This window comes from Pteropus alecto, unplaced genomic scaffold (assembly GCF_000325575.1).
Source record: "Pteropus alecto unplaced genomic scaffold, ASM32557v1 scaffold24, whole genome shotgun sequence".
NCBI classification, from domain to species: domain Eukaryota; kingdom Metazoa; phylum Chordata; class Mammalia; order Chiroptera; family Pteropodidae; genus Pteropus; species Pteropus alecto.
In genome coordinates, this window is record NW_006439192.1 from 12,069,479 (window position 1) to 12,141,567 (window position 72,089).

At 39.3% G+C, this 72,089-nt stretch overlaps 1 protein-coding gene across 1 annotated transcript; it reads left to right on the forward strand.

The window, feature by feature from the left end:
• Positions 1-7,041: 7,041 nt before the first annotated feature.
• Positions 7,042-49,465, forward strand: TRMT9B (tRNA methyltransferase 9B (putative)). Its single transcript, XM_006916351.3, has 6 exons — positions 7,042-7,127; positions 7,852-8,001; positions 34,012-34,210; positions 38,913-39,067; positions 44,438-44,611; positions 48,142-49,465. The coding sequence occupies exons 4-6, from the start codon at positions 38,914-38,916 to the stop codon at positions 49,173-49,175; spliced, it is 1,362 nt and encodes a 453-aa protein (XP_006916413.1). The 5' UTR covers positions 7,042-7,127; positions 7,852-8,001; positions 34,012-34,210; position 38,913; the 3' UTR covers positions 49,176-49,465.
• The last annotated feature ends 22,624 nt before the right edge of the window (positions 49,466-72,089 follow it).

Genomic DNA, 72,089 nt, shown 5'->3' on the forward strand with positions numbered 1-72,089 from the left:
AGCCCCAAACATCCGTATCTGGACTTTTGTGGCAATTTCGATTGCTCAGATTTTTTATGCTTTTAATCACCTTCCTACATATTATCTTTATTTGCTTATTTTATTTCCCTTTCTTTATGTTAAATGGGCAAAAGGAAGTACAAATTCCAGGTCAGCAAGTATGAACACACTCTTATGCAAACCAAGGACAATATTGTCCCTGATTATCTGTGCCCAGGTTATCGTGGTCCTAAGGCATAGTCCCTGCTCTAGTCTCAGCCAAACTCCTTGAATAATGGGATGAAACCAGACTTTGCAATCCTTCCTCACACTACTTTATATCTTGGCTTGGCTACTATTTCTAAACATAACCAGTTTCTTTCCCATAATACAGAAGATGAAACCATCTGGAGAAGGAAAGAGAAACAAGAGTTGTATAGGCTGTGCTGTGAAAGCATCCACCTCATTCTTTGTCCAACCATCTCAAGAAACTTTGTATTCCGCCATTTCTCAACATCCTTTGTCAACACATCAAAGGATCCCAACCCTGGAAGGACTGTGAGGTATCTCTGGGGTGTGACCTCCTCTCTGATGATGGATGCCCTCTATAATCGTCAGCAGTAAGTCAGCTGGCCTCTTCGTCTGCCTGGCCAGGGACAAAAAACAATATCTTTTGAAGGAGCCGTGCTTTCAGGCAGTTTAGGCTTTAAACATCTCTTCCTATCATTGAGTCTAAATGTTCTTCCCCGTAACTTGCTTTAGCTGGTCCAAGTCTGCCCCCTAGAGCCTCTCAGAATAAGCCTCTTTCCTCTTCCTTATTGCAAGTTCTTTCTAAGTTCTTCACATGAATTACATAGAAGCTACTACCAACTGTTAATTCCACATTCAATTCTTTGAAATCCAGCTTAGAACCTCATATTCAGCCTTTAGATCAGAAGTGAATAAGATAAAGAAGGCAACAAAACCTTTCATTTTACAACTTTCTAGATCCTAGCAAAAATGCTTTTTGTTTTACAAACTGTAAGGGACCTTAGTAATCGTCTAACTCATCTCCCTCACTTTTCAGGTAAATAATCTAAGATCCAGAGATCTTGGTTCAGATCAGTAATTTCTAGTTACTTATCTAATCTTAAATACTGATTTATTCTGTTTCAAAAGTCATACCCCCAAAATGTTCCAAAAATATTATCAGAGAAAAATAAAAACAACCATTTCAAAATTCACCCTCCATATTCCTCAGAATATCAAATCTGTAGGACCTACATACACACATACTCATACACACAAGTACACACATATGCACTCATGCACACTTAACACAGTGAACGTAGTTTTTTTTTCCCCTAGAGCCGACTTTTACCTAAACTCAAGATTACAATTACCAATAGGAAGATGCAATCAAGATCCTTAGCCAAAGAGCAGACACTTGACTTCACCTAACAAACAGGATGTAAATACAATAAGTAACTGAGCTGCAACACAAGGTGAGCAGCACATATAGCTGTGTCACTGGCATAGCCATGGATAGCTTTATGGTAAATGAACGCTGTGGTAATTGTGACTTCTATACTGAAAACAACTGGACTTACTTGCACTACTGCACTTGAGAATTAATAATCATATTTTTAAAAAAAGAACAAAAGGGCTTTCCATGTGTTGATACTGCTTCTCACACAGTTGATTGCTAATATCAATAAACTCCATGAGCACAGAGTTGTGGCTACAAATAGAATATGCTTTGCTTCAAAACTACATATAATCTCTTTCTCTTTAAAAAAAAAATATATAGAAGAATATAAAAATGAAAATTTCATCACCCAGAGAAAACCAGCATTAATGTTTTAGTATACTTGTCCAGTTTTTTCCCCCTACACATATGTAAGTATGCAATATTTACAAAATAGTGATCACAAAGCTTTTCACTTAACATATTTTTTCTGGTCACTAAATTGTCTTCAAAATCATGGCTTTCTGTTTTTCTACATGCTAGGTGTTTTATATAACATATTCTCTATTGTTGGAATTTTTTAGTCTTTCTTTTTCAACCATGGCAAATAAGGTAATTTTCCCCATTTTCTCACCATTCCAAGTCAAACGCACACACACACACACACACACACACGCAAAAATCAGACACACACACACAAACACACACACACACACACACATGCAAAAATCAGACTGAGATGTTGTATCTCAGAGTGCTTCTTGAAAAAGAGTTATGTAATAGCACTATAAAAAAGGAGAGGTAAAATAAACCAGGAGACACGTGTCACTTCCTGTTCCAGCAAAAAGCTGACTCCAGGAATTACAGGATCACAAACAGAAGACAATGAAAGAGCAACATGGCAGAAATTAAGAGAGAAGGATGCAGAAGCAATAGCTACAGAGATAGAGGAAGTAGTAAAAGGACATAGAGGATAGTGCAGGGTGACAGTTTCCCGTGCAGCAAAAGAAACAATGTTGTTTTATATCTTCAGCAAACATTATGAACTATAAGGAATAGGGATAATAGACTTGTGCTGGTGAGAAGAGAAAAATATTAGTGTCCATGATAACTTTAGCTATAAAGAATGTTTTTGATAATGCTACTAGGATAACAAGAATTTACATGTTATCATGCTGGCAAACAAAACAGGATGCATTTGGAGATAGGTGACCCATGGATTCATGGTAACGAAAACAAAAATGGCTTAAGTGGTAGTGTGTTGAGATCAGCATTTGAGGGGATACCCGCTGTGGTTTTATTCAATACTGCAATGCAGAGAGTGTCACACACTTATAGATCAGAAGTAAATGCCTATGTTCCTTCAACAAAAACTTATTGAACACTTCCATATGCATGGCTCTGAGTTAGACTTTGAGGCTACAAAGATGAATCCTACATCTGGGTCTCCTCTAGGAGAGTCATGGGACACATGAGCTCTCATGACATTCTGTAACTTCCCTTCTAGATACTTGTTTCAGTTTTGAATTAAGCACTTTATTTGTGATATTTGTGATTATTTCATTAATGTCTGTCATCTCACTACCATAAGCTCCACGAGGATAGGTATTTTATTTGTTTTGTTCTCCACTGTTTTCCTAGCACAGTGCCTGGCACATAATAAATGTTCGACGAATATTTGAATGAATAAATGAATGAATGAATGAATGCTCCAAGATATTATCATGCTAAACTAGTTAAATATCACTCAGAAATATGAATGAGTTTGAAAGGAAGAGAAATGTGGGTAAAAAAGCAATATTTTTTAAAGTCTCCATTATGGTAAGAATAGATAAGCATCCTAAGTGATTAAATAGCCAGTACTTAAACCGGGGCTAATGTAGTAGATGGTCAAAGTTGAAATGAATGAAATGGCCTTGCGGCTTATAGTAATACATGCAAATTCACAAATTCAAACATATGCATCGAGCTCTAAGCGCCAAGAGCTGTGGTAGGCTCTGAGGACAAAATAAATAATGGTCAAAAGCTCTAGGAAAATAACTTACATGAATTTCTACATATATGCCATAATTTAAGAAACTAGAGGTGTGGAGTTTATGGCTGCATAAGCTGGAGAAGTCTTAGGATGTCCCTAGGGCCCACAGTGGTAGGTTGGGGCCAGGCTGTGAGGGGCGCTGTATCCTCTTCTATGGGATTCATGGTATTTAACAAGCAAAGGAAAATGAGTAATAGACCTCAAACATAAGGAACATGAAATGATTTGGTTTTATTTATTGATTATATTTTTCTTCGATATTTCCATTAAATAAATGGTTAAAAATAATAACTGCTAAATCATGAATATAATTTTCATAATAGTTCAGGGGGAAAATATTATTTTTTTGCAGAAAGTGTTTATTTTACTAAAAAAGCAGTAAAATAAATATGGAAAAGTGTGAGTTGATTTGTAGAAATTTGTTTTCAGATAACATCTCTAAAGAAGGTATCTCTTCTGTTTCATTAAGAGGAAAGAAGACCACTAAAAGGATAGAACCTTGGACAGGATAATTATAGCTCTATTTGCTGTCATGGCAGTGTTATAGGTAATCAGTATGTTAATCATACGATTGTGTTTATTCAGGTGATAAAGAGAAGAAATATGTTACCTATATTAATATTACATATTAAGCAACTACACTAGGAAGTAAGAAAGAACAAGCAATAGTCTCCACAGCCATAAGCAACTCAGAAGGTGCTGGAAGATCAACAAAGAAACACAGCAGCCACAGGTAATACGGTAGGGTGAGCTCCTCTGTCGTCAAGTCATCCATCACTCCTACAGTATGATTTGGTCATGCATGTGGCTCAGTTTAACTCTGTTTCTCTTGCAGCAGTGAACAGAGTGGTTAAGAACACAGGTTCTGGAACACTCACTGCCTAGGTTCAAATCCAGGCCTTGCCTGTAAGATACTTGGGAAAAAATCTGACTGGGTCATCTTTCCTGTCAACACAGCACATGCCTATCTGGCAGCGTTCCGCCAGCTGATGCCTTATAGGCCACAGGACAAACTAGACAACTCCTTCAGATGGACATGGATCCTTGGTTGAATTAGTCACATGATGGAAAGTCTGGCATCCTATGTGTAAGGAAGCAGTCACTGCATCTCTTAGAAGGGAGCAGGCCTGCAATCTGCTCCTTAAGAGACCTAGAGAGTTAACCAATAAAGAAACTGAGTTGACTAAGCAACATAATAATCATATATAATAATATATAAATATGATATAACATGTTTCTATATTATATACTATATTATTGCATAATACATATTATATTATGTAATATAGAAATACATATGTACTAATAAAGGCACTTAACTGAGCAAACTAAAATGAAGCCAGGTGTAAGTTTAGAAAAAGCAGAACACTTGTTCAATGTTCAGTGGTTGAGGCCATTGCTAACACACTTCATAATTAGCTACAAGAAAAAATCTACTGTTTCTATATAGACTCCACTTATTAATAATAATCTTATGTGTGGCATCAGTGGCATACCCATAATTTCCTTTTTTCCTTTTTTAATACAAAATTTCTATTCTAACAAGCTAAGAAATGTTATAGAATCGGTTATGTCTACCTGAGAGTAAAAATTTTTTAAAAAATTTTCACGAAAATTGTCAACATTCACAAATAAAGAGATAAAAATACAACACCCTCCCCATATACCTACTTAGTACCAGCAACTGCCAGTGTTCCAGAGGCATATTTTATCTGTCTTCTCCACTTTTTCTGAGAAATGAAAGTGAAATCCTCACGTACAAAAAGAACATAAGTGTTAAAAGGTCCAGCTTCAACGAGAAAGTGCTATGCTTCCAAGTGGACAAATTTTCCTTATAACACTTTTCTTTCCATCCTCTCAGCCATTACCTGAATTCTGTTAGTGGCCATGGAAATGCCTCCTCTGATGGTCTCAAAGAGAATAATCTCTTTATTTCTTCCCTGCCTCCAAACAAAGAAATGGTAACTCAAGCTCACAAACCTCTAGAGATACCACAGATCCGTTTTAACCAGTCTGTGAAATCTCAGAAAATGTATGCACACATTTTCACATTTCACAGGAGAATTTCACAGGAGAATTTCAAAGCTCCTATCAGATTCTCACACCAGCTATTACCTACAAAAAGTTAAGAACCTCTGCCTCTGCCTACCCTGAAAGCATAGCAAACATACTTTCTCACTTCCACTCCTTAGCCAATTCCCTGTATCAAAATCTGGCTCCTGTTACCACCTCCGGGATGCCTTCCCTGACCATCTCACCTATAACTGATTTCCCTAATGTTTTCCTGCAGAATTTAAACCAAGCTACTTTCATATTTATCACATTCTGTTGAGATTCCATTCACAAGTATGTATTAGATACCTACTCTGTACCAGGCACTATACTATACCGATTTAGGTATGCTTTTTCTCCTATTGTACTGTTAGAAGAGGGCAGGGAACATCACAGCATCCAGTATGTATCCTGCAACCAAGGACATATGGTTGTTGTAGCTCTACTGAATGGAAAAAATGAGCAGTGGCACTTCTGTGGGCTGCCATTCAGCTCCAGAAGAACATGTAAAACCAGGCTCATGACGTTTTTGTTTTTCTTTTTAAATGCAAAAAAGAGGCATTTATAGAAAAAAAGGAAATGTCTACTTGATTATCTTGGTCATGGAAATAAAAATGCCCAAGCAAAGGTTCTCCCCCATACCGATATACTGTGGCACTAGAAAAGGATTCCAGAATCACAATCGATGCTGATCTCCACCCCCACTTAGTATACCTTATATACACCAGTGTCTATTTGAGACATAGTTACAGTTGGGTCCCCACAAAAAACCATGTCTAGAAAAACAACTCAACATGAAGTCCTCCCACCCCCATGGACCTCAGGAGTATCAACCTCATACATAAAGGGCAGGAATTACTAAACATGCTAATTTTCAATATCGGGCACTAGTATCTTTTAAAGTACACAGGCCCCTGATGATTATTGAGTTTAATAACAGAGGTTGAAGATTATCACGCTAAGGACCTGGCAGAAAGTAGTTAACTCTACTGTTACAGACGTAGTGTATGTGTGTGCGGGGCGGGGGCGGGGGAGGTTATCTACGTCCAATTTTAGGTAGAACCTTCTAAGTTCTATCCTTCCTTATAGATGGGGCTAGTATTGCAAAACTCTTTTAACAGATTAAGTATCCTGTTTTAGTGAAAGTTCTGAAGTCGAAGCAATGGCACCTCGGACTTAACCCTTCTCGTGTTCGGTTATTTCATATACCGGTAGGGACAATTCTCTTGAAGTACGTGGTTGCAAGGATCAAATGAGAATAGATGCGCTAAAGCGTCACGTTGTTGTCACCCCAGGTACTGCGTTGCCTCGCTCCGGGCGGGTCAGGTGTGGTGTACTCGTCTTGGCGTCCTCTCCCAAGTAGGACGGGCCACGCCAGCAAGGACAGACGAGAAGTGCGGGGAGGAGGCAGGAAGGTCACCCCCATCCCGCAGCAGAGCCTCACTTTCCCGGCACGTTTGGGCGGGGCGTTCCAGCAGACTAAGCAGGGAGGCGACACTCCCCGGGCTCCGCTCCACGCCCGCCACCCCTCCGAGGCCGTCCGCCCTCCCTGCCCGGAGGCGCCGTGGACCTCGGTCTCCCGACTGCCCGAGCCCTAGCACCGCCTCGGGAGAGGTGAGGGCGGGTCAGGGAGGCGGGGATGTCGATGGGGGTGGAGAACCGCGCTCCGGGGCCCGCGGGCTGTCGCCTAGCTGTTGTAGAAGGCCCCCGAGCCCCAGGAGCAGCGCTTCCCGCGCGGGGCGCGCCTGGAGAAGGGCGGGCGAAGCCAGAGCCGGGCCAAGGCGGGAGGAGGAGCTTGCGGAGGGGCCACCCTACCAGCTCTGCCAGACCAGCCACGGCCCAGGAGGCCTCCGGGGGCCTGGCTGTAACTTCTCTTTGGAAGCCCAGATACGCTCCCGGGCGCACGCGCGCTCCTCCTCGGGCACGCGCGCCCCCGGCGCCCCTCTGCCTCGCGCGCCCTCCGTCTATTTTTTTCCAATTGCGTTCATTCTCACACTCTAAAATAGGTCAAAGGATGGAAGTTACACCTGGTACAGCCCCTGGCTCTGATGCAAAAGCAGCTTTTTCTCCCCGGCTCCGGAAGAGCATTGCAACTATTCAGTTCGGTGGCGCTTCCCGCCCCCATACTGTGCCGAAAGCGCGGCGACCATGGCTCTAACAATGGTCTGCAGAGCGGACCGGCGGGAAGCCTCTTATCCAGCCTAGTTCTGCTGGTTCTACGCCTGCCCTCCCTCTGCCGACTGGGAGGAGAGGGCGCGACAGGTCGCCTAGCGAGCGCGCGCTCGCGACTGGGATCTGACCTCCTGGGTGAGTTCCTGCGCTTCTTCTGTCATTCTAGTCGCCGAGGGTGACCTGTTTACCTTGAAAACTTAGACGTGATCGAAACAGGCGAGCCTGCCATGCATTAAGGGACTGCGGAATGTTCTTCAGATGTACACCGGATAAATCAGAACTGGGAGCTGCAGGGGACATATTCAGTGTCTTAAAGGTGAAAATGAATTTGTATTTTCATTGAATACATGTCTATCTTTCCCTTTAGAAGCTATCTTTTGGGAATTGATTTTTAACTAGTGGGAGGCGGTGAACTAAGGGATAACTTGAAGGTAGAAGTTTGTCAGAATATATTTTTAGTTGATCTGAAAGAACTTACTGAAATAGTCAAAGTGAACGACAAAAATATAGTTTAAAAAAGAATATCAAAACAGGATGGTAGGATTTATACAATGTTTGCTATATGAATATATATATATTCATATATATATATATTTGTATTACCTAGGTTCTTTGTGATAATATTCATAAGCATGCAATGCTTTATGTGGGAAGAGGGTAAGGCTATAAACATGTACATATTGGTTGGTATGCATGCATTTAAATGTTCATGGAACATTTTATGTAGGCAGAGAGCTAGAATATATCATTTTGAGGTTAAGGTTATTGGCAATATTACAGATAATGATTGACATTTAACCCCTTGTTTCAAGGGATAAAAGTACTATTATTAATGTGACTCATAATCCTACTGAATCCTTGGACGTTGCTGGCTAATAAATGGTTAATTCGTTTTGAAATTTAACGAAGGGAGGGACTGTAGGTTTTTCTGTCCTTGACGCCTGGCTGAAAATGCAGTGTAAAGGACTCGCACTTGGCAGGAGAAGCTTTGGGGTAGCTCAGAGGGGAAGATCTTTTGAGAAGAATGAAAGTGACACCATGATTGCCATAGATTGCATGCAACTTCTTCTAAAGGAGATGTTGGCAAGTTGGAAAGCATTTCCTCACTAAGGAAACTGAGAGAGCTGCTGCTTTAATTAATGCATTTGGTCAGATCTGAGAAGGGTACTCTGTAGACTGTTCTCTTAATTCAAAAGAAACCGTATTTCTAGAAAAATTCTATTACTGTAATGATGTTCTTTGGAAATTGTGTGTGTGTGTGTGTGTGTGTGGTGCATGCGTGTGTGTGTGTGTGTGTGTTTTAATATAGTTAAAGCACCAGGGCAGTTCAAAGGTTTTAATAAAATTTTACTTACCTGAGGGATATGAAACCGAAAATGCTCTCTGCATGGTTAACTCTGCCTTACAATGGAGGGGTAGGGAGTCTGTCCCAAATCAATCTTAAATCTCTGTGTGTATCTTCTAAAACCAAATCTTACTGGGGATTAAGAGGACTGTGAAGGTATTAATGTTTACAGTATTTCCTATAGGTGTATATGTGAATACTTATATGCATTTCCATTGTAAAGAATTCATACGCGCCTTTTAGAGAGCTAGTTTCCAAAATCTGAAACACATTATGATGCAAGCGCAATCGCTGCTTGGAAGAAGGCAGAAAGGGTCGGACAAGCTTGGAAAGATACAGGATCTCAATGCTGAAAAAATGCACCTAAATCCTGTGTTTACTGTGTGTTGATGTTCCGGTTTGTATTTTAATTCGGAATTGGGTGAAGCTCTCATAATTTAGCTCCTGGTATAATGCATTGTTGCGATGAGGCTGTCAGCACTTGTCGGTGCCGTCTTGTATTTTTACTTGTAGATAAATTAGGAAGTGTTCTGAGAAGACTGGCATGAAAGTTTTAAGATATTGGGGATTTATTTAAGGACACACTGAAGTAATCCAATCAAGCCTAATTCTAGCACAGTTTGGTCTCTGGTAGAGCTGAAAATATCGAGACGCTAAATGACCAGTAGAATGTCCTTCTGCTTTTGTGATTCTCTTCTCTTGATGTCATGAGAGAAAGCATAGCATAGACCTCTGGCTAAGAGGTCTCCAAAAGGGAGCTGACATCATTCATTCAGGTCCTTACTTCCCACCAAAAGAAACTTCTACCCGTGCAAGGAAAGGAATTTAGAGTTTGCACTCCATCACCTCGAGTGAATCCCAGCTCAGCCATTTCCTAGTCTATGAAATGGGGATAATGATACTTCCCAAGGTGGTTGTGAGGAGCAAATGGCATAGTTGGTGTAAAATGCTCAGTACGCTGTCAGCACATTGTGACCAGTCTTGTAAGAAAGAGAAACTTGTTGACTTAAGTATCATCTCTAGGGGGCTGCAGAGGGGTTGCTGAATAATTAACAAAAAAATGGATCATTCTTCTGTCATCGTATATTTATTATGCTCTTATGGTCTACAGAATTGTATACACTAGACTTTTAGTAGTCAGTGGCCTTTGAGAGTTAGAGGCTTACACAGTCAAACATGCATCTCCACCTTAGACAAGTTTTAGGCTTACCTGTAGTGTCTTTGGAGGTAATGATGAGATAATAGAAGGAGGGAGGAGATTCTAGAATCAAATATGAACATTCGATTAACTGATTTCTGTTAATGCCATGAGAAGTATGGCCCTCATGAAATCCTAGTAATTCTTCACTTTCCCCTGGACAGTTAAAAAGGTAATGAACATCTGTCATTATATTTAGAAATGGAGTATTTGGACTTCGGGGATGAAGCAGCAATAACATTCATTCAGTTTTTCAATTGTTCAGCATTGTCAAGGCACGTAAGGCACCATGCTAAGCCTTCAGGATGCAACAGCAAGACAAACAGACCTGACTCCTCGGAGAACACAGGTCTGCTGGTAATACATAGACAAACCTGTTATTATAACTGTACCATGTCAGTATAACTGTACTATGCAGGAAATGTCAAGGGCGGAAACGGGGAATTTGACATGTGGAGGGAGGAATGCCTGCTTAAGGAAGTGATACCGGGGTTGTGACGGAAGGTCCTTGGGGAAGGAAGAATGTTTAATGCCAAGTGAACAGCACCTGCAGGGACTTTGCATGCACTGCCCATGTATGTTGATAGGGAGGACTGTGGAGAGAACAGTACCTTTGAAGAGGGGGGCAATGTGTGAATGAGGCTGGAACAGTAGGGCGGGGCTGTGACGCACATTTTCTTTTATTTTATGTTAAGGATTACAGTCTCGGAACTCTTAATTCCCTTGTAAACGGCCTACCTTAGACTTTCTTTTCATACTACTCTATTGAATTATGAAAAGGATATTTACAATCGTTTTTAGCTGGTCAGAATTTAGACCAGTATTTACCAAAATTGACTAGTTTGTCAGCTCTTCGCATTACTAGCTGTGTGACTTTAAAATCATTTGCATTAAATTTTTTAATCTAACAGATTTTTGTTTAAAATACATAGTTTATGTATTTTCAGCTACCATACACATCATATATATATAATATATATATAGGCTATCTATAGGATAACTGGAAGTATACAAAATAAATATGTTTATCCAGTTTGACTCTTGTGTGTCTATTTAAGAGCTGTAGGGACTGATTTACTTCCTGAGTCCATAGTTGAGAACCCCTGAGCTCTACAATATGTGTCCAGCAGGGCAGTGACAGGAAGCAGCAATCACCCTTGGTGGATTGCTCTCCAGGACTATCCAGGCAGGGTCACGTGAGCAGTCTGGTGTATGATCCTGTTCACCATCTGCGTGGTTGTATTCGCTTTGTTATTCCCTGTTCCTTTCACCCTTTCCTTCTTTTTCCTTCCTCTTGCCCCTCTTTGTCATTTTTTCTTTAATGTTTTTTTTTTGTCTCTCTCTCTATCCCGGGGTCTCCATGATTATTTCTCAGCTTTTGTAATTATGCTTTGGCCTCAACCTAGGCCCGAAGGAGTGATGGCACTGGTTCGGGTAGTTCTGGATAGTACGGTCCGTGACCTTCCTGTTCCTTAAGGCATAACCATATATGACAGATGGACACAGGCCTTTTCCGTTTTGACTTTTTCTCCAGACAGTACCTGCTGTCTTGTGCATTGAATACTCTCATCCATCCCTTTTCCTTCTTGTATCAGTCAGCTTGCTGATAAATATATATGTAACAGACTGACAGATTCACTGAGTAACTCCATTTGTTTCAGCCACTCTTCTTTCATTTCCTAGCTCTATTTATCAGAGGCAAATAGAAAATGATTTCATTCAGTAATCGAGATTAATTCCTCGATGTGGTAATATAATTTCTAAGTGAAAATAAATGATAATTGATGACTTAGCAATAAGAGAGATCCAGTCATATCTACTTTAATCGTTTTCAAAACAGATATCTGACAAGTGCCAGGGTATGAAATAAGTGATTGGAGCAAATTCAAGCACACTCTTATTTTAATCTAGTCTAGAAACTATTCTAGCTACTCTAAGCAGAAAGAGGTTTAATGTGGGAGTTAGGTACTCACAAGAAGGTTGGAAGGGACGGGTGCAACGTAAAAGAGAGGAGAGGATCCAGGCTGAGCCCAAGGGAGGACTCCTAGACAGGACACTGAATTGGCTTCCAGGGCTGCTGCCATCGTTGCCACAGTCTGGAGGCTGAGAATCAGAGCCACCACCTGAGCTGCTGACCTCAAGAGCACACTGTTTGAGCTGTGTTCCAGTGATCAGAGAAACTGTTGTAAAGTGCCTCTCCCTCCAGGTAGCTAGTGACTAAACACTGCTACCAAAAATAAAAACAAGCTAGCAAACATCTTCCTTGGATACCCTCCACCTTGCTTGTCATCCATGTCATTTCACTGGCAGAACCTAATCTGAGCCCAGAACCCTAGCTGCAAGAGAGTCTGGGAAATGTACTTTGTAGCTTTCCAGCCTCAGAGATAGAAGAATACACAGTTGAAGGAGACTGGAATGAATGCTGAGTAATACTTCATCGTGTGTAACATTTAACTAGACTTTCAAAGCAAGTAGATGATATCTTGTAAGAATCAAGAAAAGATCCAATTTTCATTTCAAACAGATGGGTATTATAGTCATTACAGTTAAAATTGCTGGAGAAAGCATCAAGCAAATAAATAACTAAAAATTACCAAGTGCCTGCCTCAGCATGTGCTTCTACTTGAATGTGAAGCAATATTCCTTTGTTTCAGTTTAGTAATCAAAGTAAAATATCAGGAAAATGATTTTTCAAACGGTCCTCCATACCAGAGTCCCAGATAACCTACCCATTTAATGAATTACAATACAAAAGAAGAATGCAACAGGGTTTGGTCAGAGAAATAATAACTCCTGGCAGGCTGGTTCTTTCATTACCTGTGTATCTATCTTTCTACCAAATCTTTTCTGCTCTATAATTTTGACGGTGCTTTTTTAAAGGATTGCAAAGATAGAAATGACCTGTTAATTTGAGATCAAAAATAGGAGTATGCTTGAATTTACTCTAATCACTTATTTCATACCCTGGCACTTGTCAGATTTCTGTTTTGAAAACGATTAAAGTAGATATGACTGGATCTCTCTTATTGCTAAGTCATCAATTATCATTTATTTTCACTTAGAAATTATATTACCACATCGAGGAATTAATCTCGATTACTGAATGAAATCATTTTCTATTTGCCTCTGATAAATAGAGCTAGGAAATGAAAGAAGAGTGGCTGAAACAAATGGAGTTACTCAGTGAATCTGTCAGTCTGTTGCACATATATTTTTAATTGATTTTTACATCTACAAAGGCAAGGCTCCATTCAGATATCTTTTGTGGTAGATGACGAAAGCATTTAAATGCAGAATTACATTTAATACATTATACGTAATACATTTAATTTAATTTAATTATAATTTAATTTAATTACACTTAACACATTAATAGTGGGTAAATGACACTATGATATGAATATGTTCTTTGGGTCCAGTGATGACACCAAGAGTTTAGCCACTCTACACCAAACCAACAAAAATAAACACATCAAAACAACAATAGTGCTGTTGCTCTGTAAATGCAACTTTAAGAGAAATTAACTGTTTTTCATCTTGAGCCCCAACCAGGCTGTTGTTGTTCTGAAACCTCACTTACAGTGTACTCTCAGGACAGAACTGCTTGAATCTAACATCATATTATTTGATTAATTGTAAGAGGAAGTAATTAATGTTAATCTTTTTATATTATAGTAACACACTAATGACTGCACCAATGCTAGCTTCTCTCCCATCTCCGGCACAATTTTTCTTCCATTCATAATCAAGTAAACATTTGAGAAAAAAAACCTTGATTTTCCTCCCTCTAGATTATAAGAGTGATGAATTTTGTCTTTAGCTCTTTGAGCTTAGTGGAAGATTAAGTTGGAGGACACAAAAACTTCTTTTATGGATTGGAAATCAAAACGATCTTTTGATTTGCCAAGTGTATTGTGAACCAAAAGAACACCCAAATCTGAAGTCACTCCCTGGTTAGATCATTGACGTGCCAAGTTGAAGCAGGCAGGTGAGCAGAGAGAGCACGAGGTTTTTTTGTACAGTTTTTTAAAGCAAAATTTGAGGAGAATCAAGCCAGAATATTGACAATTATTGAATGATACGTTTATTCATTGACTCAAGAAGTGGATATTAAGAACCTCTGTTGTACCGGGATAAGTGCAAGATGCTAAAGATGTATGGCTCTGCTGTTGAGAGGCTGGTGGTCTAAGGGAGATAGTGGTAAAATGTTATGGTAATATGGAACTTATGTCACAAGTATGGAGAACATGGCTTTTTCAAAGAAAAGGTACTGTGACATAGCAATGGGTGGAGTTAATTGAAACAAACATGTATCTGACTTCAAAGAATATCTGCTGATATTTAAACAACAACAGAAAGGCAGACAGGAGAGGCAAAAAATGGCAACTGTCTAGGACTATATCTTTTATCAGTTCCCTTTAACCCAAAGAAATAATTACTTGAGCTTGTCGAAAGTTAGAGGGTTTTAATGTTTAAAGAAATAACGAGTTTGTAAGAAAAGAGAACTGCTTTAAGTTAATGTTCAGAAAGTAATCAATAGTCTTTAAAAAATGTTAAGGGTGGCAGCAAGGAAAGGCGGAGCCCATTCCCATTCAAGAACTTCATTCCCATGGCCACGAGAAATTGAATTCAATTACAAGAATGAGCTTGGAAGCAAATTTTCCCTCAGAGGTTCTAAGTGACAGCTCATCTAGCTCAGGCTGGGCAATATCTTGGTTTCAGCCCTGTCACACCTTGAGCAGAAACCCCAGCTATGTTGTACCAAACTTCTGACCTACAGAGTTTTGAGCTAATAAATGCATGTTGTTTTAAGTTAAAAAAAAAAAAAAAATCCGAGCCCATAACATTCTACAGGACATAGAATTAGAGTAATTTGAGAAAATGTAGGCACATTCCAAATGTTAAGATCTTTGCAAATACAGATGGCCATGCACTGATTTATATAATTACGAAATGCATCTAGTGTGACCATGTGATTTATTGTTCTGTCTGGGACACTTTTGAGCGTGAAAGGGGCCCTGTTAATTATTGCCATGGGGAAAGAAGCACAAATGAGGACTGCTTCGGCAAACCAGGACTTGGGGTCACTGAAGATTAATAATGCTAGTTGTGTAGCATTATTGCATTAACTGCAATATTGAGTTTTTAAAATTTTTGGTAACATATACATAACATAAAACTTAATATTTTAGCCTTTTTTAAGTGTACAGTGCAGTGGCATTAAGTACGTTCACAACCATCATCATCATTCATCTCCAGAGCTTTTATCATCTGCAAAGATGAAATTGTACCTGATAAATAATAACTACCCTTTTACCTCTCGCTCCAGCTCCTGGCAACCACCATTCTACTTCTTGTCTCTATGAATTTGACTACTCTGGATACTTTATATTAGTGGAGTCATACATATTTGTCCTTTTATGACTGACTTATTTTACTTACTATGTCATCCAAGCTCTTAGCAGTTGAGGAAGATGTACTTAAGACTTCTGAGCAGATGACATACTTCCTTGCCAACCAGTTCCATGTTGGTTTAGGGCTTAGGCCAGGGCTCACAAGATCCCCTGAAAGGCCTGAAACCAGAGAAAATGCCGGTCCCAGAAGCTGCAAAGCTATCCATCATCAAGGCCCTGTAACCTACCATTCATTTTCCCTACTGCAGACACTGACTGGATTCTCCACGTAGGAAGCTCTTGAGGCTTTGCACTGAGTTGGCAGAAATGCAGACCTAGCTCTTCTTGTTTTGCTAGCAAAGAATGTTTAGTTACTACCTGACCATGGGAAGATGAGCTAGACCATACACCATTCCCTTAAAAAAGCTGTATACATACACGTGCACACTCATATGTATGCAGTATACATAGAAACCTGCAAGCGGAATGTTGAGCCAGATATTTTAAAAGATTTTTTCCCAGCCAAAGTAATTTATGATCTTTTGTCTGATAATTTGTCTATTCTACTTGTTAAAATTTGGGCCTTTGGAAATGTATTGGCAGTATGTGCATACAGAAACTTTTTATTCTCATTAAGATGACATATTCTGGCAAGAAACTGATGGATTTATGTATTGTATACCACTTTAGAATGGTACTGAATCTTTAAAAAAAAAAAAACAGAAGCTGTTAGAAATCCTATCACTCATGCAGCTAAAAGCAGGTGAACTTAACACTGCAGGTCTCTATGCTGGAAGCAAGTTATGCCCTGTGGACTGACTCAATTGTCAGATTATAAACGTCTAACTACATAGTTTGGTGTTTTATTATTCCCAGTACTCTATGTTTTATGATGGATCCATTCAAACAGGAAATTAAAGAATAATTGAATAATAAAAAATGGAGAAAAATTGTGTTCTATTTTGACATGAATTTTTTTACATGTAATTAGTAATCTGTAAAGCATTTATACAGGTTATCGAATATTTTGTGTAGCAGCTACTTTAGAAAAAGCTGTGACAGTAACTCCTGTTTCCCTGGACTTGTTTATTAAAACTAAACTGCGTTGTGACATGGTAGACCTCTGGGCTTGTAGAATTAATATACATGGATTCTGGTCCTTAGTCCTTAAGAAATTAATTATAAAGTTTTCTTTTCTTTACTGATTGGCTCTCAAGTATTTGTAAGTGACATCAGTGGCGTTAGTTTTCACTGACTGTTACTTAGAGCTTAAACATCATTTCACGCACAGCTAATAATTTCCTGGCCCCACCACCTCAGCATGATGCTATTCTCTGTCAGCCTTGCACTCTGCATCCACCTTCCTCATGCTTTTCTAAGCGTCACAAATCCTTCACTTGAGCAGAACGCAAGTTGTTTCAGGCTTTTTGCTTGCCGAATGGTCAGTGGCTTCAGAAAGAGTACATTCCAGTCCAAGTGCTAATCATCAGTCCCAGAGGTGCCAGCAAAATGATCATCCTGTGGAATTCAATCATAGTTTTCCTCAAGGGCGATGTTGCTATAAATCTTAGTGATAGAAGCATGTGTCAGGAAAATCCAAGAGACTCATGAGATAGAGTGGGGTCATAGAGCAGCCAAGCCGTAGTGGGTAGAGAGGAGAACGAGGGAGGAAGTAGGCAAGCCTTATAGTCACCTCTTGTAAATGAAAGAAAGAGGAGGAGGCTATAGCTTGAAGGCAGAAGCAAGGTCTTGGAATGGCTTGTATTTGTATGTGGTTTTGTGTTTCTATTTGAGGAGAAGGAACTGGCTGAGGAGCAGAGGCCATTGGAAGAAAGACTAAAGATGGAAAGAGAAAGGATACACTAATGTCCCAGAAAAGATAAGATCAACAGAGGAGAGACGGTAGCCTTTGACTCTGATAATTCTGAAACAAAAGAGATGTACAAGCTTTTGGGTCAGAAGGAAGGAAATTGAAGAAATATACATTTTCTTAGTGAAGTAGGAGCAGAGTTAGCCTGATAAGGCACTCTTTGTCAATATATTTGTCAATATCTCAGGCTTTCAGGGGAAATTGGACTAAGTTCCCAGTAAAAGTTTTGGATTTCTATCTATTTTCCCATGTTTGACTCTGTTCATGCATGAGCTGTTCACCTTCTTATATTTTAACAGTTTAGGAGAGGCCGTACAACAAAGATCTGATGATTGAAGTAGAGTATTGGCCTTAGTAAAGAGAAGCTACTTTGAAAACCTCAGGTCATTATTGTCATATGAGTTATTTTTTGTAATATAAAAACTATTTTTCAAAAATTTATATTCATCCTTTTTAACATTTCATGTTTCAGCATCACTGAAAATGAGGTGCATCTCATAGTTGATGGCATATCATTGACTTTCTTAGTAAAATAATTGTGCTTATTACAAAATAGTTGGTATCTTAATCAGCACAGGCTGCCCTAACAAAAGACCACACACAGGCCAGGTGCCTGGAACAATGGAAATTTATTTTCTTATAGTTCTAGAGGCTGGAAATCCCAGATCAAGGAGTCAGCTGATCTGGTTTCCAGTGATAGCCCGCTTCTCAGCTTGCAGATGGCCACCTTCTCACACTGTCCTCACGTGTCCTGCCCTCAGCGTGCACGTGGAGAGAGAGCTCTCTGGGGTCTCTTCTTATAAGGATGTTAATCCAATTGAACCAGGGCCCCACCCTTATGAGTTCATTTAACCTTAATTACCCCTTATGGGTCCTATCTCGAAATAAAGTCACAGTGAAGGTCAGAGCTTCAACATAGGAATTTTGGGGGAAGACACAAACATTCAGCTCATGAAGATAGTATCCTAGATTCCATTAAGTATTGTATTCTTAACAGTCTTAATCTTAACAAACCAGCACCAAGATGTATTTTCATCTTGCATAGGAGCTTCAAGTTAAGTCTTTTGTCTTAATTCTTTTTGACTTTTTAATTTAGCCTCAGAACTCTTATTTAATTTTTTTAAAGTAGCTTATGATGAAACACTTAAAAGGTTAAAAACGGTACTTATAGTTTTAAATTAGAAATAATAGGCTGTGTATCCTTCTAGGCTTATCTCAGAAGAAACAAACACAGTCATAAAATGGAGTCTGAAAACTGAAAAAATTGAACTTTCCAAAACAGTCTGGTTTATTCTGGGCACAGACTTAATAACTCCTGCTGCTAGGAGAAGTACAATTTACTGCCACAAGAAAGCTTAAAATGTCAAGCATATTCTTATAAAATACAGTGCAAGCTGCCTGCAAATTAGACCATTCTTTCAACTGGTGTATTTCCTACTTCTGTGCAGCTTTCATAATCGTGGCACTTAGAATTGAAAGTTCTGCGCATGATGTAAACAATCAAACCCTATCCCTGCATTGGTTTTCATAGGTATTAAGCAGGTATGGGTTGCTGCAGACAATGGAGGGAACTACAGGATCCCAGCTATTAGAAGCTCAGTATAAATGAAACAAAAGTAGCACTGAAGTGAACACACAGCAAGGAGTTGGCGTCACGAAGCTCTGGTTAAAAAGCAAAAGGTTAAAAAACGGAGGGCCAGTGCCCAGTGACTTAGCAGGAGGTCACAGGTGCATCGAGCCTTTTCTAGCATCCAGATCAAGACTCAGAACCAAGAAGGCCTGAGAGTGGTCGATACAGATCTCACCAAACTGGTTCATCCAAAGCTGACCCCTCTCATGATCTGAAAGTCTTCTTTTTTTTTTTTCCCCCCCCATATTTTAGGTAGGATTCCAAAAGATTTAGTTGTCTGATTTCTTTTAAGCCCAAAGCCAACCAAAAGCAGAAAATTTGAAAATAGAAGAGGAGACAGAGTGAGAAGTGACTGCCAACAGCAAGGCAGGGCTGAGAAATAGTTAAGTACTCAAAACTTAGTGTCACTTAGTGTAGATGCAGACACTCCGTTAAACCTTGGTGAACGTTGCTGCTCTATAATATTTGTCATAATTAGCTCCAATGTTATCAATAAAAATGCGTTATTTGTGGACTACTTAGAAAGTATGTGGTATATGTTAGAGAAATTTCCATAAAAGTGATTAAAATAAATAATACCTTGATACTGAAAAGGATCAACCACAGCTATTTCTAACCTTAAATTATGTGACATGGGTTTTTATTAAAATTGGTCTAAAATTTGACTTTAGTACCTATTTATTTAGCACAGGACTTCTGAGACTAATGACACACACTAATACCATCCACCAACCGAATGTGAACATGGTGGAGACTCAGAGATCAGTCTGGCTTCTAGGGCACGTGACCAGAGGACTTACCCCTTAGAGATGGGCTAAGCTGTTTATTCAGGAGTTGGGCACAGTGGGGAGGTACGAGGCAAAGGGCTAATGGCCTCATTTCCCCAGATCAGAGGAGGAAAAAGATAGAATTTCCAATACTTTTGTTATTGTGTTTACATTTTACAGTGAGCCTTTCAGTTTTTACATTATAAGATTATAATACAAAGGCAATTTTACAATCTAAACAGGATCAGTATGAACGCTACTCCATTTCAGAGATAGGGGAAGTATAGGTCATAAAATTCTTGGTAGTGTAAAACTAAACTTCTTTTTATAGTACACAAAAATTGTATTGGGAAGCAGAAATGTTCTCTGGGTTTCATGTTCAAACACTGCTTATCTCTAGGGTCCTGGAAAATCATGGCCTGTATTTTCTCTCTGAAATGATCATCTGAAGATTCTTAGAGCCCTGGAATCTGGTCAGTTAAACTAAATACTAGCACAGATAGAAACTCATCTAACATTGAACTCAAAATTTAGACCACTTTTAATAACAACCCATTTCACATAATTTAACGTTAGGTTTTAGGAACAGACATGTTCCATGATGAGACTGGACCAGGAGTCTCCAAACCCCAGGCTGCGGACCAGTAAATGGTCTGTGGCCTGTTAGGAACCGGACCGCACAGCAGGAGGTGAGTGGCGGGTAACGGAGCAAAGCTTCATTTGTATTTGCAGCCGCTCCCCAGCGCTGGCATCACCTGCCTCAGCGCCACCTCAGATCATCAGGCATTAGATTCTGGTGCCAAAAAGGTTAGGGACTGCTGGTTAGACAGTGGCAGAACTAGGACTTGCCCTCAGGACCTTAGGGCTTCCAAGTCATATTCTTAATTCCTCCTCCACCCTACCACTTCACTTCCACACAAATACTGGACCTCATGGGATGACAGTGAAGTCACAGGGACAGTGGCAGCTACGCTATGCTCACCCTGCAGGTTTTTCTTGTGATAGAGCTGACGTTACAACGACTTTTTCTCTAGCATTTGACCAACTCAGGCCCTCTCCATTTAGATTATTTTTAACTTTCCTCCATTAATGCACTATACCTAAGTGAATCCTTTCTAATTAAAGTGGCTCTTTAACATCGGTAATTTCTAGGGAAGGCAAAACCTCCTGAGCTTTCAATTTTTCTCATTAAGTAAGCATGGAAACTGTCACTCCCATAGTAGAATTACAATCACGAATCCACTTAGAATGCCAGAAGAGTGTTAAGTACGTTTTCAGAACATTGTCTTTATACCGTATAGGGATTGTCAATATGAAAGTGGGAGCTAAAACTAAGCTAGTAACAGATTTTGAATTTGTTCCGAAACATTGTTCCAAGTTTGATTTTGCCATTGTCATTGCGCAGGCTGAAGGATCTTGTAATACAGCTTCTGAAAAAAGACAACGATATCGACAAATTTCTATTTTAGATCAGATGCTACCCAAATCACAAAAGACATACATTCTAAGGGACTATTAAGGTCTGCAGAAATGTGTGACTTTGCCAGGATGTGGCCTGTTTGATGAGGATGAGGTCAGGAGGGGCACCCGAGTGGGCAGACCTTTCTGACTTCTGTTCCTTTAGTCTTGAAAGCCACACAGGCTTTTCTCTTTAGAATGACTGTAAAAGAAGAGTTGTCTTTTATAAACAAACATTGATCCTTTAGCAGTTTCTGATTTATTTCTCATAAAGCACTACCATAGCTTCTAATTAATTACCGAAGTCTCCATGCTCCCTAATCTGAGGCCTGAATTTTTATGGACTGCAGTCAGGTTAAGAGGACTCTTCGTGACGTTTCAGGGTTCGAGCTGATGCCCACATTGAGTGCATGTTCAGCTGCCCCTTCTGGGAGGGACCAGTCCTCAAGGTGGTAAGGACAGGCAGCCCAAAAGGTGACCCCAGGTGCTCGCAGAAGGCCCCAGAAGCACACCTCCACCTCTCCCAGTAGGTATTTTCCAATTCAACAATCTTGGCGAATTACTAGAAGAGCTGAGGCATGATAGACCTACAACATGCTTTCTATTAGCCACACTGGTCTGGCCTGGCCAGCATCAAGAGAGAAGTGACAAATCTGCAGTACTTAGAAGTCGTCACAGAGGCATACTCCTATGTGCATCCTATGTAAAGCCAAAGTCCTCCCTCTGTTGGTTATACCCAGAGCCCTCCTGGGCTCTCAGGTGGTTGTGCTCACATAGGCTTGTAAGCCCACCTTCCTCTTTTTTGTGTTATTTACACATAAATAAGTACGCATGCACACACACACACACACGGACATGGGGGCAGGGGGAGAGAAAGAGAGGTATTTGAGATCCTAGGCTCCCTTATTGATACTGAACATCTTTTCCCTCTAATGATTTTCTGGTGATAATTCCAGCACTACTCGGTTTTCTTCTAGGTAAGAAAACTACATTTTCTTACACATATATATGTACACATATATATATACACACATGCATTTATATATACACACATACATATATACATACGTATACACACATACTATATTTTACTTTTGTGAACAAAATTGTATGACAACAATCAAAAAAAAAAAAACCAAACCAATTTACTCTGTTAACTTTGCAGACATCTCTTATTTTTAAACAGAGCAGTCTGTTCTTTCACTGCCCTTGAACTGTTGGTTCTGAGATCTGTAAACCTGTTTTCCCTCTGTTCTCTTTATTTCTAAAGTAGTATTTGATTGACCTTTCGATTACGCCGTATTCCCCATCACACATGAGAATAAAGAGAGAAAGTTTATGGCAAGTGCCCTCCTCTTCATGTTGTACAATTCTTCCAGTTCACTGTCATGGCTTTGCCTTGGGGGCAGGTCTTCTTCCCGGTCAGCCTGTGCTCTGTTGTTCGGGTCTCACACTGACCCTTCTGGGCTGTCTTTTCTCCCCGCACAATACTGCTGTGTCTTTAGATGTGAGTGAAAGAGAAGAGTTGGTTGCCCTGACCTGGTCTTTTCTGAGCTTTGTATTCCAATGTGTTAGACATTTAGCGCAGCTATCAAGAGTAATACTGTGCCACAGATTAGGGTCTTAAAAATATCCAGCCAAGTTTAAAAGTATTAGCCACAGATAAGTATAATTTCATTTGGAACCGAAAATAAGAATTGGTACCATAGCTTTTTACTGAACTGCTTACTGTCAGTCACCTCACTCTTTTCCAGTCACTCAGTTGGAGTAGTAATGTGATGGGCACTGTGATAAGAAGAAATTCAATTCTAGTATGAGCTGTCAGTGCTTGAAAGTTATGTTGTGTTTTAGGAATGTTAAAGCACATTTCTATATGAAAATCAGAGTCTTAAAAGAGGAAGGGCACTTTTTTTATACCTAAGAGAAAGTAACAGGGACTCGGAGAAGCTAAGTGACTTGCCCAAGGTCACACTGCCAGTAACAGACCTGGACCTAGATGTTTTTCTCCCAGTAAACAGTATTTTTTGATCACAGTAAAATGCTCTGAGTTCTGCTATTTCAGTTTTATTTGTGAGGTTTAATATATTTTATTGGCATTTCAATTTTCAAATTGTGTATTTTATTTATTGAATATAAAGGATAAACATAATCTTGTGTGTCTTATCTACTCTCAATTATCGCTACTTCACTTCTGACACTTCTGGTCACCAGATGTGTGGGGATTTTCAGCACATCAGGCAATTCTGTGGCAGCAGCTGGATGTCCCACAGTTTAACTCATATCTGACACTATCCACCTGGAGGTAGCAACAGATCCCACAGGTTAAAGGGCTCGGTCCCACAAGATTGCCCTCTACCTCATTTTAGTTGCCAATACAAAATCCAGGTGATATCACCTGTGCTTCTAACCAATCTGCTGACCTTCTGACTGATCGTGTGTTCCCATGACCCCCCTCCTTGGATTTGATTAAGTTTCTAGAGCAGCTCACAGAACTCAGGAAAACATTTTACTTATGAAACTACTGGCTTATTTTTAAAAGATAGAACTGAGGAATAGCCAGATGTAAGAGATGCACCGGACAAGGTCTGGACCTCTCCCAGGTCCCAAGCTTCTGCCCCATTGGAGTTTGAGGTGCACCACCCTCCTCACAGGTGGATGCATTCCTGTCCGTCAGCATGGAACCTCTCCAAACCCCATCTTTTTGGGGTTTTATGGAGGCATGGTTGATTAAATCATTGGTTTTATTCCCGCCTCCCTTTGATGTGCCCTGTCTGCATAGTTCCCTGTCAAAGATTTAACCTCCAGCCCTTTTCTCTCTGGAGGTCTGGGGATGGACTTGTCAGTCCAACGTTCTAATCATGAGGTTGGTTCCCAAGGCAACTAGCCCCATGATTAGGGGCTTTCCAAAGGTCTCCTTGTGCACATAATCTCAGGTGTTATAGAAAGGAGCTTGTTATTTGTTAATAACAAAAGACACTCATTTCACCTTTATGCTCTGGAGCTATTTCAGGAACTGGGGGAAAAAACAACATTATAACAGAAGATACCTCTGTGGCTCTTATACAGGAAATTACAAGGGTTTTAGGAGCTATATGCCAGGAATAGTGGATAAGGACCAAATATAGTTTTTATTATAAATCACAATATCACACTGAATGACTATCTTATGGATAACATGCTCTAATGTGCAAGAAAAATACTGGAGAAGCTCCCGCTGAAAAAATTATTAAACAAGAAAATGGGGGAAGAAAAGCAGAGAACGGACATCACTAATAATTTTAGAAAGAGAATTTTGCAAAGTTCAGCTATTTATTTCCCCCTCAGTATGTTTGCATGTGGTTATAACTTTTACATATTGCAAGCATATTTTCATAACCAAAATTTTTTTTTTGTTTTATTTTTTAATTGAATATTTTCTCTTCATCTATCCAATGAAGATGATGAGGCACCTGCTATATTCCAGGCTGTGTTCAAAGTCCCGGATGTACAAAGTCCCAAATGAATCAAAAACACCCGATTTCATAGTACTTACAAATTATTTGGGGGAGACAGACAATAAACAACTATAGCAGGATATTGACATCGATGGAATTCTTTCTTGTTTTCATTTTTTTTGCACAGTAGTGCAAAAATATGGTAGTAATAGTGTCCAATCATGTAAATGGAAACCACACTAGTTATATTGACAAAAGGAATGTATAAGGGGCTGGCCGAACACGTATCATGGGACTGAAAGTTCAAAGAGGAAACAAATGAGACAGGACAGCGAAAGCAACTGCAATCGCTGCCCTGTGTTGGAGGGAAAAAAAGAAGAGGGCGTGCTTATCAGAACATAGCGGCTTGGAGGAGTGGTCCAGATCTGGGACCCAGACCCTGAGAACTCAGAGGGATGTATGGAGTTGGAACCCAGGCCTCTGAGAAGGAGGGACGCTGGCTAGAGTGGATAGTTGAGAGCTCAGACAAGGGGCTCTGAGGAGTTGCGGGTGGTTGGCCGATGTAGTTATCTTGTAGGGATGTACAAAAGAGCTGGTTCTGGTAGAATGGAGAAAACCTAGGAACAAACCAGCTGCTGCTAGAACGAACGCTGCTGCCAGGGTGAAGGACTGTTGCCGGGCTACTGGCAGGAACAGGAAGCAGCCAGAAAGGGGCCGGTCCCTTCTCCCTCCTCTGGCCTTCCCGCCTCCCTTTGGTGTGCCCTGTCTGCAGAGTTCCCTGTCAAAGAAGAAATGTTGTTTGCAGAGCCTTCACCTCCACAGCACAAAGCAGCATAGAGAACGGAGTGGAGGGATCATAACTTAATAGGCACAGTCTCAAAGATGTTAGGCGGAAATTGCTCATGTTCTGAAACTACTTGCTAGAATACCCCACAGGACTTACAGAAGAGGCTGAAATCTGTTGTTGGTTTTTTTTTTTAATTGTATTAAAATATACATAACATAAAATGTATCATTTTAACCATTTTTAAGTGTATAGTTCAGTGGCATTAAGTACATTCACATTGTTTGCAACCTATCTCCAGAATTCTTATCATCTTCCTAAGCTGAAACTCTGTACCCATTAAACACTAGCTCCCCATTCCCCACTCCTGCCCCCAGCCCCTGGCAAGCACCATTCTACTCTGTTTCTATTAATTTGACTATGCTAGGAACCTTATATAAGTGGGTCATACAATATTTGTCATTTTGCGTCAGGCTTTGATTTTATACTGGACAGGAGATATTAGTTTCAGGAGTAAGAGTGTTTATGAATAAAGTGATCTAGAGGTCACTTATTATCTGAAAGTTATTGAAAAATCTGTGGCCTGTCCAAATTTCATTCAAGGGCAGGGAAAGAATGAGCACTGCAGGATAGGTTTTCAGAGACATCAAGTCACCTACTAATCCTGCTTTTTTGACATGGAAGTTTTGCAAGTACAGTCTTTAAGTGGTGGGAAGGTTGTAGGCAAAATGAAGAAGAATGATGGGGTCTGCAGTACTGCAGTCAAAGTAATGATTTGGGGTTCGTGTGAAGTGAACAAAGTGTTTTGCTCCTTTCTTAAATACAAGGGGACATGAAACAGGACAACGATGGTAAAGCTTTTTTTTTTTTTTTTTAAGTTACTCTCTTGACTGCTCCATCTGCTGGGTTCAGCCTTGTGGTCCCTGGGTTGACAGATGTTTTATGATTAGCATGACAGGGGGAGGTTGTGGAATCAGAAGAAAGCCAACAAATAAAGACATCATTTTTGAAGAACTTTGCCATAAAAGGAAGCAGGGAAATTATGGCTTAAACTGGACGGTAATCCATGGTCATGCTTGGGAGGATTTTAGTTTATTTATTTTAATTTTTTTAAGTTTAGATGTTGAAGGGTTTTTTGGTTTGTTTGTTTTGTTTTGTTTTGTTTGCTAATGAGAAAGTTCCAATAGCGAGGGGGAAATTGATGATTGAGAAGAAAGGAGAGAGAGTTGTAGGAAGGAAGCTGTTGAGCTGTCAAAAGAGCATAGGATTCAGCATTTCCTCCAACCTGACACTTACTCACCACCGCCAGACTTTTTCAGTTCTACATGATCCAAGGTTCCTGATGGTAGCAACAGAAACTGACTCTGGTGACCTGTAGACTGACTAGGAATTTATTGAAAGGACGTGGAGGGCATAGAAAGCCAGAGAACCAGATTCGGAAAATAAGCATAGCTCTAAAATGCCAAAACCCTAGGGTACAACAGTCAGTCTGACCAGGACACCCTGGCACTGATGAAGAGTCCTGCTGCCACACCAGGTATTACTGCCATAGTTCCCTCTTAGGTGTGAAATCCAGTAGCCACTACTGGGCATGAAGTAGGCCATCTTGCCATAGCTTAGCTGATCTTTGGCCAACCAATGTATGGCATCTCTGTTCTGGTCAGGCCACCACTGAGCTCAGAATTTGATGTGCCAGATGGACAGGCTCCTAAAACCCTCTCCATTTCGTCAGATTGGGGCAGTGAATCCAGACCCTGTGGTAAGTGTGCCCATATTGATAAACTTGGTATAATCTAAAATTATATTTCTCTCTCTTTGGCAAGCTTCCCGAGAGTCCATTCCTATAGACATTTATTCCTGATCTTTGCCTTCTAAATTCAACTGTAATTCCTCTGTTGGGGAAATTGTGGGGCCTACAAGAAAGTAATGATTGTCCTTATCAGGCAAGGGTGGAGATGCTACCTCCATAAATTCTGTCTATTCTCAGGGCCCCCTTTTATCCTGATTGCCTGGCTAAGACAGAACTGCCGTTGCCAGGGGCTGATCACTGCCAGATACCATCATAGTTCCTTTGTCACTGACTTGCTTTGGATTCAGAGTCTAGGATGACAGTTCCTGATTGACCGAATCTAGATCACAGGACCAAGACATCTGTACTAGTTTCCCAAGGCTGCTGTAACAAAGAACCATAACTGTGGTGGCTTAAAACAACAGATATTTATTTTCTCACAGTTCTGGAGGCCAGATGTCCTAAATCAAGCTGTCAGCAGGGCCACATTCCCATTGGAGGCTCTAGGGGAGGATCCTTCATTGCCTCTTAAAGCTTCTGGTGGCCCTAAGCATTTTGTGGCAGCCTCGCTTCAATCTCTGCCTCTGTCTTCAATGACCTTCTCTTTGTCTTTGCCTCTTCTGTCTTAAAAGGACACTTACTGGATTTAGAGCCCACCTGGATAATCCAGGAAAATCTCGAGATTTTTAACTTAATTACATCTGCAGAAGACTTTTTCCAAACAATTATACTTTCACAGTTTCCGAAGGTTAAGATACAGACATATCTTTTTTTGGGGGGGGAGGACGGGGGGGAGGCACCATTTAACCCATTATACCATTTGTTATAGGCCAAACAGTATTGCCCCCAAATTCATATGTTGAAGTCTTAAATCTCAGTACTTCTGAATGTGAATGCATTTAGTGATAGAGTCTTTAAAGGGCTAATTGGGTTAAAATGAGATATTGGATAAGGGTGACCCCTAATCCAATATGGCTAGTGTCCTTATAAGAAGAGAGAATTTGGACATAGACACGTAGAAGGAACACGGCGTAAAGATACAAGGAGAAGACAACTATAAGCTAAAGAGAGGCCTAGAATAGAGCCTTCTCTCATGGCCCTGAAAAGGAACCAACCCCACCAACCTGATCTCAGACTTCTGGCCTCTAGAACTGGGAGAAAACAAATTTCTGTTGTTTAAACCCTCCAATCTGTGGTACCATGTCATGGCAGCCTGAGCAAACTAATACACCATCCCACCAGAGGACAGGAGGCAGGAAAATCTCCCTGCTTCTGTGTCTGTGGTGAGAGGTGAGGCCCTGCATTTCACCCTTACTTCACATTGTGCGGTCGTTCTTAATAAAAATACAGCTAGATGTGAGGCCGCCAAAACACACCAGACAAAAGCCACCACAGTGCTGTGACTGATATGTAACTATATAATACATGGAGGCACGAGGGCGCACAGGTGATGTATCCCAGCTGGGGGACAGAAATGGATAGAGAATATGACCCAAGCTGAACCTTCAAAGATAATTGTGTCTGTCAGATGGTCTGGAGGAAAGCCCAGGAAGAGGAAACAAATGAGCAAAAACATGAAGATGTTAAGTATCTCAAGCATTCAGAAAATCGCAAGTTATGAAGGCAAAGCAGTGGCACTAGATAAGTAGCTTGTGCCTGAATGGAAACCAGTTAAGTCACTCGGCTGACTCCTTTTTCCTTTATCACAGTAAGAGTTTCTCAATGAAAGAAGCAATTGATTTACATTCTAGTGCAAAATCCTTATCTCATTGTAAAAAGCCGTTGGCTGACTGGCTACATCATAAAGGAAAATGCTAGAGGGTGGGCTGGGGTCAGCTCATGAAAGGGCTTTGAGTGACATGCTAAGGCATTAAGACTTTCTTTAGTTTGAGGATGGGGAGAGAGACATTACCACGATGATGCTATAGAGGATAAATTTCAGGGCACAGAGATGTGAAGGCAGAGGAAGTGATGTGTTTGGAAACCATCGTATTGATCTGGTCTCCCAATCTGTTCTTTATTCCAATGTTGGTTTGCGACAGCGTTTTCATCAATATGTAGTAGAATGAGAAAATTAAAGAAGGTTTAGTCAGTTTTTCATACAGATAATTTTATTCAACTCTAAAGGACTTCTTTAGTTCAAAATTATGACCTCCCGACTTTTGTGGGCATAAATGGTCCATTAATCTATGCAATAATGGTGACAATAAATAATAGGGTGTGTGTGTGTGTGTGTGTGTGTGTGTGTGTGTGTGTGTGTGTGTGTGTGTGTGTGTGTGTGTGTGTGTGTGCGTGTGTGCGTGTGTGTGGCCTATCGTTCAAGTAAAGAATCAGCTGATCCCTCTGGTTCTCCAGATGTCTCTTTGAAATTTTCTGGGTCTGAAATCCATAAGAGTGGAAACTCCTAGATTACGGGGTGCAGACCTAAACTCAGGGTTGAGGCAGTGGGAAAAGAGATGGAGAGATACATCAGAGGAGTGAGACGGAGGTGGAATCTGTCAGATAAGATAACTGACAGTCCAGATTTTACTATAATTTGTATGCACATGGACTCTATTCCTGAACCTCAAATATACAATCAGATTTTTTTTCAGCAACAACTCCATGAGTGCCTCTTATTTGTCAATTATATTATAAACCTATTTTATGAAATACTCTTCTTATAATTCATCCTCACATTTCTCCCCATAATTTCATTCTTCGAAAATCATCACATGATCGATAGTTTTATAGTTGACTACCATGGTGTTCATGTCTAAGCTCCTTCTTGAACAATCATTTGACAGTGCATGACTGGGATTCCTCATCACCCGACTGGCCGAAACTTCCCTCCCTAAGAGGAAGGCGGATAGGTAATATTCCGCTTCCCCACTGGTGCTGCCTTTTGTAGTATCGGTACAATCTTCTTCCAGCTGCTGTGCTGAGGATCCTATTACCTTTATCTTAACACAGACTGAGAGATGGTTTGGTCAAATGACACCAACAGCAAATGCCTGAGGAAAGCGGGGGGTTAAATTTTCATTTTTCTGAACTCTCATTTTTGATTTCCTTGTTCTTTTCTTGCCCACTCTAATATACGAAATCAAAATGAATTGTAGTCTAGTTACAATGCATATGGCTGAGCCCTTGCCTGTGGAGGAACCACCTATGATAACAGATCTCATTGTCAATATTGTGCTGCCAGTTCTTTACTATTGTACTCTCCTCCTGTGAGCACCTGCCCCTGCTGTGCACGTGTGCACACACAGTCCGCACCCAGATGGCATCACCATCATTTCCTTTATTTAGACATTGGAAATAATAGCTAACTCCTAAATGAAGCCAGTTTAGACACGTGATCTTTGAAATTTTGAAAAACAAATATTTGGGGGAAATATTTGATTCTCTTCCCCTAAGAAAAACTCCCCTCATTTTGTCCTCTCTCTTTCAACATATGTTTACTCCAGGATCACCTGTTGGTCCCTGCTGGGCCTCTAGAGAGGGTCCTATTCTCCCAGCACTACATATTTTATTGTTTTGAATCCCTGAGTTTCTTCTACTCATAGGATTTCAATCAGAAATGCCTTTTCCTACCATTTCTCCCATAGTCTCTCTTGTACATCAAGGAGTTCTGTGTAGCATAGGGAATATTCATTAAAACAGCACCTTGTTTCAGTTGCCTCATTCGTTTGAGGGAGTAGTACAGTGTCTCTCCAAATTACAAAAGCGAGTATTGCTTGCTATCTCTATTTTTCTATCAATAAATCATATGCTTGCTACCTCCTCTTGTCATTCAGCTATTATTCTGCATTACTTTATCAGTCTGTAGCTTCTTGAGAGTGGGAACCACCCACCTTTTGTTCTTCTCATAGCTATCAGTGCAACTGTTGCCTAGTAGGTGCTCAGTCCATACTTCTCGAGTTAAATTTAATTATGGTAGAGCTCCAATAGCAGTGGCTAACCTCTCCACTAAAACTAATGTATGGGGGTTAAATATTGGTGACCTTTGACATTCTAACCCCATTCCTTTCCTAACTCTGCACGATCTCTTTCGATTTAATGCACTCCCATGGCCCTAACTGCCACGTCCTAGGATAATGATGATTTTTTAAATGATCTCTAGTCCAGCTTGTTCTCCTGGCTTACTATCTATCTTACTTTGTTGTCCTTCAGATACATAAAAACAATATATTCAAGCCCAAATCCTCCCTTTGATGTGGCCCTTGTGATGGTAAATCATAGCACCTTCTAAAGAGGCATCTTCTTAATTCTTCTGTTTTTTCCTTCACGTATTTAAACAATAGACATTTATTGAGCACTGTGTAAACTGCAATGCCAAGTAAAGACTCAGTGGTCATAAGATGCATCGTCCTTCTCTGGAAAATGCTCCAATCAATCATAGAACATAAGGGACGTATACAAACGGCCCCTGCCATTATATAAAGTATATGTTTCTAATTGGTCGGGTATTTCAAAATCAGTTACCAACATTTAGTCCTTCTGATATCCTATTTTCTGCAGAGACATAAATCTTAAGTAAGTAAAATTCTTTGACATATTCACATTCATTCCAAAGGCAGGGTTTATCAAAATTTACATGTAGTCATTCCCCAAGTTTCCTTTTGTCCTTCATTCTCTCTATCACTTTATTTTAGAATGCTGGTATATCTTACTGTATCAGCCTTATTACCGCTTCCTCTTCACGTGCTCTTTGCCTTCGCTCTTCATCAGTCATCCATTTCTATTTGATCCTTTCTTCTTAATATCTCTTTTATTTGTCCTTACATGCATAATGTCATGCTTTATCTAAAGTGTTTAACAGATTCTTTCTATGTCTTCGTTGTGAACCTGGCTAGGCAATACTAGCCCACACTATTGCTAGAGATTTTTAAAACCAAGATCGAATTTTGGCATTTCTGTTGTTGAAATAATTCAATGGTTCCCCATTGTGTTCTAGATAAAATCCAAACTTCTTAGAATGCTAAACTAGGCCCTGTGTGGTCTTACTCCTGCATACTCTTCCAAGGCTGTCATAGCACCACTGTCTTCCCTTCCTTCTTTGCTCCTCACCAACTGTTTAGTTAAGACTGTGAATTCTGGACTCTGACTTTCTGGGTTCGAATCCTGGCTCTGCCACTTACTAGCTATGTAACCTTGGAAAGTAACTTATGTTCTCTGTACCTGAATTTTCTTATCTGTAAAATGGGAGACACAGTAGTATCTCTTTCATGTATTAATTTGGTAGACCCAATGAGATAATATATATTAAATGCTTATAATGGCCTAGATGATAATAAATAATATGTGTGTTGCTATTATTGTTGTTAATTTACTCAAAGCAGTTGTAATCGATCTCATTTCTTCTTTTTTGCATATTTCTCACATTCTCTCGCTTTACCTGACTTACTTCTACTGTCTTCTGAGCTCTGGCTTGGATATCAGCCTCTCAGAGGAGCTAATTAATTTAGGCACTAATGCCTGAAGAAAAGGCACATAGACAGCCAAACGGGCTGGTGACAGTTCAGGCCACTGCAGGGTGACTGCAGATGGAGAGCCTTTTGTTTCCGGACTAGGGGCTCAGCAAACAAACATATCATCTTTGTGATTAAGGCAGGCTCTAAAAGTGCATGACAAAAGGTGAGATCCTTTAACTAATAGCTCCTTCAAGACCCTTCTTAATTATTATTCTTAAAATGTCAAACTGTGGCTCTCAGTGGTGCGGATCATATACTTAGCTGCATATGATTGAGAGATGACCGGGATTAAAATGAATATGTATATTCCAGAATACAGAGCGAAGTTTTCCAAAGCACACCCAGATCAGTGGTCCTTAAATAGAGACTCCGGTTGGAGTGGGATGGGGAGCAGGGACAAGCTGGGGGAAGCCACATGCACCCCAGCCCGACATTCTAAAATCATGCATGTAATAAAAGGTACAGTTTTTGACAGTGAGGTGTCCACATCAAGGATGCGAAGACTAGGGGAAATGGCTGAGCACTGTGATCAGAGTAAGGTCCATTTGCCTCATTTACAGCTGATGAATCAGGCCCGGGGTATTACAGAATGGGCTTTTTGTATCACATCAGGCATCTCATCAGACTTTATTATATACCCCATGATCTCTGCATTACAAAGTACTTTTCGGTATACGAAGTCCTTTTTTTTTTTTTTAAGTAACTAAGAGCCTTTGAATGGGTCAGCATGACAGACCCGCTCTATTTTGAAAAACGAAAATAATAATAATAAATATGAAAAATGAAGACAAACCAGGAGTACATGTCAGAGTGACATAGAAGTACCTGATAATATGAACAAATATTGAGCACTTACATTGTACTGGAATGGTTTAGTACAATTCAGTAATCTTGTCTTAAATAGTGCATTTAATTAAGCCATTGAATTCAGAGTTGACTTTCAATGCTTGCGATTTTTTCAGGAACAAGATGAAATCATTCAACTTAATTTTGAGAGAAAGTACTGTCTATTTTACAAAAAGCTTAGGAATTAATTCAGAAACTGCTCTTTTATTACTGACAACTCTGCATATTAACAGTTCTTTCTAATTCCTTTTCTTCAGTGTAATTTATGGATAGGTCAAGAGGTTAACCTGGGCTGTAGCTGGTTCACTATTTTTATTATGTAAAATGACATTTAGTATTTGTTTTTCTTTTCCTAATAGGGCCTGCATTCCCTTCAAGGACTCATACTATGTGATTCGTCATGTGAAAGACCTCGCTATTTGATTTCGCTCTTGCTACTTTTCGTTTATATTATCTGTTGAGAAAAGCATGAGCAACAGCTGTCACTCTCTGAGGGTAGAAACTGCCACGATTCACAAAGACAAGAAATAGCTTTCCTGTAATCACAAGATGACTAAGGTTAGTCGTTTTCAGCTATTACTGCAATTTAAATAATATGAGGTTTTTAGGCACTGCTTTTTTAGTAAACCTAATTAGTCCCAAGTCCTATAATTTTAAATTTATGACAGTGTGATATAAAGTAAGTTGGAGTTTATTTTTGCACTAGGTAGAAAAAGAATTTGAAAATAGTTGTACAGAAATTAAAAATTACAAGAATATTTAGTATTTAGTATTTTTCCAGAGATCAAAATGCCTTTCTGGGATTTAAAAAACATTGTTAAATGATAGTTTTTATCATACAAAAGTTTGCAGTATAGTTTGTACTCGAAAGTAATACGTAGATGTCAAGTTTGAAGAATTATACAGTAAAAGCTAAAAGAACCTATGTATTTTATAATTAAGTAAAGTTTTTGAACTGTCCTGACTAACTTATATTTTCACTATAGAATTATAGTTTAAGTATGTCTTTAAAATTTAAATGCTCTCTTTTTTAATATTGTGTCTTCTGTGGCATTTATAATAGGAGATCAATTTACAATATTTATATTTGTTTTTAGTTATAAAAATGTGACTGTTACAGGCCTAGGGTATATCCCTAAAATGTTTCCTGCTAGGGCAGGAAATCACGAAATACAGAACTGGGAAGGCTCTGCGTTCGTCCTGCTTTCCTGTGAGGGCCTGTCGGCTCCCAGCAGGGCGTTCATGATTTATGACTGAAGACTGGACGATCAGTTGTCTGGAGTAAAGTACAGTTGTTCTGTTATAATATACTCACATGAAAGAGGAAAACGTTAATATATATAAAGAAAAAATAGGATGAACTCACATAGTAACAAGTTATCAGATTCTAATAGAATACGATTGATAATTTTTACTTGGTCATTATGTAGGTATTCAACATATCTTATGATGAGCTGTTTATTCTCCTTTTTTGGCTTAAAACACCCATGCTGTCTGTCCATCAGGGCTGTCACTCAGGGACTAGGCTGATGCTTTCATGCTTTCAGAGGTACTTGGTAAGGCACACACTGGCTTGTAAAGCTTCTGCCCAGGTGTGATCCACATCTTTTCTGATTGCTTTTAATGGATGAAGCAAGTCACATGGCTTTGCCTGAATCAAGTTGGATGGAGAAGTGTTATGCTAATCACATGCCCAGAACAGGAAAACCTAACATCTGTGAATTCTTACTGCCGACTCAGTTGCTAGAAGTAGGAATTACTGATGTATTTCTCTATGTTCCTCTCTCCATGGGAAAAACACACCAAGCCACTCACTTCTCCTGTTAGTTTCCTATCACATTCTCTCCTCTCTTCCATTTTCCAAGTAATAAAGGCTAGACATAAAACAAAAACTGAGCACTTGATGTAAGAAGTACTGCTGAATAAGAGAGGGCTATTACAGTGGTAAGGTCAGAAGCCCAATAAGCTTAAGTAAAAAGGGGAATTTATTGACTCTCTGAGTTGGGAAGGATACAGGGTGGCTCACAAAACTGCAAGACCCAGTCTCAGGGACTACAGCCGGACTCTCTACTGCCACTCTTTTCCTTTTCCATGTATCTCTCATCTTTGTCTGCTTTGCCTGACTGCATGTTATTCTACCTAAAGACAGCTGTTATCCATATAGAGGAAAGATGGCCACTGGCGGCCTGACCTTTAGATCTTTCCAACTCTGTGATGCCAGTGCTACACTGAGATATCTTGAGGAAGGACTCTGATTGGCTCAGCTTATATCACTTGCCCACCATTGAACCAATGATTGTGTTCAGGGATATGAGATACCATGATTGGCCAGGGAGGGCAAGATACAAATTATCAGAAGAGGGATGGTGAACTTGGTTGGACAAATAAAGACAATAGGTACTCTAGTCTACTTAGAATAGATATACCTAGAGCGATCTTTTAAAATTATAAATCCAATTATATTGCCCCACCCCAGTCACCTACTCACTTGAAACTACTTTCTATGGCACTTAAACTCCAAATTAGTTCTTCACATATTCAGTGCATTACTTTATATGACTTCTCCTTATCTTTCAAATTATTTTCCCTTCCTCATGACTCACCAACAAGGCATCAGCTACGAGGTTCCAGAATTTGACTGTACACACATTAAGAAGCCTGGCTAAACCAAACCGTATTTCCCTAGCTTCTCCTTGAACCCTGTATTCTTATTTTAATACTAGTCTTGCTAGCTTAATCATATTACTGAATTCACAAGGAATTTGCTTATATATATATAAAATTCATATGGAAAATATTTCAGGAAATTTAAATCCGCAGTGTCAAAAATGTCATACTGGATAGCCCCAACTCTACAAATCAATTTTATAGTCATCTGTTTATTCTGGAGTATATAATCTTAACTGTAAAGTACAATAAAAACAAAATGGATTTATATTGTTCACATACTTTAAAATAGCTCTTTGAAGTTACTTGTTTATGGCAGAGGTGAGGCATTTTGGGGAGGACTTAGAGAAAAGGTCTCCAAGGGACCTTGCTGTTCAGATTCTGCAAATTCTGAACTTGTAGTTGGAGACAGATTGAAGGAGACTGAGTTTCTGTTGTTCGTCATTTAACATTTGCAAGTGCAGTAAAGTAAAATTTATTTGTTCTGGGGTTCTCAAGATCGTATTGCCTGATTGATTCCTTGAAGGGAAAAATTTAAACAGACTTAAGTCTACTGAGATTTTGAATTAAAAAGAAAAGCACTCAATGTTTGGGTTTTTCCTGTGTGTAGGCAGTTATAGCCAGCCATATGTTTACTTTGTAAATTCTAGTTGAGGGTGCAATATAAGCTGTTTCAATTTGGGTGGAAATTTTGTCAGACCTCGCAAATGAGATTTGTACTCTGTTAGGAGTTTGACAGATTTTTTTGCTGGGACTGTGGGCAGGTCCATGGTAATTAAGGATAATCTACTGCTAATTTGTTTTAAGAGTAAATCCTGAAAAGCCCTTCCTTGCAGTAGAAGGAATGACGAAATTAGAATACAGTACCCCCTATATCCCTCAGTGGATGCCTGAAACCATGGATAATACCGAACCTTATATGTACTATGTTTTTTCCTATAAGTATATACTTATGATAAAGTTTAACATAAATTTGGCACAGTAAGAGATGAACAACAATAATAAATAATAAAAAATAAAACAATTATAACAATATACTGTAATAAAGGTTATGTGAATATGGTCTCTCTTCCCACCCCCAGAATACCTTATTGTACTGTACTCACCCTTCTTCTTGAAATGATGTCAGATGATACAGTGCCTTCATGATGAGATGAAATGAGGTGAATATGCTGGACAAAGGAATGATTCACGTCCCAGGCAGGACGGAGAGGAACGATGACAGATTTCATCACGATACTCAGAACGACACACGATTTAAAACTTATGAATTGTTTATTTCTGGAATTTTCTATTCAATATTTTTGGACTGTGGTTGACCAGGAGTAACTTAAACTTCAGAAAGCAAAACTGCAGGTTTGGGGGAACTCCTGTATCATTACTTGATGGTAATCGTAGTAATAATTTTGTTAAGCAAGAGTCATCAATAGATTGAATGCTAAAATTGGTTCGTGAAAGGAGAAACAGGATATTTCCACAGTCTCAAGATGCATGGGATGCAACAGGAGCACAAGGGACAGGACTGAACTAGCTGATATGCACCTGTAGGGCTAAATGGGTTCTTAAATAATTGAACATACTTTTATACAGATTAGTGAAAAGCCACAGTCTGAGCCCCTGGCCTTTTCTCTGCACTACTCCTCCTGACATGCACCAAGAGAATAATGAAATGACTGAGCCCCAAACAGCAGGGACCTCTAAGGTCTAAGACCGGCTGTTATACCTCTCCCACTCTTTACTGATTGCCCTCATCCTGCATGGAAGGTCAGAGAAGGCTTTCTGGAGTAGGTGATGACTGTGACAAGAATGAACAGATGTTAGCCAGGAAAAGCACAGCATCTGTGCAGGACCATGGATGAGAGAGAATGTGTTGCGCCTGAGAATCCATGAATCGTTGAGTATTACAGACTCATGAGATGCTGGGGAAGGATGGTGAGTAATGGCTTCAAGAGGAAGGTCGAGGCCAGACCAGAACGAGATTTAAATCCCTCCTACGATGCCTGAACTTGATCAGACAAGCTATAAAATGCCTTTGAAGAAATCTAAGATGGGAAGCAATACAATATGATTTGTTTTAGAAAAGTAGTTGTGGCATAATTGAAGGAGTTTAAGGGCCAACGAAATAACACCTGTTTACAGACTGTTGAAGTAATTCAGGCAAGAAACAAGCAGCTTTTCTAAAATAGAATCAGTAAGCATATAGAGAAATGGTTGGAATCCAGAGACAATAAAAAGGTAGAATCAATAGAGCTTCATGACTGGATTGGAGTGGTGAGCTACATATTATAAATTTTTAAAATCTGTTTAGCATTAGATAGAACAATTTTATCCACAGTGAACCATTGGTAAGACATTTGTATATGCTTCCAAAATTAAGAATTGATCCTGCACAAGAACTGACAATGACTTGCTCATTCCCAAACCATTATTTTCTGAAGAGAAGGTTTTATTCTTTGCAGCTTCTAAGTAAGTGTAAGATCAGCACAACCTTTGGCAGTTGTAGGTTCCCAATTTCAGGGAATCTGCATCTTTCTTCAGCCATTGCCAGTGCTTCCTCTGACCTGCATTTCTTAGGGTGGCCCTGTTTTCCCAGGATGGATCATGAAGCTGCCCAGCTGGAGAAGCAGCATGTACATGATGTGTATGAGAGCACAGCACCTTACTTCAGCGACCTGCAGAGCAAAGCTTGGCCTCGCGTCCGCCAATTCCTCCAGGAGCAGAAGCCAGGAAGCCTCATTGCTGACATAGGTAACCATGGGATGTGCCAAATAGCCTGAAATGTATTCCATCGTGCCTCTCCTTTTCAAATTCATTTTACATTTTTATTCTAACCAGAAGTCTGAAATTGTATCTTTGGCATCCCAGTATCTAGCCTATTCACTTTATAGTAGAAATTCATATGATCAAGTCAGAAAGTAGAGGACTTCCACAAATCTACATTTAGACAGAAACTAGATTTATTTCTTAAAATTTTAAAATAGATCTTTTCAGAGCTTTTGCAACAAAAGAGACCTGACATTGATTGACTAAATCGGGATTGAAATGACCACTTACGAATTTGACCGTTTTAAATTTAGAGAAGTTTATATTTATAAACACAGTGGTCTGGCGGCTCACTTTGAGTGGCTCTTATAACCCCTATAACCCCTTCTTAATCTAATGGGCCCTTTCCCTTAACTATCCTATAGATGTTTCACTATTAGAGCATATCTTTAATTAGATCATGTTTTCTTAATCACTGATTTGCCTGGAAGACTTTGGCTCAGATTGTTTCTGAATGGAGAAATGATAAACCATAGCCCAGTAGATCTAAAACTAAGGTCTAAGATGTGCTAAGATTCCCACTTGAGGCTTGCCCACCTAAAACTGCTTTCTAGCAATTGCATTTGGATTGTACCCGTGAGAGTCCTAAGTTTGTAGTTACAAACTCTGTCTAATTTGACATTCTTTCCAAATACTGGTAAGAGAAACAGACATGTGCCCAGGGCTTTCGGCTTGTTAAAGATGATGCGAGCAGTGTGTAATTTAAAGAAAGGGTACGTGTCATGTTGAAATGGAGAGTCTTTGAAAATATCTCTATCATGTCAGTTTTTAAAAAATAAATCTGATTTCAGAAGATACAATGGGTTGGGAGCTTTTCCTACTCATAATCTAAGTAAAGTACCAGAATCTTAAAGTCACTTGGTAGGAAAAGGAACTATTCAACAGGTGGCTTTAGGACAACAGTGTATATGTATATATATATGCTACTTTCTCATAACTTACATCAAAAATTCCAAATGAAGTTGGGGGAGAGGACGGGGAGGTAGACGGGGAAAAAATTTAAATCATTTCTTCAATTTAATTAATTAATTAATTAATTTGAAAAAAATTCCAAATGAAGCCGCGATTTAAGTTTAAGGAAATGAAATCATTGAAGAACTAGATGACAACTAGATTACTTTAAAATAATAAAATAAAGAATAAAAGAATAATTAAAAAGATAGAATAAAAGAATAAAAAATATTCTCAGAGGTAAAGAGTTTTCTATGTATGATACCAAAAAAGTGAGATATCATAAAATAAAATACAGTTGATTGTCATTATTTATGATACTTATCTTCTACAAAGTTGCCATGGACACTGAATTAGTGAATACTGTGTCATTGCCCCTAAGGGAAATATAGGATTAGGTTCATATGAGGCTCTGGTCACATATTTATTAACTGGCCAGTACCTAACTTTATTTGCTTCATATATGTTTCTGTTTAAAGACACCTTATTTACTATATATTGTTGATTCATTAACACTGAACTCACAGGAAACAACTCTGAACAAAGTGTATTTAACACATATATCTTGTCCGTAACGCCCATCACAGCTCTCCTGCGCTTCAGAACCCTAGCTAGACAGCACTCTGGCATGATGCTGAATTTTAAACAGTGAAATCACCAAGAGTACAGAAATGCACAAAATGTGCATGGTGCAGAATACAAAATAGAGGGGAATGTAAGCATTCAGACACTTTCTGTTCTCTCTCTTCAGTACTGCGAAAGGTTATCATTTAATGAGATTTTGTAAAGGAGCCTGATTGCTGTGTGCTGGAGCTTGCTGCACTATCAAACATGTTCTGATTTAGTTCTTTCACATTTATGACAATATTCTTGATCTCCCCATCAGAATGAAAATCCTCTCTTCTGTAACATCTCAGTGTATGCACTTAGAAAAATGGATAATTGCATCATATTTGGGATTTCCATTACTACCCTTAAAAATAGATCCCATTAGAAATGAATATGGGATAAGTCGAGGGTGCCAGGGGCACTGGAAATGTTTCAGGAGATGCTGAGATTTGAAAAGACCTCAGTTTCCACATTATTATTAGACGCTCTCTGAACACTCCCTTCCAGCCCTAATCACCTCTAAACCTGTTTTTATTAGTATTTTTGAAGTAATTTTCCTTTTCATTTCTCTAAATGTATCCCCTGAGCCAATAATAAAGTAGAGGATTTACAATATTGTTTTTCTTAAAATACAACTATCATCTTTGTAATATTCAGGATTTCAATTTTAAAACACATTGTCAATTATATTTTCCCCATGATTGCCCTTAAATATTGAATACTTTTTCTCATAAGCATTCTTGGGAATGGTGGTCATGAGATCTAACGTATTTCTAAGACCCCAATCATTTACATTGAAATAATAGCATTAGAAATCTTATTTTTTATTCACATGCTCTCCACTGGCATCTCTCAGCTGGCATCAGTGAACCTTATGTAATTAGTGTCTCATATAATTTTGTGCCTCCTATCATTGCGAATAGCACCTTTTAAGGAGGAGTTATTAAAAAGTGTTGATGTATTTCAGGAGCAGCAAACTATCATCTTTGAATAGCAGATCTTAGAAAAATATCAAAAAAAAAAAAAAAAGTCAGGCAGAAAAATCTACAGGTGACTCCAAAAGGTACAAATATCAGCTCTGTTGATATCTTTAAATGTTTCTGGGAAGGAATTAGATGATATGTCTGGCTAGAATACAATTTTAGGTACTAGATCGTAGAAGCCTTTGTTTCAGGATGGTTATTTATTCACGTTGCTGTTTCCTTCATTGTAATATGAGTGAGATCCGATTGATCTAAATCATTAGGCTATGTAAATGTTGAATTACTTGAGTCTCTGCCACCAGAAAGTGAATGTCAAAAATGGTCTATTTAACACATGAAATAAAATGAAGGGGTACTGCGGAAACCATAGAAGGGGGACTTTTCTGAAACTTCTCTGATGGGGGTCAGGGTAATTTGCCATGGGCAAAAAAGTAGGACCACCTTTGCCCTTCCAAATGAGAGATTTAGTGAATCTTACTTGGCTATGGTGGTGTTTCTGTGAATCATAAAATTCTTTTAATTCTGATAATATGTATTTTAGCTACACTAACTATCCCCAGTGTGCCATCATTTTCAGAAATTGAAATCTCCCAGTTGATAACCATGAGCAAGAAGTGTTGGCATTTCTTGTTTATCTTAACATAAAGAAATTATTTTTTGCTTTTCTGTGTCTCTTAATAACGTGAGAGGTAAGCTGCATATCTAATTATACATTTCTTCTGTTTTACTGACAGATTACAAAACAAAACACTCTACTTACTTTTAGAATAGTCAGACAAAAGTTTTATAAAAATTTGTCAGTAGTATATTAAAATAATGTCAATCAACTATTCAGTTCAAGCCAGTAGTTCTCAACATGGAGTTATGTTGCCCCCCTCTCAAGGGATATTTGTCAATGTCTGGAGATGTTTTTTGTCATCACAGCTGAGTGTGTGATGTTTTTCTGACCTGTCACTTCTAACTCATCACTGTCTTCAATTTATTATGTTGTTTACTCGTCCTTTGTACAGAAACCTCAAGTAGGGGTCAAATTCTACATTTTTAATCTAATCTAGAAAGTCTTCATTCTCAGCCCAACCTTTTTAAAGTTGATTGTCCAAAGACTTATAACATAAACCCTTAAAATCTCTTTTGCAAAAATGAATGCTGTTGACCTCCCTAGAATATTGCACATAAGTCACCAACCAATTCCATTGGTTCCTGGGTTCTCTTGAAGCCCTATCCATGATCTGTAGGTTAAGAATTGCTGATGTAACCTATTAAGGGAACTTGCTTTCCTCATAATTTTTAGACTCTCACTTATTTGTACCTTTAGTTCTTAGAATGTCCTCATTTCTGTCATTAAAATCTATTCATTAATTATTAAAGCTTTATCCTTACTGTCTCTATGAAACCTTCCTAATCACCTGTAGCTACAATGGCTACCAGTAGTTCTTACTCTATTGGATTGTAAGCTCCAAGAGAGAAAATACAATTTTACACTTTATTTCCCTCGCACTGCCTTATGACCTGATACACTATGCCTAGTTATCTGTCAAAGATAGGGGAATTTCAAAAATCATGTACTGCTCAATTTTCTTATGTTAGTTTATAAGAATAATTAAAAAGATTTGATTTTAACATCTTTAAACTTTGGCTTCCTGGTCACTCAATAGTCATTGGCCGCTATTTCAGTTCTATCCCTGACTACCAAAAACACCTGTTTCTGTGCAGTACATGAAAATTTTCAAACACTGATTTAGACTAGGAGATAGGATTAACCATTATCAATGGTCATTATCAAGATCACTATTAGTTTCTTAGTAGGGTATATATATCCTCAGTAGTTCATCAGTGCTAGAGTAAATACTTGTTTGAAAGTACTTTAATTGTGTTGTAAGAGGTAACTTAGGCAAATCTAACTGGTTTGCCATCTTTGGGCATTTATACTTTCTGTGGGCTTGTGGCTAAACCTGAAAAGAGGAAGAAAAATTGTGCCCAATAATGCAGTACTTAAACTTCGTATCATAAAGCCATGCTTAGAATTGCTGTTGTTTTAATGCCTTCTGAAATTTAAATATTGTAGCCAAATAAAAGACATTAAAAAAAATGGTCTATTTAAGAAAAAAATAGTGCTTTCTTAGAGTTACATACTGAGTTATGTGAGATCATTTAAAACCTAGCACTGACAGTGGGTTGGATAAGATGCTGAAATCTTTTATTAGTTCAAGTTAAAATCTAAAAGTTTTTAAAAACCTATTTTATTATATAAATTATTTTATTTATAACCATTTAAAAGTTGTTGGCAGTAGTTTGTTTTATATAGTTATTAAGTGGCAAGACTGTCTAGAGAGGTAACATGAGAATAAATGCCATAACATATAGATCTGCACATAATGAAATATGTATGTGAAGATCACTTTAGTAAAGACACTGGACACTGTCCCTGGGACAGTAGAGACCTATCAGTCCTTGCCAGGGGTCAGCTAACATTTTCTGGCTGTGCTAGCATGCTAAGCCCTATGGACATCAGCGCATTAAATAGTCAATAAACATTATTTCTTTTTTTCATTCCCTTTTCCTCTTCTATATGAAATATGTAAGAGCTCTCTGAAGGCTTGTCTTTTGCTTTTGTGTATATCTTCACACCAAAGTGTATTCTGTCTTGGTTAAATAATATAAAGTTATTTTTCTTCCTTGTTATAAGGCAGACTAACTGACAATGTTTCATTCTTTGTCAAGGATAGCATGAAACACAATTTTTCTCTTATAGGTTGTGGGACTGGAAAATATCTTAAAGTGAACAGCCAGGTCTATACCTTGGGCTGTGACTACTGTGGGCCATTGGTTGAGATTGCCCAGAGTAGAGGATGTGAAGTCATGGTGTGTGACAACCTTAATCTCCCCTTCAGGGATCAGGGCTTCGATGCCATCATCTCCATAGGAGGTAAGGCAGTCCAGTAACTCATTCACTTTCTGCTCTAAGAATAATGTTACATGGTTGAGGCAACTCTCACGACCCAACTTTTCTTTTATAGAAAAATCTATATCATTTATTTTATCTAATTAAAAAAAAATATTTCAACTAATTAAATTATTTGACTAATCTCAAATGTACTTATGGTGGTACATATAATCGTTTTAACAAGTTAAACTTTCAAACTGTTATTGTGTTCTTTTTGATGACGCGTTCCAATTTCTTTTACTTATGAGTAAGAAAGTATTAGAGGAGTTTTACTAGTTAAAAATAGTACTTTGTTATATTGAAATGTAGCCAGATCTTCCAATGTGAAGTAGATCTTAATAAGTCACATTTTTTTTTAGGTCACAAGTGTGCTGTTTATTAGCAGAATATTGTAAGGCTAATGTCACCTGAAAGTATCATCCAATTTGCCACTCGCTGGTATGCAAGTCCCTGGGGAAGACAGCCCCACCTGGTCCCAGATTGCATTGTTACTATAATGCCACTCTGCTCTCTAGCTGCCAGAAATTATTCATAAATCTAGGGAACATGTTCCTCATTTCCTCCTAGCTAGTGTGTCCATAAAAATGAAAACAAACATCAAAAATCCATTTATGGAAATTTACACTGGTAAGGCTCATTTTACTCAACACACGTATTCCTGAAACCTAGTATGTTAGTCGTATTTATATATGCTAGAGAAACTTGCTGTTTAAGAGAATCTTAAGACTGGCACATTATTTTGCAAAGCAAAAAAAATCTTTTGCAAAGCAAATTATTTCTTCTAATACACTTTTAAATAGATTAATAAAATTAATCTATTTGAATAAACAAGCTTTTATCAAAGCAAGGTAAACCTATATAAGACTGACTGACCAGATAAAAACAGAGAGTAAAACCATTTGCTTCCTCCTTGAATAGATGAGAAATGGATTTACTCAACTGTATCTTTGCATAGTGAGGGGATGCAGACCGGGATGCCATAACCCTGGAACAAGTTAAGACTGGCAGGAGATGGTTGCCATGGAAACCTGCTCTGTGACAGCCCTACTTAGCAGTTGAAACTGTGAAGTCCATTTTGGCCATCTGCATTAAGAGGAGGGAGAGATCCTTGTTGAACCAAGCAACACTACACAATGCTTTGAATCTTTAATGGAAAGGGAGATTTGGTTTGGTCATTCCACCTAAAGAACTAGAAATCTGAGAGAGGTCAGAGCAGCAGATTCCTTGCTCTCCTTCTATTACATTGGTTTTAGGGTCTGCAAGGCGACCTACATCCGGTGTGGGCTGTTGAGCCACTGTTGTGGGCATGGGATACTTACCAGCTTTCCTGCTTTGGGGAAATGCTCCACGTGTACATGGCTAAATTCTTCTCCACTTGCAGTTTAAGTCTCATACCTGGTCTGCAGAGGAAATGGAGCATACGTGGTTGCCATCTTCTAATTAAAAATGTTCCATAAGTGGAAACCCAGCATGTGCTTTTATGAACTATAACTATAATGTAATGTCATTTGCCACTTAGGTTTCACATTTCGAACTAGATTATGAGAAATTTCATTAGACTGTCGCTCCTATGTCCATATACATTTACTTCCTAATTTAGAATTTTGTATGTTGGCACTTTTGCTTATCTTAACATGAAGAAACATATTTTTTTTGCCTTTCCATGTCTCTTAATAACAATGTGAGGTAAATAGTATATCTGATTATACATTCCTTCTATTATACTGAGAGATTACAAAATGAAATGCTTTTTACTTACTTTTAGAATAGTCTCACAAAAGTCTTATAAAAATTTGTCTTTAGTGGGTGGCTCCATAGAGTAGTGGTTAGCATGTCTGCTTTACATGCCAAAGGTCCTGGGTTTGAGCCCCAGTGGAGCCACGGCCCGTACCCCGGGAACTCCACGGAAGGAGATGCCTCATCTTCAGATATCCAGATCTTAAGGGGAAACAGCAACATCTGTAGGTCAGGGGTGGAAGGAGACGCCTCACCTTCAGATATCCAGATCTTAAGGGGAAATAGCAACATCTATAGGTCAGGGGTGGAAGTGGGGGGAGGGGTGAATTAAAAGAGGGAAAAATGATTTTTTAAAATTTTGTCAGTAGTATATTAAAATAATGTCAATCAACTATTCACTTCATGCCAGTGGTTGTCAACATGGAGTTATGTTGCCCTCACCCTCAGGGGACATTTGTCAATGTCTGGAGACTTTTTGTTGTCATAGCGGAGTGTGTGTGTTTATGCATTATTGTCATTTAGTGGGTGGGCCCCCCACAACAAAGAATTATAACCCAAAATATCGATAGCACTAGGGTTGAGAACCCCTTCTTAATGCTAAACTCATGAATTCTGAATGCTTATAGTGAAACAGTACAAGATACCAGGGTTCGTGTGCAGCTGCTAGGAATGAAACCTTGATTGATAAGAATACAGTGTATCTGCTGGATGATCTTCCTTTGACAGCTTTATCTATATAATAATCTCATTTTAGATAGTTGTTCTACCTCTGTGTCAGGTAAACTATAGGAATTTATTTGCCTAAAACCACTACCAATAGCTGGATTATGGTGAAGGTTACAGAAAACATTTCACTCTCTATCCCTCACAACTCATATATGAGCAGCAGTGTCCACACTTTCGTTGGGACTAATTTCCTGAGACCTGTGGTAGGCCTGTGCGTGGAAAAATAATCTGATGTTTTCTCTTAGCACAGTTCTGTGATTAAACTGCCCTAAGAGCGAATGGAGTAAGACTTTCTATACGTTGTTTGATAAAAAGATGCTTAATAGCCATTAAGATTAGATAAACGCAGAACTGCTTGACTTACCTTAACTTAGCAGGGATTGAAAGGAAAATAATGACCTTTAAGTTGACTTTCTAAAAATCATAAACAACCATTTTATATTATATTGACATTATTTAAAATGATAAGCAATCATTTGGACTTGAGCTTGGCTGGCTTATCTCTGCGTTATCTAAACAGAAAAACCACCTTTAACATTTTTCTATTTGCTCTATTAATTTTATTAACATTGAATAGTGGTATTAATCTTTCAGTGCTTTTAGAAGTACCAGTTATTTATTAAAGCAATGAATTATTTCATAGAATTCTACTAGGGAACACTTACTTAATTCAGTGCTCCCTTGTGAATTTTATTAATTCAAACTAGTCACCCGCTGGTTAACAAAATTCATAGGATTTTGGAAATGGGAGAGATTCTACATGTTATCTATTCTAGGTATCTTGCTTCCTCAGATGAAGGAGCTTAAAATCCATATACGTTAAATAATTTCCCAAGATCAATCGTCTAATAATTATAGGAGATGGAGCTAAAAATTACATCTTTCCTAAATCCAGGCCTGTGCTGTTTCTACCATATCCCCTGCCCTGTGGGAAATAAAGTTTTACTACCTGTCAAAATTACATCACTATTATATGGAAAATATTAGTATATAAATGTGTAGGCTTATGTATGTGCATACACATTGAAGTCTAGTTTCTTCTTTTTCAGTTATACACCATTTTTCTACAAAACAAAGAAGAATCAGAGCAATAAAGGAAATGGCCAGAGTCTTAGTTCCTGGAGGCCAGCTGATGATTTATGTTTGGGCCATGGAACAAAAGAACCGGCATTTTGAGAAGCAAGATGTGCTTGTTCCGTGGAACAGGGCCTTGTGTTCCCGGCTCCTCTCTGAATCCAGCCAGCCTGGGAGAGCGAAGCAGTGTGGACATCCAGAAAGAAGCCATCCCTGCCATCCTCCGTGCTCTGCGTATAGCTGCTCTGTTTGTTTTAAGGAGCGATGTCATTCAAAACGGTCTCACAGCATAGGCTATGAACCTGTTACAGCTGGAACCTGTTGTGCAGGTATTTCTAAGGAAAGTGAGGAAGACAATGGCTTCTATAACACATTAGGAAAGTCTTTTCGTTCCTGGTTTTTCTCCAGATCTTTGGATGAATCAACTCTGAGGAAACAAATGCAAAGAGTGAGACCCTTGAAAAACACTGAGAGTTGGGCCAATAGCACTATATCAATCCAGCCTTCCAGACACTCCAGTTTAGACTTAGGTCACCGAGAGCCGTTTTCAACAAGAGAGCAAAATTTGGATGAGGAAGTGTTTGTGGAAACGTCTCAAAAACATCTGGAGTGGCTGAGAGCACCAGCTACAAGGAAACATTTAGATAGAGACCATCGAGAGGAAATTAGGAGAAACAGTGATGGGAATTTTCTGAATAGCACCAGTACTAATGAGAATTGTGTGGGTGCAGGTAACGTAGAAGAAGGCAACAGTTCTGCTAGTAAAATATTGAGAAGAATTTCTGCAGTTGATTCCACGGATTCCATCCCAAATGACACAATTTCTGTGGAGGAACGACAGCCCAACGTTTTGGATTCTAGAGCCTTTATGCGCTACTATCACGTGTTTCGAGAAGGTGAGCTCTGTGGCCTGCTGAAGGAGAATGTGTCCGAGCTCCACATTCTGAGCTCTGGGAATGATCATGGCAACTGGTGCATTATTGCAGAGAAAAAGGAAAACTGTGGTTGATTGGATCATTTTAGACAACCCCTCCATAGATGAAACCACCTCTTTTCACTGGGTTTGGTATGGTTACCTGAATTGAATTTCAGTATTATTACTTTTTAATCTATTGATGCTGTGATCTGTAGATGCTCTGAATTGATCATCTTTTTAATCTTTAGGTAAGCACAGAGCCTGGCATCTAAAGCATTTGACAAAGGGTATTTGTGATTAAATGTTGATATAAGAGATCTGCAGAAGCAATATAAAGTGAACTTAACACAGTTTGGATTTTTTCCCCTGAAAGATGAAATTATTATAAGAATACATATATATTGTTTTTCAGTATTATATACTGATTTTAAAAGATTCTGTTTTTAAGTATACTTTCTAAAAACAACATTTTTATAAAGTTAAGGGTTAATTTCTATTTCTCAGGTTATAATTTAGATCTGTGTACCAGATACCATGTAACACTGTTCCATTGTACCGATGTCAACTGAATCACGTAGTAAATTATTTTGTTGCCAAGGTCTTGCTTCTTTTAAAGTCTTCAGAAAGGTGAGAGAGGTAGAGAAACAAGAAGTGTTACAAGGACTTTTCTAAATTTAGATAAGCAAACCTGCTTCAAGATAAGGAAATAACAAAGTTATCAATATCATTCTGAAGGTTTTTTTAAGGTACCGTTAGCATGTGGAGAGTAGGCTCTGTGGGTGTTTGAAGTTGTTGCAAGTACCCAGGTAGTATTTTTCTGACCTTATTAGAGGAAGGAATATACAAATAATAAAAACCAAGATTAAGTAATGAGTTTTTATCTAGAATGATGCTTTTCTTATGGACTGAAAGGATATTTAGGAAATGAGAATCCGTTTGAAGCCTGTTTTGGCTCTTATTGTAGATTGTTAAGGGGCAAGACATTTGGCCTTGGTGGAAGATCGGTTGAATTTTTAAAAATAATATCTAGGCATTTATTGTATTGAAAATGACCACATTTTATTAGTTATATTACAGAGATTTAAGCAGAATCAAGTCCTATTTAATCAGAGGTTGAATATCTGCCACTTTATAGACAAAGGAATAGGTTGGGCGTTATTGGTCACTGCATCTGTTTAGATTCAACTGTGGGGTTGTTTAAATCCATTTCATGGATTCTGAAACATACCTATAATTAGGACGGGACTAGAGCTCTAAGAGAAACAGAAATAAGTCGACCCAGAATAAGGCCTAAGAGAGCTCCTTAATGAGGAGGGATTCGACATTTGACAAAAGTCTTTTACTTTTTGGACCATTGTAATCCTGGATGAAAATCCAATACTTGTTTATTTTCCACTAAAATTAACTGAAATAGTAACAGATTTCATTTGGTTTTGGTTTCTTTTTTCATTCAGTGATTGTGCCCTAACTTAAAATAATGATGCTACTTTCAAAGAAGCTTAAAGGGTTATTTTTAATGGTTAGCCAAAAATTATTAGTGTTTATAACTCTTGAGTTTAAAAAGACTGCATCATCACCATTTTGGTTGATGAGACTGGTGGGAATGAGACATGATTTGTATTGTTCAGTGCACAGTTTGCATTAGAGGGACAATGAAAACAGGCAAAGAAGTGGAATAGAAATTAAAAATTAATTTAGTGTCTTCCATTTCTTATGTTAGGACATTAAACCATGAGAGTAAGTGGTTTTCTTGGTGGAAAGAAAAGATTATCAGAGTCAGAGAAGTTCTTACAGTTAAGGCTTGGTGGCCTTTGTACTGAGTATATTTTCCCTCTCTTTGAAGCCTATATCTTTAATCCCAACCTTGTTGCCAGAAATCTATTGGAAGTCATCCTTCTGGTGGTAGATTACCACTTACATAAAACTCAGTTTATTCAACTGCGCCAGTAAAGTTTTGAACTAATCTGTTGTGGGACCTTCCCCTGACCATACACACACACACACTCCATTTTGTATAAAATAATTCTCTAGAACAGTTCTCAAGAAATATTTTCACATAATTTTGACAGGGCTGTAAATGAAAAACCATGAATAATACCAACCTTTTGCTCTTCATCTTCTGAGCACAAGAACTCTATGCATTCAGACATTATTTTGTATGCAAATACTTAATTCCGTGGTTGATAGCCTCTCTTTGGTATGTTCATGTGAAAAGCACTCTTAAATCTAGCTTTTGCCTTTGGATATATATCTGTATATTATTTATCTCCTATATATATTGAAGAGCCTAATATCTTGATATCTTAAATATCTTGATCATTTAAAAATCTTGCTCATCTTTAACATTGTCCTCAAAAAGAAATACAAGTCATAAGTGAGTTTAAATAACCATACAGAGGTTATTTGTGAGTGTTCAGTCTGCTTTAACTTGCTCAATTATAGATTTCGCTGATCTATATGAAGTAATCTGAAAAAACTTAAGCTCTGTTATTAATACTGGGCTGAACAATGTCTTTACTGTTCCTTCTCTTTTACGTCCTGGCATCACTGAAAAGTCTCGCAATCTGAAGTAGAGGGGAGCATTTGGGTGATGATTAGAAGGTCCTTAAAAATCTTTGCTGACTTATTGATGCCTCACTGGCCTATTTGAGGAATTCCATATAAACAGATGATTTAGAGGAAAGTGAATTAATATGGACAAATGATGCAGTCAACATAATGTTATAGTGAGAATCATGCAAGAGACCTATTTAAATTATTTCTTTAAATTGTCACTATAATGATGAAATGACAGCAGCATATCATTATAACTAACAAATAATCTAACAGACATCTTGGAGTATCACAGTGGTTTGGTCCTCCTTTCTCATCACTCATCCCTCTGCAGGATGGTGTGTAATTCTAGTTTCCAGTTTGCCTTTCTATACCCTTTCAAATTCTGGATGTCAAGAATTGCTCCGTATTTTAACTGAGCATCAATTGAATGAATAAAAAATTAGAGGTAATCTGGAGAGTAAATAATCCAACTATAAATTAGCTAGGAACATTAATGACCACAAAAAAAAAAAAAAACACTGGGGGTTTTTAAAAAAAATAAATGGGTTTGGAGGAAGACTTGAACTTGGTTAAGGAGCTTAAAAATAAGCTGTGACATTCCCCTTTGAGAGAGAGGGGGAATGGGGTGTAGCCATTGGCCAAGCCATAATAACTATTATGTAGAAAATTTGAAATATAATGATAAAAGCAACTAACTTTTCATAATATCTAACACTTATTTCATCTGTAATCCTTACCACAGCCTTCTGAAATAAGCATGCTTATTGTTCCCATTTTGCAGATGAGGAAAATTGAAGCAGAAAGCAATTAAATTGTCCAACGTCACAGTTACACACGTAGTATCACACATCTAGTAATGGGCAGGGCTAAGATCTAAACCCATGCAGTCTGGCTCCCAGCCTGTGCTCTCAACCACAACACCATGTACACCTAATCACAGTACGAGGCAGTAAGAGCCTTCAAGGTAAGTGTGATTATCCCTTTTATAAATGAGCTTTGGCAAGGTTAAACAAAGATTACAAAACTAGACAATAATTGGATAGCAATCCTTTTCATATTTTCCTTATCTTTATATTTAATTTTTTCATTTGTAAGTCTATTTCTATTTGAATATAATTTTTAAAAAATAGTCTTGGTCACAAAATGTTCTATGATCACTTTTCTCCAACTCTTCAATCCTTCAAAAATGGTATTACAGTTTTCCCATTTTATAGGTGTGAAAACTGAGGAATATTCGAATATTTTATTCATTTCATTTGTTTACTGAACCCAGATAGGTAGGATATAAGGCAATGAATATCAGATGTGTTGAGTATACACAGAATATTAGAATTAATTGACCTGAAAGTGCCAAGCTGGAACAGTTTTCATATTCGTTGTGTAGCTACTACCAAGTTACATTGTTTAGTTTGAGAAAAGCGATATACACAGTGCATATTAACATATTTAAATAAACTTGGACTTAATTTAACCGAGCTCGAATATTAACATTTTTATGTAAACTTGGACTTAATTTAACTGAGTTTGCCTGAGATATATTAATGTCCTCTAGCACAAGTATTCTGTGGAACACATTTCGGAAAATAATGTGTCTGGTAGAATAAAATGCACATGCCTTAGGAGGGCATTCATAAATTGACTCTAAATTACTTTCAGTCTCATCTCTTGCAATTGCAACCAATTTTTTCTGTTCTGCAATGTGCTGTTTTAAACAATGCTTGCATTAGAAATTACATAATGACAAGTAATTTTCGCATCCCCTAGAAATAAACTTGGATTTCAAATGCCATAATTACAATGCTTCTCCAAAGAAAAGTGTAGGAAATGGGTTTTATCCTATCAATTCAAAGAGCTTATGAGATAAGTGTTATCATATACCCATCCAACAGATGGAAAAACCATGGGAGTGGAAGGAAATTACAGAAGCATCGTCAGACCCCAAATCAGAATATTCAACTCCTCTCACTCCAGTCTTAACTCAAAATTATGATTACTGGTTTGATATTATAGACTCTACATTTGCTACCTCATTATCGACAAAATTGGAATGAGAATAGTTTAAAAAGAACTCTCACCAATCAAGTATTGAAATTATAATGCAAGTAGGCATTAGGCATACCATGAAGAACACGAACACAGAAACCTAAGAAAGCTAATCAAAGAGAAAATACTGTGAATTGTCCTATTTTTGGTTCCCCATGGGCCCCACAGTATGTGATGCATTAGTATGAATATATATCACTTCAGTTTTAACACACATTCTGTCCCCTTCTAAATTTGGGTCTTTCCACTGATTATACACGAGTAATCACTTCACGTGGTTTTCATTTGAACTCTAATACAATCTATGTGACCAACCAAATGGACCACTTGTGAGAGTCATCTGTCCAATTGGATCCTTCTTTGTTAAATAAATATATATTTTGTCTTTTTTTCAACTAGAGCTAGGAAAAATAAAGTTTCTCTCAAACCAATTAATTGTTAATTAACCCCCATGAAACAATGTATTTTCTCTACATAGAATATTTATTTTTTTTCTGGACGTTACCTCCATGTAGAAAAGACAGTAGATCACAGTAGTTCATCTATAGCCAGTGTCGAATGTTGGAGTCCCTGAGAAAGTTATGTTAATATTTATGCTCGCCCAGCAGGGAATCTGGCTGAATGACAGGCATTTCTCTAGTGAGCTAATCATACCACTTCCATTAGATTTTCTATGTACATATGTAGAGGGACTGAATTAGTAAAGGACTGCTTCCCTACTCTGTTTATTTACTCGAAACTCTGGTACTACTTAAGACTCACTAATGTGGGACCCCAGTGGAGTTCTGAGACACTTTGAATATGCATGTGAAAACTGTCTCATTTTCTTTAGATCTTCTCTTAAATATGTATGATGTAAATATATATGTATATTCGTACACATTTAGTGTTGGCTGTCATTACTGACCAAGAAAAAAGCAGCCCTATCAAGTACTTTCAAAACATTAAATTAGCAAGTACCACAGAAATGTATTTCATTGAATATCGAGTAGATTTTTTTTTTGTCTGTTTCAGGGAAATTGAAAGATAGTTTTAAGTATTCTTGTGCCTATTCTGGTGTTCACGTGTGTATTCGTATCAAAAGTACAAAAACTCTTTTCTATAATGTACAGTTACTTTAGCTTTTCCCAGAAGAAGCTAGCAATAGTTTTAAAAGCACAAATTGATGTAAATTTGACTGTTATAAGAACTTGAAGATATTTTATTTGCATTAACCAGTAATGTTAAGATCCTTTTGTAATAAGTATTGTTAAAAATGGTATAATTTGTAGGCTTATGAAGTGTGTTAGTTTATTATTTAAGTTATGTGTTAAGTGTACTTTTCAGAAATGTTACTAATGAGCAAAGTTTTGCCTTTCATCTCCACTCTGAGTGTCAATTCAGTCAGGCCCCTCCCTTATACTATAACAGAACCGGGCAAATTCATATTTGAACAGTTATCTTTGTCTAAAGGAAATTGAGCTAACTGTTTAATAATAGATTGTCTTTTAATGGGTTAATAAAGGCATATTATTGACTAAAAACATTTTTTAAAATGAATAAAGATGTATTAGACTATCTGAAAGTGTGTGTGTGAATATATAGTACTAATATTAAAAGAATGTCATTGTTGTATTCTTGGGATGCAAGCGTATCTGTTGCCTTTGCTGACCTGCTCCATCTGCAGGTTGTGAGCTGATGATCAGAGCCAGGGTGCGAAGCAAGGGGAAGTTATGCCCGGCTGTGCTGTGACTCTGACATCTCAGCGAGTCTGTGTTCTAGCAGCAGATGGTGCCCTGGCATGGTGCAACCTTGACCACCTCCCCTCCTCCACCATAGTTCCCTGGGATAGAAGACACTACATCTCCCTCAACACTGCTTTGCCCCACACGGTGGCTGCTTGGGGGACAAAAAAGGTAAGTGCTAATAACAAATGAAATATACTCTGTGCCAGTCTTTTGGAAAGAATCAGTGAAACCTCAATTGTGGTGTGTACTCGTTGGCAGAAATCTCTCTCAGTTTAAAAACATCACTAGCTATTGTCTTTAGTCTTCCATTTTTGTGCTTATCTTGCATTTTTGAAATATCTAAGCGCATAGTTTCAGCTTAAAAGCTATCTGCTTAACAGATTTGTTAGCATTTTTTACAGTTTTCTTGAAGGTTGGAATCAGAAGGAAACTGTCAACTTCAGTACCTGCTTTTTTCTATACAAGTCACTCTCCCCCCAGTCCCCACGAAGGTGCACCCCTGAGTGGCCTCAGCAGGTGGAAAACCTCCAGAGGCTTGCGCTGCCAGGACCTCAGCTGTCAATGACTCCAAGGAGGGACTTGCCCAAGCCAAGAAGCAAACCTGCATTTGTTTTTCCACCACACCCCATTGTGTTCCTTCTGGAAGTTGCAGCCCTTTGCATCCATCCAGATCTTTGTCACTGCAGCCCCCATCTCAGGACCCACGCTCAGGAAAATCACCTGGATCTGACAACTCTACGTCTATTTTTTTCTTCTTCAGCATCCTCTAGCCCTTTGCGTTTAGGGTATTACTACTACTCACATTGCACTTCTCACAGAATTAGCCGTTTTTCCATCTAGTATCTTTCTCCATGTCGCCTCCTTCCCTGACCTCCAAGAACAAGCTCGCATTTGCCATTTTAAAGGGGCTTTCACAAGTGGGCATAAAGGAGCTCTCCCACCCACCAAGGACTCCTGGCCTTCCTTCAGCATTTTGGGGAGGAAGAGTCCAGCTCTGGCTGATGGAATTCAGTTCTTGGTAATTAAAGGCTGGTTATGGGGGGGCCATGGCTCAACTCCACGGATTTCCTGCATTCTGAGTCTCCTGCCCAGGTAACCTCCTCTCTTAGATCCCGGAGGTCTAAGGCCCCTTTTGTTCTTCCCTAAGACTCGCAGATATGAAGAACGTGTGTTCATTTTTTTTGCGTGAGATTTTTATTAGAGTACAAATGAAACTGATGGTGTGTGCTTGGCCCTCGGAATTAACTAATCAAGGGTAAAAATGAAATCCACCAGTGACCAATATTTAACTACCAGTTCCTAGCTTTTTTCTCTTGAAAAGAGAAAGGCCATAGTATTTGGCTCAATATAAAATGAAGGGCATCATAGTTTGAGATACAGAAAGAAATCCCTTCCTTCCCACACGCCACCCCTGAAAAATCAGGGCAACCAGGCCTCTGTATTCAGAGCTCTCCTGCTTCAAAGGACTAACGGCCACCAGGAAGCCAACCCCACCCCAGCCTTTGAGATACCAGGGCCCCCAAAGGGTTTATCAAGGGAGGGAGCCAGTAGGGGCAATGAACTACCCGCCCCCTACCCCTCGCCACCACAAACACACAAACACACACACACACACACACACACACACACACACACACACACACACACTGCCCCAGGAGTGAAGGAAGCTGACCGAGGGCTGTCCCCTGTATATCATGAGACTGGCCACTGGCACCATGTTTAGGAATCTTGGCAAAGATTCCTGTGCCCAGACTTCAGGCTTGGCATGATGTGGGTGGAGCTGCCACCTTTGAATGGCACAGTCGGGTCACTTCGACAGGGCTTGCTCCTGTGCTGTGTGGGAGATCACTGTCCCATCCCAGACACAGGTGAGGCAGTGGCTGTCTGAGGTCATCCTCATCAGAGGCAACTCAGAGTTTCTCATGAGAAGAAATGCAGTTTGACTCCCAAAGTTCCATGATACAAGAAGATTGTCCTAATCCCATTCCACACTCCTCGTTTTATTGAGGGAGGACTTCAGTATTCAGGTTGACTTGCACATTCTCACACGGGTAGCACTCCGTTGCTCTAGGGGGTCATGCACAGCCATCCCAAAGAAACTCACCTGTACTATCTTGTGAGGCCTCAGCTCTCGAAAGGGAATGATCTATGGAGAACCTGCCTTTTTTTCTCACTACTTTAATATGCTAGTGATTCATTCAAAATGTGTAGAGTAACCACTCTAAGAAAGGTACCAAAAACATGGGAACAGAAGGCTTGTTTCTCCATCCTTTGAAAGATGGCGATTTTAGAACTCTCCATTTCTCTGTATTTTGTGTTGCATAGCTTTTGCACAATTCCTTTGGGTAAGGCGCTTGCTAGGCAATGTTGGAGATTTTATGGGAAGAAGATAGTCCCTGGTCCTCAGCTCTTCCTCCTCTACCAGAGTACGCATGTTACAGGACAGGGCCCCTGTCTGCCTCGTTCCCTGCAGAGCCCTACAGTGCCTGGCAGAGCGCTGGCCCAGTCGGAAGTGTTCAGGAAAATAGTTTATTGCTGCCTGGCTTAGGGCATGAGCTGTGCTCAAAGGAAGTTACAGAGACCCACGGGACCCCAGTGGGAGAGAAAAGATATCATAATGGCAACAGAAGGCTGGACTTTAAAGGGTGGACTGTTGACAGGTGAGAAGGGTGAGGAATTTGGACGATGTCAAAGAGGAAGGTAAGCTCAGAGTAAACTGATGAAGATGATAACAATGGTGGTGCTATCTCTCCTGTGTGTGCTACATGCCAAGAAATTTCAGTTACAGTTTCATTTATTTGTCATTCCAACCCCCAGGGAAGGGATTACTGAGCACGATATGTAGATGTGGAAACTGAGGCCTAAAGAGGTCGGGCTACTTGCACAAGTCACACTGCTGAAGAGTGAAGGCGCTCAACTCTGCGTGTAGATTTGTCTGCGCGAACCCCTTGTGTCACCTACCCCATGAGAAGGTGGCTTTGGGGAGAGGGAGTGAAAGGCAGAGAAACCTGGAGAAGCAGGTTGCAGTTTGATTCTCAAAGGCTTTGAATGTCACACGAAGGGGTCTGGACTTTCACTTATAATGCTTGAGAGCCTCTGAAGATTTCTGGGCAGATGCTCCAAAAAGATTATTTTGGTGCAAAGGGAAGGTGTGGGTGGGGAGGGTGACTGAGATTTCAAGGAGTCTGCACATGGTATAGGAGACACAGTAAGGAGCGCGACTGTAGGTTTAGAAATGAAAATAAGATACACGCAGAGCTAAAAAGAATGAACTAGAATCTGATGAGAAAGCCAGGGAGAAGAAAAGGAAAACATGGCTCCCACATTCCTACCTGGCTGCCTGGGAGGCTGCGAAGGGAGAAACTGTGCCCGGGCAGTCTCCACAATGAAGTGGGATTAGGTCGCCCTCTTCCGGAGAATAAAAGTCACTGCTGAACTGCGACATCAAGCACTGTCCCAGTTCTGTTTAAAAGTCTCTACAGAACCCACTGATGTTGAGTCGATACTAACTGGTCCTTGAAACACCTGGTAACGAACAAGTTGATAACCAAGTAGCAATTTAGACAAACCTGTTTGTGCAGACACAACAAGAGGCTGTCAAAGCAAGTTGTTAATCTTCTAACGCACACATTTCAGACTTAGAATTAGTTCAGTGTTAACAAAAATGAACTATATTTGAATGAAAGGAGATAAGACTATAATCTATGGAGGAAAAAATAAATGCAGATTTTTTTTGGAATATTAAATATGTTCTAAGGCAATAAAGGACTGAAATTGTGCTCTTTAGCGCTGGAATGCTACGCTGGAATACTTAAGGCTATCAACTATGGAAATGTGGAGGGTTTAAATGACTTCAAAATATTACATGAGCAATTTGGCAAAGATAACAGTAGGAAACAAAAACTAAACTGGATTGGTGGGAACTGGCTCAGTGGGTGATCCCCAGGGCGTTCCTCACTAGGTATGCCCCACCACCCAGCTAGGTGTCCACCTCCCCAGCCACCCCCTAATTTCCATATCCATTCCTGCGGCATAAACGTGCCCTGGGCTATCAAAAGGGAGCACCCACAAGGAGTCAGACGGTGGCCGAGTGGTCTTGGGACAATGGACAGCATGGCTGTGCTCACCTGAGAGTCCCGAGGAGAGGATTGACGGTGACCTTCCAGGACCTGCAGCGCTGGCCCCGTTACCCTCTAACCTTATTTCTTACTTGGCTGCCTTCTTTCCTTTAGCTCTAGCCTTACTGCCTCCCTGCTATTCCTCAAACATTTCAGGATTCAGGGACTTTGCACTTGCTGTTCCCTCTACTGGGAATGCTTTTCCCTCACATATAAGCAATGCTCCCTTCACATCTATTCAGCCTTGGCTCAGATTTCATATTCTCAAAGTGGTCTCCCCCATTCAATCCATTTAAAATCATACACCACATTCCTACACACACACAAACACACACACACACACACACACACACTTCCTATTCCCTTTCTATTCTTCATTTTTTCTCCATAGTCTCTATCATCTCTGAATATTACATTACTTGTATTACTTGTATACATTATCCATTTTCCTCCACCCTCAACATGTAGGGCTCCATAAAGACATTTTGTTTTCTCGTTTGCCTTTTTTGTTCACCGCTCCATGTCCCACACTAAGATAATGTTTGACATAAGGCAATCAATAAATATTTGAAGGGTTACAATCATTTCTTGGGTCTGGCAATGTCCAGTGTTTACCCACATGGAAATTTAAATGAACAGCCTTGGGCTGACTGGGCTGGGGAGTGAGCCAGTGGGGTCTCTGCAGCCTTTAATAACCTACACCTGACCTCTCCTGCTTTCCCCTTTCCCTGCCTGGGGAGTCTAGTGTGAGGTGAGAGAGAGAAAAACAAAACAAAACAAAAAAACTTTTCTGTCACCTAGACAGGAGTGTTAGTACTGGAAACCAAGAATCGGCTGCCTTGGGTTTTAGGCTTTGAAAGGACCCCTTTCTCAATGGCTGAGGGTGATTCCCCCTGGCTATCTGCCCAGGGAACAAGTTCTCAGAGGACAAGTGAAAAACTAGAGAGAGCATAATGAGCTTGGACCAGGAGGAATTAAAGAGAGAAAATGGCTTCTTTTTTAAAAAAAGAAGTCTTAAAGTATAACTGACATATAATATTATATTCGTTTCAGGTTTACGACATGATTCAACATTTATATTTCTTACGATGTGCTCACCACAGTAAGCTTAGTATTACTTCCTTTCTGTGAGTGTTATTCTCCCCAATCCTAGGTTCTCTCTCTTGTTGCTATTAAAACTGACTGGTTTAACCAAATTGCCCTCTCCTAAGCATCAATTTTGTCATCTATACAATTTCTTAACCTGTAAAATCAGGTTAATGATAACAGTCTTGGGTAAATCAAATAAGACATAACCTGCGTTTGAGTTTCAAAGCATCAGGAAAGAAAACGGTTGTCAGGGGCTGCTAGCATGGCCTCAAATGTAATATCCCGTCCAAATGTTTGGCACAGACATCGTGTTTAAGGGACTAACAGGGCAACAAGAATAACTAGAGAGGGATGAAGCTATGACTTTTGTCTTTCCTTTCCAGTTGTAAAAAGAAAAACATTAGGGTTCTGTATGGGTTAGGAAAAAAACAAACTTAAAACTGAAAGAAAGATAGGAAACAAGCATTTGTAGCATCAACAGGTCAAATTGTGAATTTCTAATTTCTACAAAGGCATTCTTCCATTAACATTTCCACCTCGGAATCGCCTAGTGGTGTTTGGACTAGGTCAGGGCCAGGTTTAGACAAAGCTGGGAAGTGTCGTCACTGATTTTCATTGTCCTCACCCCACCCCCTCACTGTGCCCACTCTGGTTCCTCTGTGTCCCCATCAGACGTTGGTGGTCCCATGCCTCTTCCAGAAGCCCAGGGACTCAAAGTGTGCTATAGGCCACACATCCCTAGGAAACATCTTAAGCCCAGAGTGGGGCTCTCTCCTCACCAAGCCAGGCAACCTCGTTCCCTCAGGCCAACCTTTCTAACCCATGTTAACACAATGGCTAAAGGAAATCCCCAGAACTCCCCTGTCAGTTCACCTTAGGCCTCCTCCTATGTGTTTCATCTACTGCGGATCCACGAGGCTGTCAGGCACCTAAAATGCAAACCTACTTTACAAACCTTTCCAGGGCTCTCCTTTGCTGATGTGATTCTCAGCCCAGTTGCGAACCAGAAAAACCTCTGGAGATTTTAGCAGGATCCACTCAGAACCCACTAATTCAGCCATCCTGCTTCTGGCTTACAAGGCCTCCTCAACCAGGGAGCTCTCTCTCCCGCCTCGTCCCTCACCACACTCTCTCACCCCGATCAGCACAAACACCCTGGTGGTGGTCCCTGGATGCACCTGGTCATTTTATACCTGGATGCTGCTGTACAGCCTTCCATCAGTGTAGGACCTAGAAACTCAAAATGTGGTCCATAGACCAGCAGCATCAACCTTACCCGGGCACCTGGAACCACAGAATCAGAATCTGTGTTTTAGCAACATGCCCAGCTGATTTGTATGAACATTAAGTTTCAGAAACACTTTAGATTCTTTCCCAGCCGGCATCTTTGGAGAATTTACATTCACGCTTTGATCCCTTGCTCAAGTACCGTGTCTCCTGTGAAGCTTTTCGCAGCCCCACCCTCGTCACTCCTAGCCCTCTCCTCAAAGCAATTAATTCCTACCCCCTCATGCTACCTCTTCTGTTGTACGTAAGAACCGAAACCAACATAATTCCCTGTGCCTGTGCTCAACATTATTTGAACCAAACAAAAATAACCTAGTTGCTCATTCCAAAAAGTACAAGTTCCTAGAAGAAAAGACCATGAACCAACTAAATAGGTTACTTATCAAGACTCACAGCTTGTGCATCAAGAGTAGCCTCAGGCCCTTACTTTACTGTGCCTGCCAATCCAGAGGATGCTATGAAGGCGAAACTCTGCCCAACCCTCATCCCACCTTCTTGCAAGACTCACTTTAAAATCACCCAGCTCGGCCCTGAAACCATATGAATACTCTGCCCTAATTTCCTTTTTTGAGACACCTCTACGACTATCAAGGTGATGTTCTTCTTCGTTGCAGCAGATGTGATACACTTAGCTTTGTTTTTCTGGGGGCCTTTTAGATAGTCAACAGGCAACATACCCATCACAGAATATTGCGATTATTTGTGTGGCAGACATGTCCCCATTATCGTGCCACTGCCCCCTTCCTGGGTACACACATACACACACACACACACATCACACACACACACACCCCATGCACCCACTTTTTTTGGAAGACTTGCCTAAACCAAAGTAAGGGTAACAAAAGAGAAAAGTCTTGGAAAGCAATCTAAATAAAGAAAGAGATATCTTTGTAGCCTAGTATTACAAAGGAGCAATAAATGTGGGCAGGAAGATAAGTCGAATTGTCTTGTAGCTACTCCACCCTAAGACCAAACCAACAAGAGGCCTCTTCCTACTGCCTTCCACTTGCAGAATTCAAGATGCCCCCCCCCCCTCCACCATACACACACCCCGTAGACTAGAGCATCAAAACAACAGAACTAAATGACTGAAAACCTGAGTGGGAGTCAATAAGAAAGAAAAATGAGAGTGAAGGGAGAAAAGGGCCAGGGAGTGGCTGAGAAGAAGAAAAAAGGACCAAAAAAGAGAAGTTTCCCATCAATCAGGAAAGAACCAGCCCTGTGCTCAAATCCTCCCGACTCCTCGCATGCCCTCCTGCCCCGAGGAGCCGAGGACAACTGAACAGAACAGGATAGAGAAGCCACTTTCAAATCCAGATGGCTCAATTCCTCTTCTATAAATCACAAATGTTACATGCACCTACCTATAGGGTTGTTGGAAGGATTAGTAAATTAGTATATGTAAGATGCCTGGTACATAGGAAAGATGTTATTACGAAAATGGTAAGAGTCCATGAGTCAGGGTCTCGGATTTCCCAAAAATTGTTTAGCAGTCTAGGAATTCTTAATAGACTTCTTAATCATACAATGTATGCCCTAAAATAAAATAACTCATGACTAATTTCTATAATATAGGAAGATCTAACTGGTCAGTGTGGGGTTGATCATTAATCAAAACCATTGGTAACGAACCCGAAAGTCTTGAGGAACTAGGTGGGTAGAAGGACAGGGTCCTGGGAGGGGTGTGCAACCGAGAGAGTGACACCCCACCTCCAGGGGGCAGCAGCCACCTGGTTCATGGTTGCAGACTGTGGGAGTGCAGACCAGCATTGCTAGGTGACAGACAGCTAGAGAGCATTTTAAAAACATTCATCAGAATTAATGCACTGTCCCACCTAAGCAAGGTGATGCCACCAGGATTTTGGGGGGGAGGAGGGCGGAATTTAGACACACACAAATCAACATTGGTTAGGTGACAGTGTTCCTAGCATAAGAAGAGTTACACTTTCCTCCTTATCCCCAGTTATTGGGGGTTATTTGATTTATATATTCAAATACATTTAATTTATAAATTAAATAAAAAGTACACGTTGGTATACAAAATGTTTCAAGAAATCCTAGGCTAAAGCCAATAAACCCATTTAACTTTATTCAGCCTGGTGTTTCCTATACTATTTGACCTGAAATCTTGTTTTCCACATAAAATGTATTAACACCCTACAGAGCACACACTTGGGGACAGGCTGCCCAGCTTTCGAAAGACAGACCCAAATAAACCAATCGAAAACAACAGACGGAAGGTTCCTACCGTCCGCCTCGCGCACCGCAGACGTGTTCCTGCAGCGGTGCTGCTGGACTCGGCCTCTTGCATTCTCGCATCAGCAGCTGGGAGCTGGGAGGCGGTGGTTACCCCTGAGAACCTGACTCTTCCTCTCTTCACTGCTCAGCTCACTGAGAAGAGGTTTGGGCACCCTGTTAGGACTTACTAAATGTGAGTTTTTCCCTGAATCCTTGGAAAGGGTATTTTTTAAAACAGCTTCTCTAATAATCACCCCATGACAGCAACAGTTTTATGAGTATGTGAAAAATAGAGAATTATCTCTTCTAAGGTGGCTTGAATATTTTATATTTGGTATTGTTGGAACATGTCAAATCGCACTGTACTCTATACTGTAAATGGTATTATGGTGAATTACAATGACAATAGCACATTTCTCACTTGTTTCTCTTTCATCTTCTTTATTAGTTTGTAGACATAGAAAGCTGTATGTGGTACTCTTATATGCCTTGTCTGTAGAATGAGCATATTAATATTAATGTTGCAGAGTTTTGTCAGCCAGAATTTTTTAAAGATTAAATTTTAAAAATGTGTGTAAAGGTCCCAAGACAATACTGGAGATGTAGCAGTACCCAATAAATGATAGCTATTGGTATTATTTCTATACCTCCTGTTAACATTAAATTCCTGGAAGTTGGAAAGAATCATGGTTTTGAAGTACATACAATCACTAGAGTTAATGACAGAATTGTAGTGTTTGCAGTTGGTGGAAATTTTGTAAAGGGTTGGGAGGGTTCTTAGAAATTATCTTTTATAGATAGATAAAGAGAATGTGAGGCCGAGAATTATTAAATGACTTGCCAGTATTTTACACAGGAACATAAATTACCAACATCCAATATATAGATCTTCAAAAATCTCACCCGAAAATTAAAAACTGAACATGACTAAAGCAAACACATCCATAAATCTTCACTTTGCACGGTCCCAGGGATTCTGTAACTTACACACATTTGCATGGTTAATAACAAAGTTGAACTTTTAATATACTAAGTGATCTGCTGCAAATATTCCCAGTATTTTGGTTAAATCCTCGTTTACCTGTGTTTCACAACCAACAGGTTTTCTTCCTCAAGCACTGTAGGAAAGAGGCAGCAAAGCATCAGCCCATCACATCACTAGGTAGCACTGAGCGCACTCATGGGGGACCTGGGGAGCCAGTGCAGTGTGGGACAGTCAAGTTGGTGGAAAACAAGAGAAGTTCAACCTCTTAGTCTTATTTTAAATGTTCATGCTCCAACATGAAAAGAGATCGATTAAATTTGCCATTATCTTGCATACTTAAATCTAATTTAATTTAATAAAAATATAACAGAGCTGGAGAAGTGGCTGCTAGCCCAGCCTCTCTGGGTGAATCCTGACAGAATCCAATCTCCGAGCTCTAGACACCCCTTTAACAGAATGAGAAGTGAACACATTCTGGATCTTCTTTCAGAGAAAAAGTTGATCATTCGTGGTATTATCTTAGAGACAATGGGAGCTAGTGGAGGATAACCGTTTTTAGAACTTAAATATAATGTAGGCCATAAGGTAGGAATAATAAAGAGAACTGGAAGAGGACAAAGAATATATAGAAAATAAAATCAGAAGGAAGAAAAATGTTTCAGAACAACAAAGTATGGGGAGTTGGAAAGTGAGGTTTTGAGTAACTCAGAGTTACACAACTTCAGAGCTAGAAGGAGCCTTATAAGGCTACATCCTTATAAGGATGCAGAAATGGGCCTGAGAACTAAATAATTCACCAAAGAAAACTACATTAGTGGCAGACAAGCATTGGACCCGCATTTGTGCTAACCAGTACTCTTCCCACGAAAACATGTGACCCTCTTAATGTCTAACTGAAAACCTTTCACAAAATCCAGTGAAATCCACATAGACGCACCCTCCCTTCTGTCTCCATGTGCACATGAGCACACACATCCACCATTCTAACAATACAGGAAATTGAAGGAAGCCATCTGAAGCTTCATTGTTGGGCACAGCCGCCACAGATAACATATCAAACGCAAGGCTGGAAATCAGCCCTGTTCACATTCACACAGGAAGCCCAACTCAAGCTGTTTGACCCTATTTAGTAATCAGTTCCATACTCACAAAGGAATGCTAGAACAAAAACAGAAGAAAAAAAAAACCTTTTTCCTTAGGAAGAATTATTCGAAGACATTTAAAGAGAGGCCCAGCTGCTTTATAGAGTTTTGCAGGAAATTTAAGAACTATTCCGTGACGCCATTGTCTTGTCTTCACCAGCCCAGGGAATCGGCGTTGTGACATACCAAGGCAATCATTGGGATAATTCAAATATGTCAAAGCCATATTTTATCTCAATTTTGCTTACAGTTATGTGAAACTATTTGGACTTAAATATTTCTGATAGTTATTAGATGTCGTTTGGTCTGATGGAAAGTGCTGGGCAGACCTGTGGTTCTGCCACCCACTTACTAGCTTTGTGATCTTGGACTAACTCTTCTGAGCATCTTTCTTCTCCAGCCAAAATGGGATTGAATAACTGTTACCTGACTGGATGGTTCTGAGGAAAATGTGAGAGTAGATGTCTTACGGTACAAAGGAGCATCCATAAATATTAGCCTCCTTTCTTCGGTTTAATGTTCGCATTCACTTCATTGGTGTGGATCTGGCCTCGCGTAAAGAGAAAAGTGAGAAGAAAATGCGTCGTTTTCTTTGGAGCCACAGCTGGATTCTCTTAAGCCTAACATAAACAGAGGTTCTCCAAACATTTTGGTCTCAGAACCCACTTACACTCTAAATAGCTTTTTAGAAATGTGGGTTATCAATATTTACCATATTAGACATTAATACCGAGAAATCTTTTAAATATGTATTTACTTATTTAAAAGTAACAGTAATAATGCACTACATGTTAACCCGAATTATGACAAATAACTTTTCCAAAACAAAAATAGTTTCGTGAGAAGAGTGATATAATTTACACTTTGAAAATATCTTTAATTAAAGTCTGGCTTAACAGAAAACAGCTTGATTCTCATGTCTGCTCTGTTTCTACAGTCAGTCTGTCATATAATCTTGTTTTGATTGCAGTTTATAAAAAAAAGTTCAGCCTCCGTGTGGGAATAGTATTTTACAGTTTTTAAAATAATTGTACATATTCTTTGATACAATACCCAAACTCAATAAGTACTAGTTTCCTAAAAGTTAATTTCAATGCAGAATCTGCAAACTTGTCAATGAACTTTTTAAACTCTCTTACATGAAATCCATTGACCTATTTTGCTCTTTGAATGGACCTTTTACTCATTCATAATTACATAACATTTGAAAAATATTGGTTCACTGAGTTATAAAGATCTTCCAAATTTTGACATATTTCATTACACAACATCAAAAAATCAAATTATTAGTATATTACCACAAATTTCATCAGAATAGTCTCTGTAAGGAAGCTGTCGAGCTCACTGTGGTGGACACAAGTTTTCCATAATTCTAATTTTCTCTCAAAAGTTAAAATGTTATCACTGGCAACTGTCAATTATTTTACTTGAGGTGGCAAGCTCATTTTATTCATTTTTCAGAAAAAAAATTCTATCAGATATCCAAGTGTAAATAACTAGTTTGTCTTTCATTCTTTAAAGTAAAAATGGTGTTCCATGAAAAAAAAAAAGCTACTTTAGCTCATAATTCAAGCGCCAAGTGTTTTTTTCCTCAAGAAAACCAAAGTACTTATACTTTTCAGCAGAAATGCTTTATGTGTATTTCCCATTTCATCACACAGAATATTAAATGGACATGTACTTAAAGGTCTAGATTTTTAAAAATTAGTAATTTTTACTGATTTATCTAAAACATTCTTAAATAAAACTGGGATCTGTTTTACTGTGCATGGTGACAGCTTGGTGCCATTGCCCAGGTACATGCCCAGGAAGCAGCAGTTTTACCCTCTACTACTTTGTACCATCGGCAGAAATGTCAATACAGTGAAAAAGTCTACATCTTACTGTTATTATGAAAACGGCTTTGATTTACAGGCTCTCTGAAAGGGTCTCAGAAAGACATTCCTGCCCCTAGGGCTCCGTGGACAGTACTTTGAGAATCAAAGCTCAGTACCCCTTTCCCACCCCAGTGCTCCTCTCTCTTTAGCTCTCTAGCCCCTTAATGACCTCTGGTTACTCTCGGTTCCCCCAATGCAGCACTCAACAAAATGTCCTATTTCCCCAAGTACTCTGATTTACAACTGACTCTACCCTCTATTTTCAACAATAAAAAAAAAATTACTGCAGACCTATTTTATACCAAACACTGTTCTTAGCACTGAAAATACCGTAGTCCACAAGACAAGCAAAGTCTTTTGCTCTTGTGGCCCTTAAATTCTAGAGAGGGACAAATTGACAATAAACTCGTAAATAAATTAATGTACAAGATAATTTCAAACAATTTTAAGTCCTGTGATAACCATAAAAAATATAAACTGATGTGACTGAGAGTGACAAGGCAAGATGATAGTGAGCTGGTGTCAAGTTTGCAGACCCTATTTGGATAATAATACTTCATAAGAGCAATCCATGGGTAAGAATGGGGACGGGTGAAGTTTCCACTGAAAATCTGGCTAGAGTAGAATTGGAATACCCTGGAAAGCTGGGAAGAGGAGAGAGAAATGAGCCCAGTTCCTTGCATCTTAGAGTGCTGCCTTTCGCCTGCCGAGGAAGAAGGTACTTCATCAGTCTTCCAGCGAGAACAGCCAGGCACTGGGGGAAGTAACTTAAGGAGACCTGCTGGGGCTGGGATAAGAAGCCACTCTGTCCTACGAAGTCCAACGTGAGAGTGCTGATGTTCCTAGCTGACACTTATTCTGCCCAGAGGCTGGTAAGAGAAGGGTACAAGGATGCAACCGGGGTTATTTGTAATAAGACCTCTCCATTACCCTGGTTGCGATACCTAACTTACATTGACATCCGGAAGCTGGCTGTATCTTCTGCCTCAGAGTATTTATTACACAGCCACTTCTAGAGCACACCATTATTTTCCACCAATACCAGTGTTCACCTAAACCAGGCTCTAGTGCAAAAACAAAAAAAATATAAAAAGAACAAAGAAATCACATGTAACTAGAAAAGAGGACTTATTGAGAAAAGCACTTTGCTGTAGAGGAAATATTATGCCACTCAAGAAACTTTCTCTGGAATTAAGTCTCATCTTGTTTTCCATTCCCCTTTACCCTGGCAAGACATTGCTACTGTACCTGCTGAAGAGATGTGTCCCCTGTAGTGGGGGCAGCATCTCCCAGGCGAGTTCCCAGTGCTGCCTTCTGGTGATGCCCTCCTGTGTCCTGGGAGTGGTCTACTCTCACCTTGGGTTCAGCCATTCACGTCTCCCTCCCTGGGATCTGTTTCCTTTGACTAAAGGCTCCTTCCTACATGCTTCAATGAAGAGCCACCATTTTGTTTCATGGATTTCACACTTTTCCCATAAATAGGATTTACTGTAACCCCGACAACAGTATTTTTAATTCTCTCAGGTTGTTTCTCTTTTAGCCACTTCATGTTTTTCAGAAAGGACATCCTGGAGAGGCTGTAGGTCTCTATGCAGAATATTGTACTTTATAAAGATCGTGAATATTTAATTTAAAATGTGAAGGGAAAAAACCCTGCTCTAGAAATGCTCAATCCCCTCTACCCATTAAATCATAAAATATTCTCCCCTCTTATTAAACCATAAACTTCTGGAGGACAAGGACTATTGTTTCTTATTATATCCTACAGTCCCAGCCCATGTCTACTGTTAATGCCTTTATTGTAAAGATGTTAGAAATGTGGTTTGTTCTGCTACACATCTTTACGACGTTCCCAGAGGAAGCCGGGGTGGTGGTGGTGATAAGGGTAGGGGGAGGGTAGGTTTTCCTCTCATCTCTATTCCAAGAGCAACAGTCCTTATGTAACCACCCTTCCTAATCATGTAACTTATTATATGGTCTCTATTTGGGTTGGCTCCAAAATGTTTTAAGCAAAATTTATACGCCACATTTAGCAGCTCTCCAGGATCTCATCACATGCATCTTAAGAATTAGATACATGAAAGGCTTCATCTTATGTTTTCCAGCTTCCCTGTCCTTTTGTCCTATCGCATCTTCATCATTGTTGTTCTGTCTTCCTTTTTGAGCTTTGACATGTGTCTTGGTTACATTTTGTCTCCTGAAAATAGACTCCCCCTTCCATATAAACTTTAACAAGTTGGGCCTGCATTTCTATCACAGGGACATTTTTCACATTTAAAAATTGCATGAATTGTAACAAGCCTTCACTTGGGGCCTTGGGGAACACTGTGGGGGAACAGCACATCTTAATAAGCAAAAGGCAAGTCAGAGAGAGTCACAAGAGAGCTGGTTGGTTTTTACAGCTGTCTAACCCAATTCTATACCCCCAGCATGCACTCTAAGTAATGCATGAGTAATCAGCCTTGCCTGCCTATTGACAGGATTAGTTTAGGGGTGGGGAGTAGCCAAGGGTGGGGGAAGTTAGCATGAAATCATAGGGAAGACAAGGAAAGCTGAAGAAGAGCTGTCCAGTTTGCCTTTGTTCATTCTTCCAAAAGCCCAACACGATAGTCCCCCCTTATCCATAGAGATCCATGTTGCAAGCCCCTCAGTGGATGCCTGAAACCTTGCACAGTACAGAACCCTGTACACACTTATGTTTTTTCCTATACATACCTATGATGAAGTTTATCAATTAGGCACAGTAAGAGATTAACACCAACAGTAACGAAATAGAACAATTATAACAATATCCTGTAATAAAAGTTATGTAAATGAGGCCTCTCTAATAATATCTTGTACTGTACTCACCTTCTCACTTAGAAGAAGCACTCTGTGGCTTCTCTTTGGCATATCCGAGTTGCCAGCATCACCACTCTTGCAATTTGGGGCCATTGTTAAGTAAAATAAGTGTTACTTGAACAGGCACTGCGATATCACAGCAGTTGATCTGATAACCGAGATGGCTACTCAGCGACGAACGAGTGGGGAGCATGGCAACGCTGAACAAAGGGTAGAGGCTCATCGCACACAGGATGGAGTGGAACGGCTTGAGATTTAATCACGCTACTCAGAACAGTGCACAGTTTAAAACATGTAACTCGGACCTTGGTTGACCAAGGGTAACTGAAATCACGAAAAGTGAAACTGCAAATAAGGGGGATACTGTACTTTATAGTAAATTTGTTCACTGTGAAGTGAAGCTAGGAAGAACAAGGTGCATTCTAGCTGGTCACTTTATCCCTATTTATCCTAGATTCTTTTTTTTTATCTTAAAGGTTTTATATTTTTATTATATAAATTAATAAGAAAAAACACTAGAACCCTCAAGAGATAAATGGATAAAGGACATGAAACAATTCACAAATAATCTAGAATGGACTCAAAATTATTATGTGCAAAGGTGTTCTCCAGAGCATTGGTTATAATGTGAAAAATAGGAAATGATCCAAATAAAAAGTTAAAATGTGGGAAATGGCTAACACTGAAGGGAATATTATATAGTTATTTAAAATCACGTTTACAGTCATGTGCTGATTAACAGACATGGGCTAATAAATGCATCCTATGGGAAGCTTGAGTGCCCCTGAGTATTTCTAGCCAACAGATAGCTTTATTACCAATAGGCTGAGACCAGCACAAAATAATAATGTGCAGCACTGTGACATTACAATGACTATAAACTCACTAGGCAATGAGAATTTTTCAACTCTACTATAATCTTACAAGACTGCCACTATACAGGCAGTTCATCATTGCCCGAAACGTCATTATGTGGCTTCTGACTGTACACCCAGCTTCACTCTTCACCTCCACCTCTTTGGATTCTGCAAACATCCGATTCACCTCTTAGCCTTTTGAGATGGAGCTTGCTTTCTTGTCTCATTGAGTCTGCTCAATCCG

Bases quoted from the DNA above. Each gene is read 5' to 3' on its own strand.
- TRMT9B (XM_006916351.3), top strand. From the start codon at position 38,914: ATGGATCATGAAGCTGCCCAGCTGGAGAAGCAGCATGTACATGATGTG. The intron at 39,068-44,437 runs GTAACCATGGGA...TTTCTCTTATAG, and splicing joins AAGCCTCATTGCTGACATAG to GTTGTGGGACTGGAAAATAT. The intron at 44,612-48,141 runs GTAAGGCAGTCC...CTTCTTTTTCAG, and splicing joins TGCCATCATCTCCATAGGAG to TTATACACCATTTTTCTACA.